General features: G+C 38.8%; 1 long non-coding RNA gene across 1 annotated transcript; it reads right to left on the bottom strand.

Annotated features, from left to right (window-relative positions):
- Positions 1-26,244: 26,244 nt before the first annotated feature.
- On the bottom strand, positions 26,245-67,095 carry LOC144988185 (uncharacterized). Its single transcript, XR_013652018.1, has 3 exons — positions 66,546-67,095; positions 66,285-66,396; positions 26,245-26,798 (listed from the first exon to the last, which is right to left on the bottom strand). It is a non-coding gene; the product is annotated as an uncharacterized LOC144988185 (long non-coding RNA).
- Between the last annotated feature and the right edge of the window lie 4,994 nt (positions 67,096-72,089).

The raw sequence follows: 72,089 nt of genomic DNA, 5'->3' as shown, positions 1-72,089 counted from the left end.
AGTGGAAACGCTGAAAATAGATCAAAAGATAATCGGAACGATGTTCCAAAGTGTTTAAAGCTCAGGACCCGCCCCACCTGCTGGACATATTTGCTGAATAGTTGTAGGAAGTCTGCTCAGCTCTTTCTGGATCTACAACAAAGCTTCTTTGAGGCTCAGGGGAAGCTTGCTGCAGTTTGTGCCAGAGTTTTGGACTTCCTGCTCTGTCAGGGGCTGGTTGTCTCACAGTTGTGCAACCAGAGCCATCCCATCTGTGTGCTTCACAAGTGTCCTTTTTTATTAGTGTACACAGAAAACACAATGGGGTTCAGAACACAGCCCTGAGGGAGCCCTGTCTTTAAAGTCATTGTAGTAGATGTAAAACCATTTAAAAACTCATGCTGTTGTCTGCCTTTTAAAAGGTCTTTTATCCACAAAACCAGCGTGGGTGGGGAGGGCCTGAAGGTCGGAAAGTTGGTATAGCAGGTTATTGGGGTTTACAGTGCCAAAAGCTGATGAAAAACTCACAAATAAAACCTTTAACTGTGGGATTGTGGAGTCCAGTAGTTTGACGACTGTGTCCAAGAGCAAAAGACTTACATCATCATTAACTCCATGTATTTGTAAGCAAACTGACAAAGACAAGCTAACTGTTATATAGAAGTACTTCAAATTGCCTAATAATGGGTATTTCTTTGGTAGTTCTAAGCAAACGGTTGAAATTTTTTGATACCAACTTGTCGTTAATTGTGATTTCAGGAAGAAAAAACAAGAAAAAAAGCAGTGAGAATCACTAGACAGCATCCAAACAAGTAAATGTCTCATCTACTCTCAAAAAAACAGTATATAGTTTTAAACTACCACCACCACCAAGATTAATCAGGGCAAATACAAAAAAAGCAAGATATTAAAATGGGTTATGGAGGGGATGGCAGAGTGCATTTGGAAGGATGTGATGCTACTATTGCGTTTCCCGTACAAATATGCGCAAAACTATATTGGAATTCTAGAAACGTCATAAGAACACACATTCACAATTACAATGTTTCCATTAAAGCATAACTCACGCAATAAGTCTTTCAAAGACATGGCAACAGATGTGAAAAATGATTTGATTTACAGCAGATACATTTAAATTCCTGACGCGCCTGTTCACTGATGCTTTTGAGTTGGTGGAGGGAAACTAGAGCTGTTGAGGTCTCGGTGGTTGGTGTGCCGATGCTGTTGGTCCAGGAGCTGTTGCTGCTGCTCAAATTCAGATGAGGTTCGGACGCTCACGTTTGTTTTTTCTCTCCATCATTGAAGCTCTGTGCGTTTCTTTTGGGTGTTTTCGTCACACATTTGCAGAGAAAATGGATTTATATAGTTGGGATCCTCATGGGTAAGATTTAAGAGCGGTTGTTGCTGTTGATGCTGTGTTGACACGATCACAGCAGCAGTTCTTACAAACAACTTGACATTAACTCTTTTAGTCACATATGTTGAATAAATTGGTCCAAATTGCGACTTTTCTTTTCACACTAGGGCTTTTATCTAAATTCCATGATCTGGATTCACTGATTATTGGATGACCTAACCTGGTCTTTGACCCCATGACCACAGAAGTATTGATTTTAATTCTGCTGCAAATGTATAACTATCCCAATGGGCTCAACGAGGGCATGACCAGTTACATGATCACAGCAGACTCAATATTTCCTATCATTTCTAAACAGACTGCAGGAGCTCATTTAGCTGTGTACAAATGTTTCTAATAAAAACAAAGACGGCGCTGGACCCTTTCTTCAAGTGTTTAGTTCAATCGTTCGTGCAACTCAAAATCTTTTTGTTTCTTTAAACAACCAACAATACAGTCAGCATGCAAACTGAGACTCTTGTTGAGAACATTAGAAACATTTTTCACAGATTTAAATGATACAGTCATATTATTACTGGGTACATAACTGGCTTTTAATCTCAAAACATCAACACCAAATCAAAGATGTTTTTTTAATTAATTATTTATAAGTAAAAACACAAAAAAATAAAAAATATCAAAGCATTTGCGTCTTATCTTGATTGGTAAGGAAGGATCCAGGTTCTGAAAAGTGTCCTTGTTTAGATTTAGTCCGTTTGACCTGTTAAAAGCTCGCAGTTGATCCGATTTAGCCAACTCTTTCATCCATTTGCAGATTTGTCGTTATTTTTGGTCAAACTAATTTTAAATTAAAATGTTCTGTGTGTAAATTAGAGGCATGCTGGCTTTAATTCTAAGTACTATGTAAAGAAATGCTCTTGTTCATGTAAATCTTCACTTCAAAACGTACAGGTTAAAAGTTAAATCTAAATGCTACATATAAATGTAAAACTTCACTTTACATCTAAATGTTGATCCTAAATCTAAATGATGTGTTAAATCTAAATATTAAAATGGAAAATTAAAAAAAATGAGCTAAAGTCTTTTGAGAAACTCTTAAAGTGTTTTTTTTCCCTCTGTGAGATTATTTATAATGTAATAAATAAAATAAATTATGCCTGAAATTTTTATTATTATGACTTTACAATGAACTGATGTTTTCCAGAGCTGAGGGGAAAAATCTCCTTGGCGTGTCTTGGGTCTGTTACTGAGCCTCGTCACGGCTAAACCTGTCTGTAAAACTTTGCCAGGAGGCCATCTGGGCCGCATTCTTGCCAGATGTCCAAACCTTCTCAACTCTCCCCTCTTGATGTGTGGATGGCTGAGCTCTGTACCGGTCTCCATGGAGATATCTGAGCACACTGCATAGAAACAGGAGCTTTCAGCACCTGAACGTTGGAGGTCCTCCTCATTCCGAAGCCAAAGGGAAATGTCACCTTCTTCCTACTGAAAACGGGCCTTTGACTTTGAGGTGCTGGTTCTAATCTTGGCTGCTCCACATTCTAGCAAGATAACCCCAAATGACATCTTCACAAAAACACAGGAACAGTTCTGGATTCTTAAAAACTAAAACCCGACACCATGTGAAGGACCTTAGAAACTCTTTCCGTTTCAAAATAAATTGACAAAAAAAGTAGAGCTTAAACACTTTGATTTTTTTTATATATATATTTTTAGCATGTTCTTAGTACGTATATAAAGACAATTTATTTCTAAGTATTTCTTTATTAAAATCATTGTGAATAAGGAGCAGCCCAAAAAATGCTGAAATGCGAACAAATCTAACAAAATTTGTTGCATCTGTTTTGTTAGCTTGCGGTTGTGAGGGACAATAAGCTAGCGGGAGAGCATGTAGACAATTGAATGATGGGATATGGGGGCAGGCTAACAATCCCGCCCACATCTCAGGTGTGAACTTCTGATGAACTCCTGTCGCTCTGCAGAAACTGTCCTACAACCACACCGGTTTGTTTGTTTTCTATTTGGCTAAAAAAAGTAAAATTCGAAGACCACTGAAAACAATTAAAAATAAATCATTAAAGTGGGACTTCAAGTACAAAAAGAAAATACTGCATATAAACGACTGGACAACTTTGTGTTTTTCATCCCCGAAAAAAAACGTCAGTATGTTTTAGACCCTCTCTGAGCAACTTTACAAGTATAGCCTAAAATAAAGTAAAAATGTTGGTGTGGATTGTATTTTTATGTAGAGATAAACGTCCCCGCTTCCTTTATGTGCATTAAAGCCTGTGCGTTTGCTTGTGTTTGGCGGATTAGATGGACTCCAGTCTCCAGTGACCTTGAACACGAATAAGGCCAAAAGCCGGCCGAGTTATTTCTCTTTTATTGCAGAACACGGGTCATTTGCTGGAAGTGTACCCTCCTTTTAACTCTGTGACCAAGGCTGCCTGGCAGATGCCTTTTCAGCCTCACAGTAAAAGACTTCATATCATCTGCAATGACACCAGACACTTTGCGCTCGCTACGAGACATCAGTGCAGACCAGAGCTGGTCCCTGAACTTTGAAGCTTCTATAAAGTAACATAAAAAGCCACACAAACACATACATGTGCGCCATTCCTCGCCGTTACACCGCAGCGCATGCATGTAGACTATCTAGTTTTCTCGGTAAGCTGTGCTCACAAAGAATCTGCGTCAAACGCGCTGCCAGATTGGCCACGAATCCCCCTCATTTCCCAGCTTGTCACTCACATGTCGGCTCTGTCGACTCGCCTCCGGCACACGAGCTCCACACAAACAGATTTTCGTGAAGTCTTTGGCCTCGTAACCCACCAACACACAATTAAAGCATTTAAATATAGATGAGTAAATACTGGAAGGCAGACTCGCTGATGCGCCTAATGGACCATTGCTCCACAAAAACCGATTTGATGTTTGCACTAATAAACAATGTTTTCATTTTTATTGTAGCTGAAGGTTTTAATGGAGGTGGTTTGAACTTTAAGGCCAACAACACAAACAAAATCACAATTTTGATTTCTATAGGAATATTCCTGTTTATAGAATTAAAGCAGCAAATAAAAACAGACTATTTTCCTAAATAATAAAGCCTTCTCTTTCTTCACTAACAGGACAAAAAACCATATACAAATCAAAAAGCCAACAGTGATAAAAAATAAACGTGTGTATGACATACAAAAGTGTGTAATACATTATTTACATTATTTTAATTCCTAAGAAAACAAAAAAACAAACAAAAAAAAATTCTCTGGTGTAGCCGTGAGATCTTAACCAGAGATCTGTCTCCTTAAGGCAGTTTGTGGTTCTTGTTGTTTACATGAAAAGTGCTATTCAAATATTTGATGGATTTAAGCAGTTCACCAACAGAGTAAAACAAAAAGAAAGGCTATCCAGAGGACCAAACAGAGGAAGCAAACCAGAGCATTTTAAATTATACGTGAGAAAAAAAACAGCCTTCAGTGAGATACCTAAGAAAACCAAGAAAGAATTCCTGATGTCTCAAAAGTTTAATGATGAGGTGAAAGCCCTCATACCCGATGACGGTCAGGAGTAGTGGGACTCGGCGGGTTTCTTCTTTGTGCTCTCTATCTTCCTGTTCAGAGCTCATTTTAGGCTAAGTTCCCCCCAAATGAGCAGCATGTGATGAATCTCAGGCGGTTCTGGTTCACTCAGTATCTGTGTTTACACGGCCACAAGAGTAAAAGCCTGATAAGAATAAAAATGCTTCATGCAAACACGCCATTCGGAATATTCGGACCCGATCAGATTAATTCCTATCAAAATTTCCTTTGATCGAAATGGGAGGGTTATGCTAATTGTTAGTCTGTTGTGGTGCATGTAAATGATTTATTCTAATCGTGGGTCATTTCACCGCTGGCTTTTACTGTATGTCTTGAGTAGACAGCTCCTGCTCCATTAGAGGCTTCGGAGCACAAACAGGACCGCTGCTCTGTGGAAACAACTATGCACTCTGTCAAAAATTCATTGCAGTGTGAGGCGGGGGCGAAATTTTCCCTTGAAAACTTGGCGCGATGGTTAGCGCTCTTGCCTCACATCAACAAGGCCCCTGGTTCAAGTCCCGGCTGGGGGGACCTGAAACAGAACACCAATGGGGGACCGTTCTGTGTGGAGTTTGCATGTTCTCCCCGTGCATGCGTGGGTTTTCTGCGGGGACTCCACCTCACCTCCCACCGTCCAAAAACATGTGTCATAGATGAATCGGTTCCTCTAAATTGTCCACAGGTGTGACTGGTGTGTGATTTGTGCCCCAGCATCAGACTGGTGATCTGTCCAGAGTGTCCCCTGCCTTCGCCCACGAGTGGCCGGGATGGGCTCTGGCAGCCCCGTGACCCCGAAAGGGACAACAATGGTTTGGAAAATGAATGAATGAACCTGGGGCCTTGGAGTCCAGCTGCAGGACAGAATAAAAAGTAATAAATCAAAGTGTAAAGTAGGAAAAAATAGCTCCAAAAAACCCCGTACCACTACGGGTCACACTTGGTGCAGTTGTCATGAGCACTTGGTAAACATTCCTGTTTTTTAATGATCTGGAGTTGACTTTTCAAGATTCATGATAAAAGGTTTTGTTTAAACTGAGCATGTGCGGTTTTCTCCTATGATTGGTTTTCTGGATACAGGTTTGGTGGGAAATCTTCAGGTCATGTGATCAGTGTGATGTGATGGTTTCCAGCTGTTACTTTACGAAATGACATTTCCTGAAACCACTCATCTTTTGACAAGATTATGAACCACACTGATGAAAGACTGAGATCTTTTGCAGATTTGCATCTGGAATCATTGCTTTTGCACTGACGGGATTTTCTTATCTAGTCCCAGAAACAGTGAGCCATCGGTTTGTTGTTTGAAAGTTAAATTTGAGTCTTCACTAACCCCTAAACCAACACAAACTGAATTTTAGAATTTACTGGAATATTTGTTCTAAATCCTTCACTGACATGTTTGATAAGTATGTTGTGTTTTTATTAAAAATAGATCTGTGAAGGTTTTCCAACTGTTTTTTGTGGCTGTGTCTACCAAATAAAGTCTGGAGCAACAAAAATCTGAACTGATTTGGGTTGGGAACAAACAGATTTAACATCTAAGGTTATTTTTCAGCTTGTGTTAAAAACACAAAGATAAAGGACTTAAGCAAACACACTTCTGATGTAATTTTATAGAGTGAAGTAAATACCTGCAGCAAACAGGATTATCTCAGTTTTTATTCCTTTAAAAAGGTTTATGAGTTCTCCCTGCATCCCATTTTTGAATGGATGATCACAACCATCTCTAAGCAGAATATTATGAACCTGCTAAATGTATGAAACGCTGCTGTGGATGAAGGGATTTTTTGATTATTATGTTTGATAAATTAATGTTCCACAGCTCCTGAACGCTTATAGATTATAGATTTCATACTTTAGTTTATGTAAATATTTTATTTAGAAGGCCCCTCAGAAATAAATGAATAATCTGTTAATCTGTTATTATACGTGGCATGATGATGAATAACTCTGTGGTTAAAGATGCTGTTATTCCATGAACGTGACGACTTCTGTGTGAAGTTTATATGTTTACCAAAAAACCTACAAAGACAAGAAATGTTGTTCTTGGGGAGTTCATTTGTCCTTGCAAAGTTCTTTGATCTGATTTAAAAAGAGGGCTCCATGCACCGAAACGACCTCTAATTATTTAGTCTGAGTTGATTATATGATAATGCCTGGGGGACTTGGATGGAGGTCTGAAGAGAGCTGCAGCTGAAACCCATTTTCTCATCTGTGCTCAGTAAGCTTCAGCAAGGCAGCAACGAGAATCCAGAGAATTGGACTGTGGATGTGATCATGCATTTAATCATTGGGCAAACAATAGGGATTTAAGTTTTACTTTGACATTTCAAAGAGATTAAAAAAAATAAAATGATATTTCTGTCACTTGTGAGGAAAAAAACGTTAACCGTTTGCTCATCCTATACCATTAACTTTAAATGAGAACATGCCTGAATGACCCCTCCCCTCAGCGTTCCAACCAGGAAGTACCTGCTGGCTCCCAAAGCCAAAATTCTATAGACTTCTATAGAGAAATACAAAAACAGCTGTTACTCAGTCATTTATTAATCACAATAACCGTTCTCGCTCTAAAATCTTTTTTTTTAACATGATATTCCATAAACGTACGTTTTCAAAACCTTTAAAAGAATTTCTCTAGCTCACTTTCCCGTGGTAGGGGTGTGGCCTTCCAACAAGCTCACTGCTGATTGGTGAGAGTGGTTGCCACAGAAACGTTGACTCCGAATAACTTGGACCACTGCTTAACAATGTTTGCCTCCAACAAGGCGGCGTCCACATCCCATAAAAATGGTGACTGAATTGACTTGTTGTAGCCGGTAGTAAGTCATTTTCTAAAGGTGACATCTCCCTCCAGTTCTCATATACAGTCACAGACCTGTACGTTGCGCTGGTTACCAAACCTGTAACCAAAGAGGAAGTGGTGCATGAGCAGAAATATCTTTCCCTCTTCTCTCCAGAGTCCAGCTCTGGGATTCTCACCCACAACATCTGAAGATCACCTTGACATTTCCAGCTAATGACATTAAGGGCTTCAGTTTTTTCCTTTTAGAGTCGTGCCATTTCAGTGATGGAACTAATTACAGCCTCCAAGATGTAATTGTGTCGGTCAGGGCAGTGTTGCTGCCAAAAAACACTTGTGTCAGAGCCTATAGATTTTCCCATAAGAGCATGGAACAAGCCAACAATAATTACAAGAAGACATGTTCCTGCACAGTAGCTTAATTTCTTTTCCTGCAACGTGTTATTAATGCAAAATAGAGCAAAACAGGTCTTAACACGCATACAGGCGTGTGAACATTTGTAATGTGTATAACAAAAAATATTTCTATGTATGTCAAATTTATCATGTGTCTAGTTCAGTAAACTTTGCAGAGTTAGGAACTACAGTCACATAATGAGGCTTCAACTGCAGGAGTGTCTTAACGTGGGGAGTAAGCTCTGGTTAGTTATTCTGAACACAAACATAAGACGTAGTTATTCAGTTTGAGCGCTTCCATTATAAAAGAGACCCATTAAGCCAGACCGAACTATAACATTTTTGGGCCCCCGCTGGTTGTGGGTCCATAGAAAAATGGAACGGACCGGTTAGGGTGGAGCTACTGTTGAAACCCGTTGATTGGCTGAAGGTCATTATGACAAAAGAAAGCTCCAAGAAAGCGGTTGTATTCCTCTTCGCCGCCTGCAATCTTCTCAAACAACTTTTGTATCTATGAAGTACCAAACGCAAAGTGGAAAAAAAATGAGCCGCTGGATGACCTCCATCGTTGTTAGCTCCGCCCCGCGTGTGCCATGACGGTCCAGCATTGAGCAGAAATGCTCACCTGAATTGCCTGGACCGATCAAAACCGGACCGAATCGCTCAGTTAACCGAGGCTCAATGTACCAAACTGCTGGATTATTTTATGGTGAGATGCAGTAAAAGTCATTCCACCTTAAACATGACAAAGCAGCTGTAGAGGCACAACCAACCTGATTCATATCAAGTGAATGGAAGAGAAGGTGATTCTCATTTACCTGTGAAACTGACAGGACTAAAAGGCTTTGAAGACACTTAAAGGAAAGAAGAAAGTTAGAGGTTCTTTAACTTTGCCAGCAAGTTCCTTCCTGCAGATCCTTTCTGCATTAAATCCATGTTGGAGAGTGCACTTTCCTTGCAGTAAGAGCATCAGCAAGTCAAAGAAAGCAAACAAACGGATTGAAAGGCTGTCTCTGTGCTGAGGATAATCTGAAGCCCCAAGAGTTGATTGTGAAAGCAAAAATGTTGCACAAGCTGCTGAACATAATGAACAAGTCCACACAATATTGATTAAACAAGAGTATCTTCAGTCAGAGACTTTTCTTTTACTGCAACAAACACCAGTGCAGAAAGCCCTTAATGCACATCGCAATAATATCATGGAATGAAAGGAGAAACCGTTTCCTCAGAGAGACGAGAAAGATCTGACGGCGTGTTGATCACATGTATATGTTTGTAGGTTTACTCTCTCAATAAAACGGATTGTAGAAAACTATTTCAGACAGTCTAACATACTCAATTCACATAAAAGAGCGGTGAAAAAATTCACACTGGAATGCATGAAAACGTTTCACTGTTACAACAGCTGTGTATTCAAAGCAGTATTTCTATAAACTCTTGTTATTAACTTGCTTTGTGAGTTTTCACGCTGGACGAGCGAGGCAAACTGATTATCATGTGAAATTCCCTTTTATCGAAGTTGTTATTTTAATTAGCTTTTTTCTATTTTGAAATGATAGGAAACAAGAATTCTGGCAAATGTAATGTTAGCCAGAGACAGTTTTATGTCTTACAGGAATGATTCTGTGACAAACACATGAATTCGGGACAGAGGAGAGAAAAATATTCTTGAAAGTTTTGAATTGATCTCAACATATAACTTTTGTAGAAAACCTGCAATCAAATCAACACATTATCTGTTCACCATAGAGTTTTCTCTGAGAAACTGCCGAATTAGTCCATTGTTGTGACTCTGGATCTGCTTAAAGACATTCTATAATCATTTATGGCTCTGTTTTCAAAGCATTCCCGGTGATCTTTTAGTTATCATCATGCAATTTTTAGCCCCGTTTATTTAAAAAAACGTTTCATTTTCTAGGACATAGTTTCCGCAGAGGTAGTGGTTCATTAAAAATTCGCCTCTAACCCTTGTGCTATCCTAGGCACTTTAACATTGGGTCATCTAGACCCACTAGACAGTGGGCTGAACCTTTTTCCTTCAATGATTTGTGATCTTCACTGGTGTCCATGGATTACATGAAATCTTTCCACCTTTATCCACCTTTGTCATGGTAGGGAGAACACATCAATGTAAGGGTGGGGTCATCTAAGATAGCACAAGGGGTTACGGTGATGGCAGGGCCGACTACTCTGGAGCAACTCCCACTCCCTTCCCCTCCCCATTGCTGAGAGCTCTCTGTTTACACGCTTTCCTTCAAGCTTACAGCCCCTAACAACCCCAACCTAATATTAGCAGTGCAACAAAAATGGCGAGCAACACCAGAGCTGTTCAGCCGAACAGTTTAGATCCAGATTCCAGCTTGGACGAGGAAAACAAAGACTTTCATGGATTTGTCTGACAGTGGAGGCATCAGAATGGAGCAGAGCAAGGAGCTTGTGGCCCGCCTAGTGTATTTGTTACGTCACAAATAACTATTTTTCAAACTGCATTTTTTTTCCTGATTCATAACAATTTCAATGAAGAAATACTCAGAAATGCAATTTTAAGCTTAATTTTCTTCATATATGTCCTCCATTATAAGAAAAGTGCTACAGGAACATGTTCAAAACACAATTTATATTGGAGTGGGTCTTTATTTTTAAAAGAAAGAGGAAATTGGCATCTGAAAAATGCTTTGCTATCTACTTATAGCGTTTTCAGTTTCAGTGTTCTAGAAAAAAAGGCCTATGGTGCTGATTGATGGAGGAAGGTCACATGACTGATTATTTAAAACCTTTTAGATTGAAATCCCCAGGTCTTTGCTAACAATGATTGTGGACAATCCACAACACTTTCAGGTCTTAGCTTTTCAAAGTGATATTAACAAGATATTTACTCAGGACATTTGCACAGAACATTATGTTGTTTTCTGTTATTTTGAAAGTGTATATGATAGAAATGAAGTCAAATTTTTATACGTATTACAAGAATGCCACATCTCTCATTTGATGCCTTTTGGAAATCTTTTATAAAGCTGCAAAAAAGTTCTTTGTAAATAAATAAAACGAGTTTGCAAATACAATAATATTATAAACAATAAGAATTTAGATTCAAGTTTTTTGTGCTATTCATACACAAAAAGTTCAATCAAGTTTTATTAAAATAAAAACATTAACTTTTCAGTTCATTTGATTTCAAGTTGACTCTAAAATCCAAAAGCTGCTCATACAGAAACCAGCAAACGCTCAGCATACAGTAGCTGTGAGATGCGTTCTCCCGTCGGTGTCACAGGTCATTTGTTCTCTTTCTTTGGGGAACTCCCCACAGAGCAGGAAAACCTATAAATGTGTGGTGTGAGCAGCAGGAGATAACGCCAGTACTTTCTTGGTATGGAAGCCTGCCTTTGATTCCGCTCTGCTCTCAGCTTTGCGTTGATACCATCTGGCAGGAATAGCGAGGAAGACAGCGATCTGAAGGGAAAGAGGAGGGGAGAGGAATCAGGGGCCACTCTACTGTCGGATTAATCATGCTAATCAGTGATGAGGGCTTAGACGTCCATTAACCTGTTCTCCAACGCCACAGTCTGCCATACTTCTGAAGGCGTGCGTCCAGTGGAGCGGGAGCCGCAGATGGAGGAGGGCGGAGGCTAGCTCAGGAGCGAAACACCTGTGCTGATGAAGAGTGTCAACAAAAGATGAATACAGCTCCGCTTCTGTGCTCCCCTCCGTCCTCCTTCCCAAGGCTGTGAGGCAAACCCACCTCTGAAGGGTCAGCTGCTTCTCCAGAACAGAGCTGGGCAGACTGAGATAAAGGGATAATCCTCCGTTTGGCAAACGTGTGGGCTAACGTTACTAAAACTGAGCTAAGGTGGCCTGTGTTCCCATTCAAATCACACTAAGCTGTGAGATTACAGAGGCTGCCGCCACAATGTCAGTTTCCAATTTTCCTGTCATCAGTGCCTTCATTTCTCTGCTGCAGCCAGAGGCGTCGAGAAAACTGGCAGGAATATTTTCCAACACACGAGCATCATAATTACTTCCAGTACATCACTGTGAGTGAAAATATTGATTCTTGTCCATTTTTTATTGTTCCTTTGTTTCCATCCCTCATAGTGGCATATGTTTGATCACATGGAGCTGACGTTTGTCTCCTTACATGTGTGGAGCTGCTAAAGAGCTGAAGTTCCACTTCAGCGCTCTGTCTGAGGGGAGGAAAATGTCACATGTTTGTGTTCTGGAGAAGGGCCTGCAGCTGTTGACGTATTTCATTTTGATTCTTTTGAACAAGGCAAAATGCTGCTTTTTTGTGACCCCCACCATTCATCAGTGCCACGGATTGAAAGAAAGACCTCTTTTTTTTTTTCCTTCTCAAACTCAAAATGAGAGCAGTGAAGTACACATTTGAGGTGTTTGCCTTCAGGATCCTCACTGATGTGAGGACAAAGTTAGGTGAAACCTGCACAGTTTTGACATTTGGTGCCTTTTCTGCTGCAGGATTGTCTAAATGTACAGCAATCGCACGCAGTGGTTGAGCTAAAACCTTTTGTGTGGTGGAGGGTCAAAAGTTTTTCGATAGGGTGCACAGTGGACAATCAAGAAAAAATACAAAAAGATGGATGGATGGATAGATTTGTTTTGATTTGCACTTCAGGGTCCCCCGTATAATCCTCCTTTTAATCTAACCCTTAAAATAAAATAAAAACTATGAACATGATGCAGTTTGAATTTAAACTGTCCGACAGAAAGGATAGAGAAAACGTTCATGTATAAATGAGACAGATTTCATGGTTCCATTCAAATCACTCTGTCTTTGTGGAAGCTGGCATGTAAACTCCTTCAGAAACTGTAGGCAATCCCAAAATTATTGTTGATTCATTTTCTTCTGTTTTCCTCTTCGTATGAGCACAGTTATCTGATTAAAAACAACTGGAAGTTAACAACTAATGTTTGAAAAGCATGAAGTATGTAACGATGCTTGTCTGTTTTAAATCTGTAAGTTATTATTTCTTCAGCCCCTGTGGGAAAATTTGTCCTCTTGCAGTTAACCTCTCTAAACAAGTCAGCAGTTGCTGCTCTGCACAGAGTGATGCTATTTCTGATGAAAGTGCTCTGGACAAGGGCAACTTTGTCTCTACACCATCCAGCACCGTACATATTTTCATTTAAAAGCGGAAAAGTCTCGAGAATGTAAAGTGCAGATGCTCTAAATCCAGCTCATCATAAATTTAGACCCTCGAGGTCGAGCTGAGCACAAGCTAAACGAAAAGACAGATGTTTAGTTTGCATGGAGAGTGCTTTATATCCACAAACGTCCAGTAACTGTGTGGATCATGGAAAGAAGAAAAAACCCTTTCCCCTTTTATTTTTTTCAGGGAAGAAAATATCTCAAATCTTTCCAGTGAGTCATTTATGCATACGTCTATGAATAGAGTAACCTGCCGGTGAACCTACCGCAGCGCTGATCTGCTACTGGCTGCAACAAAAAAACTCCAAAAGACAAAAAAAATACATTAATTCAAATGCAGAAAAATTCATCTTCTGGTTATCTTTGTTGTGACTTGTGAAAATCAGAGCCTTTTTGATTGTTTTTCTGTAACGCAGTCAGTTCAAATCACCCGCTGAGGTTCCAAATTTTATTTTTTTCCATCTTGCAGTAGTCCTGGAATGCAAAAACCAACACCCACCTCCCCCCACCCCCCACCTCCCCAAAAAAAAGAACAAATGATTCTATCACAGTGGAAGAAACCATCAAAAAAAATGAATGGGGCTATAATCCCTTATGGGGTTCAAAAAAGTTGTTAAAATCCACTAACAAAGCAAAATCCAATGTGTCAGGGATATCCAAAGGAAGTTGTAAAATTATTATGGGATGGCCACAGGGTCTATGAGGTAGAAGTTATTTTTTGGTAAAAGTGTGAAATTTTATGATTTTTTCACATTTTTCCCACAGTATGGCAAAAGAACATTTTAATTAAAGCAATCTCCGTAAAACTTCACACAGAGGTTAAGTTTACAACCACACCTGAAGTTGCATGACCTTTGACCTCGGGAAGAGGCCGCCATCTTGAATTTCAACCCAAAAAAAATTAACTTCCTAAAAAATTCAAACTCCTCCTAGAGATTTTGATCTATCACCTCCTTACTCTTTGAGCATAATTGGGAAGCTACTTGGGAAAAATGTTGGTATTAAGGTTTGTTTATTTTGAACGGTGTCAGCGTGGCGACCTACCAAAAGTGGCGTTCCCTTGTTGCTTGTACATTATTTAACGGAAAATTGTGAAAAACTGACACACGAGTTAATTTCACAAGCCGAAAAAAGTTGAAAGACATATGACATGAACATATTAGGAATGTGGGCATGGTTAACATAAAAAAACCTCAGTTGCCAAGGTAATCCAAAAATGTATTTTGGCAGATTCTTTTAAAAATTACATGGACCTGTTCGTCACCCCGAGGCAACCAAAAAATGCAATGGTTGCTATGAGATAAAACCAACCGAAAGGCTGCCATTTTGAAAATGCATATTTTTCTGGAATTTGTCACTTACAGCTCTGACCAGGAAGAGGGCGGAACTGAAAGGCCTGTACCAACAGCTCAGCCAGTGATGGCAGATAAAGTTGTTCTTTTTGTTTCAGATGAGAACGTTTTTGTTTGTTGTTTTTCCCTTTAGTTGTTCTCCAAATATGGTGACCAGCAGCACCTCCACCAGGCAAACATGTTCCAAACCAAACGCAGTCGATTTATGACTCTTGTCGTCCAGCCATGGTGGATGCGGTCCAGGAAACCCAGGCTTGGCTGAAGTCAGCTGAGCGCTGATTCTGTTATTTATCAGCATCAACATAAAAGTGGAGACAGATCGGGGAGGAGGGGGAGCAGGAGTCGTCATGTTCAGAGGACGCCCATATCTGCGACAGAGTGATTGATGGGGAAGAGGAATGGGTCCTGTCATGGTGCAATTACACCACTCTAAAAGGATGTATCTGAAGGACAGAGCTGCAGAGTCGAGGACTAGGAGGATGAAGTGATTCATGCTAAAGGAAAATATGGCAAAACAAATTATGTTACGGTCCTGACCTTGTAGCTGTGACAAGATATCATCTTTCTCTTGTTAATTTTAAATGCATCTTTCACTGGGAGCCTTTTTATACGGCTGACATTTAGTCACGGTCATGACTAAATGCGTTAATCCTGGGAAGGGTGAAGTATTTAACTTCTGCCCTTTGATTTTTTTTTATTTTTTATTTCTTTCTTTCTTGGCAAGTCATCAGATGGTGTGTAATTCTAATTTTCAGGACTTGCAGAGCTACTATTTATTCATTAATTGACGTTTTGACAGAAGTGTGGACTGCAGTCTCTTCAATCTGGCGTCCTTTTTTTTATTCACTAAACCTGAATATTTTCACCAGCTGGAGGTGAAAATAATCCACCAAACCAAGTATAGGAAATTAAAATGTAAATCATTTGATCACTTATTAGCTTTACTGGTTACTGCCCATTCTATAGCAAGTCTTAGATTAGAACAACAGAGACAATTCAAAGACTAAATAACATTTTTAATAACCAAATGTGCAAATATGTTTTAAAGTTGTTGGAACACCATGGCCACGCCCCTGTAGCGGTATTCATGCCATGTTCACACCGGATATGCGTTCAAGAACGCGCTAAATGCAAGAGCTTGAATGCACATAAAGCCCATAGTGTTCACACTGGACTGTCGCTACTCAGCACTGGCATGTCCACCTATAGTTGGAAGACGCTTGGTGCGACTTGCCGAAGTGGTGAAAATCTCCTGAATTTTGCTCCAGGCTTTATTTTCACAGTTCCATTTCAATAGTTGAAAGACCTGGTGTCATAGAATTCTGGGCACAAACTGCTTAAATTCATTTTTTCATGATCGATTTTCCAATGATTGGCACTGCAAACTACAAGGGGGGGCAAAAATACGTCACTTCCAAATCAGAGTCTCTGATTGGTCAAAGTTTGACTTGGTTTAACTTGCATTATGCATTAAGTGGATTCGTTTTGTACGCAGAGCACGAAAATTGTCTTAAAAATGTTTGTAGCTACGCGTGAACACGGAAACCCAAAGTGTTTCCATAGACTTTCCTTTGATGGTGGTCGCTTGAACGCACTTTGCAGAGGGCAATGTAGCTTCACACATAGCTTCAGAGTAGATTTCATGTTATAATTCTAATTACGGAGGATAAAACAAGAAAAATTTGAAACCATGATTGCAGTTGTGGTTTTTGTTAATTGAACTGTTTTGATTGGAGCAATTGGAGGCTGAATGGAGTTTCTGGAAAACAGTCTGTACTTCTCTCTACTCTTTGTTTTCCCACCAGTCTCAAACAGGAAGTGAAGTTCCGTCATGTTGAAAACTGAACTATGTCTGCAAGTAATTTTGAACAAGCTATAAAACTTTTGAAAATTCAGAAAACATACAGAAAGTTTTAGCATCCAGCTGTATTTGTGTGAACACCGGGCATGTAAAGCATGTAAAGCATGTAAAGGCATTCATATAAGGTCATCACGCTGGACTGTCGCTACCGGAACTCTATTCCAATTAATGAAAGACTCTGTGTCAAATGCATGTTTAAATTGACTCTTCATCAAAAGTGGTCACTTTGCTTCTGTGTGAACGTAGCATGACTTTAATAAAAAAGAAAAAATTTGCATTTTGTTTCTAAAAATTGATTCCTCTGTGATTGACTAAATACCTCATTGACTTTTCTTTCCAATATCCATGTCAATAAAAAGATGAAGCTCCCAGGTAACATTATCAATATTTACCCATCCATCCTCTCATAGGGGCAGTAGGGCTGTGGATCCAAAAGGCATCAGGGATAAGAATCAACAAAACAGTTAAAAATACAAAGATTTTGCAAGAAAGATCACTATAAACAATTTCCAGTTTTTCTATCAACTTCCTGGTTAGCTTCATCAGTTAACAAAACAGAAAAATCACTGTTGTTTTGGATCATTTCGACAAATCCTGAAAGAGTTCTTCACCGCTTTCCATCCTCAAAGTTTAGATCAATGACAAGACGATAGTAAATGTAGACACAGATTTTTTGTATATATACTAAATGTCATATTTCCTTATATTTTTGTGTTGAAATGGTTGACTGTATCAGTTTTTCAGAACTTCTTTCAGTAAATTGAACTTTAACCAACATTTTTCCTCTACAAAAACACCCAAAGTGAGAGCCTTCACCGAAAATATACTTCAAATATACTAATCTACTGATCTACCTGAGCAGACATGGGCGCTCCAGGGATCACTCAAACCTGTGGAGGGGAGCTTTTATTTATTATTATTACGTTATATTATATATGTGAAGTAATATAAGTATATAAATTATTTATGTAAAAAAATTGTTGCCAATTTTATAAAGACATATTTTAAGCTCAGTGCAAAAAGCAGTTTTAAAAAAAAAAAAACAGAATTCAGAAGTTCACACTGAAGCTCCTGAATGCCTGAAGCATAGGAATGCCTCTTTTCAAAATTGTTAAAATAAATGGCACCTATACTTTAAATAAAAACGATTGGTGAATTTAAAGGATTTTTTCTTTCTTTTTCTTCACTTTCTGCAACATGTGACTTTTTTTTTTCCTCTGTCAGTGTTGAATTCCTTCTGACTACAGGAGGCCAGAAAGGTAACCAATTAACTTTCAATCTTCTGTGACATGAACATTTGTGTGGTAGGAAAAGAAGTTGGGCTCTCTGCCGTATTTTACGCAGACTTCTTTTCTCTGGACTCTCTCGGCGTCTCACTTCCATTGTCAGTCATCACATTTATATGCTAATTTAAATTGGCTGTTAAACCGTTTAATTGGACTACTGTCACCCTTACCGGTTGACCTTTTACGTCACAAACCAAAACAAGTGACAGATAATTTAGCAGGTGGGAAACTGGCAAACGTTGAACCAGATGAGCTTTATGACTGTTTTCTTATTGAAATGTGATAATAAAGATCTCTGCTGTTGTTGTTTTTAGATCAGAACAAAGAGATAAAACAGGAATCATTTATCTTCAATTTAAAGAAAATCCATAGAGAAGATCTCAGGTTTATCTACTTGTAAAAGTCTGGTTTTAGCTGGATTAAAAGTCTTTTTTCGTGAAAACAAAAGAAAAAAAATCATATTATTACAATAACAATATACTATTTGATTTGAAAATAAAATAAAAAGGCAATTTTTTTTGGATGTTTAGCATAAAACAACAGTTTAAAATGACCACTGGGATTTGCATTAATGCTCTACACATACAATTTGTAATTTATGTACTCTAATGTACTCAGAATTGCAAACAATCACTTTTATTATCTGAAACCAAAAACACCATTTAAAAAATGAACAAACTACCAACAATTGGTGGAGGTTTCACTCTAATCTGGGCTAATTTTGTTGACTTTAAGACCACTAGGCAAGGAGTGCAATTACCTGAAATCATAAATGGATGTATATTCAGAATAAGGGTAAATGACAATATGTGCTCCAGCAATGTAAATATTATCATCTACATTTTCTGAGCATATTCTGATTAAAAAAGGATTCCCAGACGTTTTCCTGTCAACAACTTTGAGCGCAGTAAAGAAACACAAAACATTTTTACTGTTCAGGAAAAATGACCTCAATCCAAGTGTCTGCAAAGGTTCTTATTTATCAATCATAGTTATTTGCAATGACTTTTAAGGTCAAAACAAGACGTGGAGTCATGAAGCTCACCGTCATGCAGAAATGTTAAAAAAAATGACAGTTTCTAAACCTGTCAAGTACTGTAGGACCCATTCGCTGCTGGGGTTTTTTTTGTTTTTGTTCTTTTAGAAGTATTTGCAAGCATGATCATTTTAAATCCATATGTACTATAACTGTCCTATGTTCACATTTAGCTGTTCTAAACGTACATGGATGGCCACCATCAGCTAAGGTGTTTGGAGCATCACATTTGGATTTATTTATTTATAGTGCTCTAGCTCAGTGTCGTGTAATCATCTTCTCCTTTAAACTTGTGGGTTTACCCTTAAATATGCAGCAGCGATGTTTGGATCCGGATCTTTCTGAGTCAAATCAGAAAGATCTTTGTCAGGAGGAAAATGATGATCGATAAATGAGCTAGGAGGTCAATCAAGATTCACACCGGTGCTTTAATTAAATTTGTAAGTGCTGTAATATTTCACTTCACATTAATACTCATCTATGGTGCTGCTTCAGTGACATCAAGGATTCTATAAATTGGCTCACGCATGACAGAGAGACAGGAACTTGATGGAGCACCATACACTGTGTTCTACTACTTTTTTATAGTACACAACAGGTAAATTAATTTTCCATCATGTTGTTTTTCCATCTTTAGATTACAGCCCATAATGTACAGAGCAATTACTTTATGTTCAGGCTGTCATTTTGTATTTATCTCAAATAGTAGGTACTTTGTGCATAGTCTAAAAATAATAAATAAATAAATAAATCTATCCGTGCCTTTCAGTTTTTCTAAGTATGTTCTGCCTTTTTATTGCAATGGGAAAAAACTGCATAAAAGCAGACAGGAGTCATTATTTCTGCAAAAAAAATTGTAAATGGAGATATTTCGTGAATATATTTGTGCAGAGTGCATAATTTGCTTTGTCTATTTGTTTTGTCACATTTAAAATGTAAATAAATTGCCGTCATTTGTCTAAGGATCAACCTAAAAGCAGGTTTCTACAAATAACGTTATGACTTTTTACTGCTGGCAACACTCAGTTTATTAAAGTATTTAAAAAAGTAAAAATATTTTTTTTAAACTGTATTAAGTCAATTTAGCCGGTTTTAATCAATGTTGTCAAAAATAAAGCCGTAAGAAACAAGAAAGTCTTTCACGTTGTTGGAAACAAAAAAAACGAATCGACAAAATGATGTCGGTTTGATGACGAACATTTATCAAATAAATTATGTTTGACTTTTATATGATTTATCAAATGTTTCATAAATAAATGAAAAATCATTTTATTGGGTAAAATAGAGAATGTGAATTCACAAAAATGTGAATTTTTTGTCAAATAATTTTTTTTATTTCATTATGATAGAAGAGTTAAAAGAAATCTCTATAAAGTTTGTTTAGATCAGTACAAATAAAGAGAGGAAAAAAGATTGATTTAACTACAACTTATATATTTCAGAAATAAACCTCGGGTTTACCTTCTGGTTTTAATTGAAATAAAAGTCTTTTCAATTACAAAACCCAAATTTACTATTTTAATAACATTAAAAAGTCCCATTTGTTTTTAATTTTCAGAATAAAACAGGATCTAAGGTTACTCTGCTTAAGGTTAATGTTCTACACTCACATGATATAATAACACAATAAAGTAATAAACATTTTAGAACAAACTCATTATTCGGCCTGGTGGAAGTCTTACTGTAATGTGGGATTGGCTGCTTGTGAAATTGTTGAACCCCAGTGCCATCAGTGTGTAAATAGGCCATCACATTTCTGTATACATCTATATATTTACTTTTTTGTTACTCTTTCATCCTGCTGCAATCTGGAAACACTGCTGCTAGCTTCTCTTGTAGAAAAAAACGTGTTCCCTCCACAGCTCACTGTGACGTTACTTTCTGTTAGGTAGTTAGCCGCTCAGCCCAGTGAAAATTTCAAAATAAAAGCACTTCTATTGCAGATTTACTTCGGTTGTGAGTTAATGTGTTGTGTTGTGAGTTATTGTGTTGTGTTGTTAGTTATTGTGTTGTGTTGTGGAGTTAATGTGTTGGGTGGTAAGTTAATGTGTTGTGAGTTACTGTGTTGTGTTGTGAGTTAATGTGTTATGTGGTAAGTTAATGTGTTGTGTTGTGACCCTTCTGGGCCACCGTATTTTTGTGGTTTTTATCAAAATGTATTTTTGTTCTTGAGCTGCCGTGACGGGCAAATTTCTTCTTTGTGAGATGCGTAAAGTTCGAGTCAAAGACAACAATTATATAAATAGCTTGTTTTGGTCAAATGCATAATCTGAAAATTGCTTAGTGAGAATGTGTGCTGTAGAAACACACACTATATACATAACATTTAAATTAAAACACATTTAATGTTTTTTTTTCTGTTGTCAACATTCAGTAAAAAGTAAAAAAAAACAAAGGAATTGTACGATTGTCCTGGAAAATGACTTCAATCATTATTATTTGCAATGAAATTTTAACTTAAAACACATTTTCAATCTACAACTATCTTAATGTAGTTTTCAGGAGTCAGAAAGCAAATGTGAGTGAAATGTCATCATGTTTCGAGCAAATGACTGTCAATAATTTATACTTAAATTCCTGCTAAATTAGTATTTTGGGAAATTGTTGGATAAACATAGCGAGTGTTGTACTAACGAAAACCAAAAGTAGAACACCTTAAGAAGGTTGCAAAATAAGAATCCCAAAGAATGAACGCACACACAACTGTGTGAAGATGTTAACCCTCCATTTAGGGGAAAAAGAAAAGATGACAATTGTCAGAATCACAGGTTTATTACATGACTGACAGACCCATGAGATCTTAAGTGAAGCTTTATTATTAAGGTGAGAACAAACAAAACCTGACATGTGCTGCCTGGCTTTGACTTGAAAGAGAAGATAAATTAAAGACACGTGTGTGAATTTGAGTTCTAATCCAGCAAAAGCAGAGACAAATATGTTAACAATGAACAGGAGCAACTGCTCCAGACCTCTGGAATTTAACCAGCAGTAACAGAGCAGAAATCAGCCAGGATTAAAACCTGACCTCCTCACAAAGATCCACAAAATTTAGTGACCACTCTGCAAAATATTTAGAAGAACTAAATAAAAAATAATCTAAAGCAACAGCCAAGGGGACTGGTAATCTTTTAAAGAGCAAGACTCTTGTTTGATTTACAAATTTGTAAAAACAGCAGCAGACAATTGAGAAAAACTTGTTTTTTTAGTGAGAAACTGCGCATAAATGTGTCTCCGACCAGTTCCAGATTGTTCCAGTGAGCTGCAATGTGACTCAAGGACTTGACCCTGATAATTGACCTTTAAACTAAGTTCATTCTCCCATCTGTACTTCTGTCATTCTCTTATTTTATCTCTCATTGGATGAGTTTTAGATCTAATGCTTTTAGTTCTGATGCTGCCAGCTTTTATTTGGAGTCAAAATCAAACATAAACTTTAACACTGACCAGGTGAATCATCTGTTTTAACAACCAAATGCCTAAATGAGTAATGAACGAGTTCTTCTTTGTACAAAATTATGAATTTTTATCTGTGCTGTTTCTGACAGTTCCTTACATGAGGCACAAGATAAAATTTCAGGGAACATCTGTACTTTTTTGTAGTACATTAGTACAAATTATCTTTGATTTATTGCAGATTATCCTGAGTAAAGGAAGATTAATTAGAACGTATTGTCGTTGTTAAAATAATTACCCCAGCATTGTAGCTGTTCATCCGTGGGATTCCATTTTACAGTAAAAGGCTAAAACCAAACTAGGATTTTTTTTCATTTTCTGTTGTTAAATTGCAATAAAAACTTCCCAAAAGACTTTTGCATGTGAAGAGCCACAGTCTATGGTTTGTATATTTATTTCATGACAGAAGTCTGCCACTCTGGGGCAGTCACTGCTCCTCCCTACAGCTCAGTAGACTTTGGTAATAATATGCAGCATTCCTAACTCTTAATATTAGCCTCTGGGCCAAACAACTGTGTGGATGACACACACACACACACACACACACACACACACAAAATAGAAACCATCACCCAGGTTGAGCTTGAGCGAGAAAATTCTATGGCGGGCTTAGGAAATGAAAATAGCAGTTTGATAAGAGAAACGGCGATGACTGATTATTTATTTCTGTCCCTCATTGTGAGCCATCTCCATAAAAAAGGCTGGAAGTGTCAGGACTGATTCTGTTTTCATAGAGTGGTCTAATCCAGGCTCTCCATGCCGTCAGGTCCACTGCCTCTCATTGTGTGTCCTGCCTATCTGATTATCTACAGTATTACAAGTGGCCAGAGCTGCATCACCTCTTTGTTACAAACACAATACTCTTTGGCTGGATGGGAGCTTTGCAGAACCACAACTATGAAGTACTTTGAATGAGATTGTCAGAGTCTGTGGAGGACTGTAATGACATTCATAACCTTTCTGTGTCCTCTGCAGCAGATTGTGTATTTCCCTTTGGAGTGTTTGTGTTAATGTGTTCAGACTGGGTTAAGCTTTGAGGGCGGTCCAACTTTACACTACATTCTACAGAACAACACAACATAATCTTTCGTTTGGGTTTAACTGGCATCCATCGGCTGCCGTTACTAAAAAACATGACACTACGTTGTACTTGTGTCCTCTTTTTGTTTTACACCCACTTCAATGAAAATAGAGGTTTTGGTGTTTACAACATGGTCTTCTAGCATTTGCTAATGATGGAGGACATAAATTGGAGGACATAAATTAAGAAAACGAGGCTTACAATTGCATAATTGAGTATTTCTTTACTGAAATTGTTGTTAATCAGGAGCAGACATTAACATGTTGTTCAAAAAAGATCGTATGGTGATGTAGAAAATCGATGGCATGCCAAAAGCTTCCCACTCTGATGCATCCACTCGTAGACATGTACATCTTTATTTTTCTTGTTTGACCACCATGATAGGATGGAGGTGTAAAGGGCTATAAGCTAGCTAACCTAAAGTAAAATTAGATGCACGTAGATGCGTGAAATTTGTTTTCTGGGGAGAGATGAGTTCGGGAACCATTTAGCGGTTTGACACTCTACCCTTTATATGTAGAGTGTCAAACTACTAAAATTTTAGTCTTTGGTATGTCTTGGCCTGGACTTGAACTCATAACCTTAAAGTGTCTTGTGGTGGACACTCTACTACAAGGCCACTGAGCTGGTACTAAAAAGGATTGATGGTAAATGAGTGCAGGCTTCCTCTTAGTTCGGATTTACCCATTTCTGACTGAGATGCATCGATAACGGTTAAACAAATTGTGGATATATTTGTTTCACTGCTCACATGAAAATACCTACTACTACAGTGTCTGCATTAAGATGATCCTATATGCTGCTGGTTGTCTTTTATTTTGAAGGGAAATCATGTCTGTCAAAATCTATTTTGTTTTTCAAAAAAGGCTACTTTGTCTTTAGGTTTTGTTTATGCAGAAAAACAATACTTCACTTATATGTATCATAAAAGTGACAATAACATCAATATAAAATCAGAGCCTTTTCTTTCCAAAGGGGTGAAGTAAGACTTTGTAGCTCCTATCGGGTCGTAGTTAGTATATTAAAAAGAGGAAAACTCGCGATTTGCTATAGTAATGATCAATATTGACATGGCGAAATAACTTAAGATACATGAACAAATAGCAAAACAACCAAAAACATGATTTCCACGGAAACAGTTTAGTTTAAATTCTAATTTAAAAGAGTCAACATAACTTAAATTAAACTCCAAATGACCCTCGTCTACATAGGAGGTGAGCATCAAACAAGAAAGGGCTCCATCCAGTTGGTCAAATACATACAGGGATTTATTTTATCTGCTAAAAACTTTAAGCTGCCTTAAGATTGTTTAAGGACATTTTAGGATACTATTTATTGCAATCTTTGCAAACTTTTGTGATTTGATATCCCGATAACAATACATTTGCGATTTACTGTGCAGGCCTGTAATATATAATCAACTCAAATGGCTCTTAAAGCTTTGAAGGTCGCAGGTGAGGTAGACGTCTGTTTTTGAACCACGAGTGGCTTCTGTGCCATAACACCAACAAATATCTTGTAATGATAAAAAAAATGTCTTTCTTTGGTGTCAAAACACTGAAAAGGATCTTCAATGAAGAGATGGACCCTTGGTGTTCGGCTTCTCCCCGCAATGATTAGTGCAGCCTTTCCACGTGATGTTTACCAGAAGAGAAGCTGAATCTGATCAGACCTGACAAACGTTTTAGCAATCACAGCCTGAGATAGAGACGACTGAAAAACAACAGCCAGCAAATGGTCTGTCAGTCAAAGCACTTTCGTTCCAAATAGGTTTGTTGCAGAGGTTTCTGTGCCATCAGAAGGAGGAATGGAATATCTGTGAAACCACAGCTGGATCTCAAAAAAGGATTTTACTGCAATTGTTTTGATCCAAAAAAAAGGGATGCTCCTTCTATCTGCTCTCAAAACGTATAGTATTGTTTTTGAGAACTTTGATAAATTCTTGCGATTTATTAGATCATACACTGAAAAAGCTAGCTTCTGATTAGTTTCAGGGAAAAATGTTTTTTTTTGGATTTCTTTCTTGGTTTTCTTGTCTGATGTCTAAATTCAATCAAACTGTGATCAAACTTTGTTATTAAACGTAAGTACTGAAGTCCTGCTTCCTCTTCCTGCATACATCGTGAGAGAGACCCGAGGGCGATGCCTCATCTGACCATTCCCCACCCAAACGTCTGCAGAAACCACATAGGATGCTTCTCCCTTTCCCATTGACAAAAAGGTCGAACCCCCTTATGTTAACGTGGGTGTTCTACCCGGCCTGTTTGGGCTGTCTGAGGAACCGCATCTGCTGGTTCAGCTCTCAGATGCTCATGCATCCGTGACTCATACTTTCAGTACAGAGAGAATACAGACTACACAACTGATTTTACTAATCTGCATGTGGGAGAAACAGGCCACCTGAACCGTAGTCACACAACAACATTGTGAATTAATCAACCTCATGCTTAAAAAAGAATAAAAAGATCAATTAACAATAATGAGATGCTAAGATCTCCGTCAGTTGTTTTTTGTTCTCTAATTTCTTGAATTAAAACATTGACTGTAAATGAGAATTGGACTAAGTGACCCCTCCCCCGTGGCGACCCAAACTGAAAATACCCCCGGGCTCCAAGAAGCCAAAATCCCATGGACTTCTATTGTCATATATAAAGACATTTAGGCCCACATTAAGGGTTTTCTGATTTTAGCTAAAATTGTCATAATCATAAAGACCACTTGGAAACTTTAGGAAGAAATCAACAGATGATCTGAGTAGGACTTTAACATGTTCTTGCTAAGTCAAAAAAATTTATGCCACTCTTTCTGTACTACAAGTTGTTCTATTTTTAAACTGGCCAATCAGATGCCTCAATAAAAGTATGTGGTACAATAAACGTTCAAATGTCACACAGGTTTTTACTTTGAAGTGGTAGGGGTGTGGACTTCCAGCGAGCTCACTCCTGATTTTACAAGAATGGTTGCCACAGAAATGTTGGCTCGGAATAATCACCGCTTACTGACGACATCTGGCTCCAACGTGGCAGTGTTTGTATCGTGAATAAATGACAACTGAATGGCCTTAATTTGGCTGGAGCTGGAAGAATGCCGTTTTCTGTGGGTGACGTCACACTCACCTGTCAACGAATTCAAATCATTGGCTGTATCAAAGTGATGCACACACTTTCTGCAAAATAAGTCACAGGTTTGTGAAGAATGTTTTTTAAGATGTGTACTTATGGTAAACATCTATGCAGATGATCCTCACTTAGATGCAGTAGCGGTTTTAGGTGCGGGCAGTTTGGGCGGTTGCCCGGGGCGCCAATTCAAAGGGGGTGCCGGCTCAGTGCTACTTAAGTTTTCTAGTATCTGTTATATCACGGCAGGCAACAGTCTAAAAGCAGCGGATTGGCGCCTCCTGCAGCTGGACACGCTCCTCAGCCTGTCAGTGCTCCTGTCGCCATGGGCACCTGAAAAGGTGTGTACAGAAAAAGGGGAGGGGTGGAGAAAATCAATTCAACTGTGGGTCTCTCCCAAATGAAGTGGACGGATGGATGAGAAAGGCGCAGTCAGTACTTTCTACTTTATGAAATATTTTTAAAATAAACAGAAAAATAAACAGAAATTTGTTATGTTAGTTCTGTTTGTATCCATCCAACAATTGATTATTTTCTCCGTTCAATACTTCTCACCTGCCAGCATCTACAACATAAAAGTGGAAAGGTCTAATTGTTTTGTTATATTTACAAGATGCAGTCTTGCCAACCTAACAAATCCAGTCAATGCTTCACCTGTAAAATTGCATTGAAAAACAATGTTTAGATGCGATAACCATCTTGATGGTTGTGTATATTTTTAGAAAGCTAGGTCTTCTTGCTGTTGCCCTCGTCAGCACTGTAATCTATTCGATGGAAAACACAGAGAAGTTTGTGTTTGCTTGTTTTATAATACATGACTTCTGTCAGTGTATATAGCAGAGACTCCGGGCTTTGTTTCCACCATTCCAGCAAAGACCCCACAAAACACAGAAAATAAGTTGAGCCGATTATTATTTCAGGACCGGATGATTTAAGATGTTGCCATACTGTTTTTGTACTGTAGTTAACAGGCAAATAACAGAGGATTCTTTTACGCTACTGGATTTGTTTTTTGTTTTTTCCAAAACCCATTTTTAAAAAGATTTTGTAATCTTTTTACCTCCAAGCAGTTTCTCTTTTCTCAGGTTAAACCCATTTTAAACTTTTTCCACAGGTCCACCTTTACTGAAAACCAAATAAATGATAAATATCGACTAAATATATAAATATCCATAGTAAAATAACTTGTGATGTCTTGACCCTCTAATAAATCCTGCATTGCAATTTGTTTATTTATTGATTAATACGGAAGTGATGCTCTTTTATGCTTGAAAAATAACACATGTTTACTGTTTTATTTAAATTATGGGAAAATCAATAAAGCTAGGACTTAATTAGAAAGAATAGGAACTTTTTGGTCTGGTTGGGTCAATCAGTTTAACTTTACCATGTGGGTTAGCTGTTTCTTGGAATTCTGAAACTAGTAACAACTGAATTTTTTCCTTTGAGCTGGAGGTCAAAATCCGCCATATGTCTTTTCTCTTCACAAAAGGGATTTATTTACAGGTCCAAAGAAATGTCAGTATTACTGATTTCAGGATATTTTCACCTTCACATTTGAGTTCAATCAATTTATTTAAACGTGGAAAAACATGGCAACAGAAGCTGAAAACGGGCTACCCTACTATTTTTTGCCCATCTTCTTGTGATGATGAGAAGATTTTTCTATCAAGAGAAAACAAGTTTTTTTTGTTATTATAAAAGCCCAAGTCCCGAGTGGCATGCAGTCATTCCATCCTGCCCCTTTCGTGCATCATTCTTTACTGATGATACTGACAGCAACCGCCTGCGCAGCTGCAGTCGGGCCAACCCTCTCTTCAAATGACGGTGACTGATTTGTACGTTGTTTATGACCGAAAACATCAGCACAATCTCCACCTGAGTTCAACCACGATTAAAATGATCACATAGAAATCAATCAGTTCGTCTGGTGTTCGAAATTTTCTCTGACAAACCGCTTTGTTTTGCTCTGGGTTGTAGAAAAAAATAAAGTATTGTAGGGGACTGTTTGGGTTCCGATAATGTCAGGAGTTAAGTGAAGATGTTTGTTGGTCCTGGTTTCTGTCATTCAATCTTATGTCTGGCGTTTTAGAGAAATAAAAGGGAGAGGGTCTGAGGAGCACAGCTCCACTAATAAATCCAACTTTTGAGGAGCGCTTCTGTTGTTGGTGAAAGCTGTACAGCATTTGTTACGGCCTGCAGTAACCACAAAATAAAGGGACTTACAACAAAAGACATCTCAAAGTCTCAGAGCGGGAAAGATAAAATTTTCTCATGATAAAATCATCATCATTTAAAGAAATGGTCAAGAAAAAAAGTAAGGAGGACCGTTTTCAGGTCCAATTATGAATATTTTTAATTAATTGAAACTTTTGACTGACAGGTTAACACATAAAAACAGAAATTAGACCAAAATGATTTGTGAAATGACGATTTATCGTATTTCGGGCAGATACTCGAAGCAGTCTTTTCAGGTAAATACCCCAGGGCGGTTCAGTTAATTAACTCACCTGCTCAGCGTCCTATTTAAGCCAGGTGTGCAGTTGTTCATTCTTTCTTACCTTCAGCGCTCATTCTTCGCCGGTCTCCGAGGCCGCGGGTCTCCGTCTCTTTCGGCGTCTTGCTGTGTTCCCCCGTCCTTCGGACCTATGATCCCTCATGGCTCTCAAGTTCTCTTTTGCAGTATCCAGTCGCCCTTGGCTAATTAAAAAATTTGAGAACCACTTATATCAAATACAAGGCATCAAATCCAGCCGAGCTGTAATCCTTTGCCACGTGGGATGTTGACCTTCCTCATCTACAAATCTCCTTGGCTACTCTTCCCATCTACTACTCCTCGATGGCTTCCTGAAGGTGCGTCCCTCTGAAACTGTCAAAGGTTACTTTTCTCATCATTGGAATATATAAAAAATTGGTGTTAAGATTTCGTGCAGGTCATATATTTCACTATCATTTCACTGTTTGAATTTGTAATTATGGTGGTTTCTAGGGTGCGATAAATCCACAATGGGTCTTTACCTTTACTATCTACTAAATTTCACTTTCTCAGATTTGTTTTTTAAAAGCACTGTTATTTAATTTATCTCAATCATTTTGAAACTGATCAGTTTTTGGGTTATTTATATATTCTTGTCAAGACTAATACTGCTTTGTTTTTATCTATGCATCGCATCCTGAGCCTGCGAACACCTACGCCCCGATCAGCTTCTCCGTTTCCAGGAAATGATGTCACCCATGCATTCCTTGATCTGGTGCTGCAACGATGACTGCTCGACGTACCTATTGCTGCACTGAAAGTGACGGGGCGTTGGACCTCCTCTGCATTCCAATGACACTTCTGACTGAATTAATTAATCAATGTCAACCGCAGAATGAATGTAAATTCTTCGATTATAGATGTTAAAAGAAAATTATAGCCAGGTGGAAGCCTCAAAATTTAGGTTGCTCTAAGTTGTATCATAGTCTGCGAGGAGCTCGAATCTGGTTCTTAAGCTCATTTGTTCGTAGTATGCCAATGAAGCATAGTATATATGGGCATTGAACTCGTTCTTAATATTGGGATGGAACCTCATTTATATGGATGTTCCTTGAGCGCTTATAATTGGTATGCCAAATGGAGAAAATTATGGCTATTAAGCTCGTTCGTGGTACTGTCGTTGGGAGCTTCGAAATAATGGATGTTACTTAAGTGCGTGTATATATAGTTGCCAAAATGGAAGAGTTTATGGCCATCAAACTTGTTCTTGGTTTAATAGAAGTTCCAATAATGGCTGTTAAGCATGTCATACGCCATCGGAAGCTTTGGATTGGATGTTAAGTTAGTGTATCATACGGGTTGTTTGGCGGTTTAAATTATAGTTCTGCACAGCGTTTTGCGGAAGTGAGCTTACGTTCTAAGATCAGGTATAAGTAATTTTATGTTGGCTCCCCTTTTATTTCTTTCCCTCTCTCTTTCAGATAGTATGTTCCTCTAGTGGTTTCCACGAACGGGAGCGACCCTACGGTCAATGGTGCCGGGTCACACATAGCAGATCCACTAGATAGCATGTCCCCTTCGTGGCGCTGTACTCGAACGGGGCGGCCCAACGGTCAATGGTGCCGGGTCGCACATAGCAGATCCACTAGATAGCATGTCCCCTTCGTGGCGCTGTACTCGAACGGGGGCGGCCCAACGGTCAATGGTGCCGGGTCACACATAGCAAATCCACTAGATAGCATGTTCCCTTCGTGGCGCTGTACTCGAACGGGGGCGGCCCAACGGTCAATGGTGCCGGGTCACACATAGTAGATCCACTAGTTAGCATGTTCCCTTAGTGGCGCTGTACTGGAACGGGGGCGGCCCAAACGGTCAATGGTGCCGGGTCACACATAGCAGATCCACTAGATAGCATGTTCCCTTCGTGGCGCTGTACTCGAACGGGGGCGGCCCAAACGGTCAATGGTGCCGGGTCACACATAGCAGTCATACTGGGAAATGAAATGAAAATGGAATGCTGCCGAAAACACACCCCATTTTATTACACACTGATTATACATTCACATTTTCTCTTCTTCTGGATGATTTTAGTGTTGGGGGTTTTGTTACCCGAAAGTTTTATGGAAATTTTATGGAATTTTATGGAAGTTTTATGGAATTGAACGGAGCCTTATGCCAAACGAAAATATGTGAATGCCAACTTAAAGAATGTGGAAAAATGTCAAATAAATATTTCTTACTGCAAGAGTTGTCTGACTGAAAGTGCATTTCTGCATCTTTGGGCAGGAAAATAAATGTCTAGTTGCGTTTAAATTGTTCTCATTTTTTGGAAAACCATTTATTCATTTTTAGCCCTAAACTCCGAAAGAAACATTCTTAGCATAAACATTTGGCCACAAATGGGAGTCTTGACACCCCAAAGAGGAGAAACCAAACAGATTTGACTGAATATGTCGTCTTTTAGTCTTCTGCAGGAAAAAAAACAGTGAGTATTGTTACTAAGGCTGAATCTGAATTCTTCCCCTACCGTTATCCCTTGTGCTGTCCTAGGCACTTTAACATTGGGAGTTGGGTCATCTAGACCCACTAGACAGTGCGCTGAAGCTTTTTTCTTCAATGATTTGTGATCTTCACTGGTGTCCATGGATTACATGAAATCTTTCCACCTTTGTCATGGTAGGGAGAACACGTCAATGTAAGGATGGGGTCATCTAAGATAGCACAAGGGTTACAGAAAAATAGCGTCTTCTAAGCCGGACATTGCTCTCACGCGATGACATCATCAATAGTCGCCAGTCATCTACATTAGCGCGTAGCTGCCAGTGCTCAGTAAATGCATAACAACAGCTTTATAACTTAAAAAATTCATGCAAAAACAAAAAAAAAGTCATTACTTACATGTAGACTTCTATGTTTTAGAGCTTATCCACATGAAGAAATGTGTTTTCTTCCGCAACAGCGCAATGCGGAACAAACCCCCCCGCCACAAGGCTTTCCCATTCAAAAATCTATTTCAGACACCCCTATCTCCACAAATGCCACGACAATTGGAGGGATAGGAAAAAGCCGTAGGTGTAGGGGAAGAATTCGGATTTGGCCTAAATGTCATCACTCAGCTCCATAAGGGACAGATTTTCTTAATTGAGTGGTTTACAAAGTGAATCTGCAAAGACAAATTTACATGTTTGCAACCACATGGGTAAACTCTGCTATTAAGCTTTAGGCAGTTACTTGCAACGGCATATTTGCATCTTTAACTATGAAAATATGTTTTATTGTTTGGCACTGAGTGGTCTCTGGGGGATGGACATCTTTTTAAATCTGGTTGCTCTGCAGCAGATGTTTCTGAACCTTTTTCCAGATTTCAGCTGACTGAACAGTCTGTGGTTGGCATTGGTGGGATTTACACGACCATAAAGTTTCCATCTGGAGGCCTTGTTGGGGGGGGGGGGGACGGGGAACGGGTTGACTTGTTGACGATGAATTAAAAATTTGATAACTTGTACAAAAAATGGACCAAAATCAGCAGATTTAAAAAAAATATGTTCAGCTCTTGCAGCTGAAGTTCATGGGTTATTGTTGGTATGACATCCAGAACCAATTATCACCTCTCAACAGAACTCAGGAAAAACATTGCAGACTGTGTATGATAACTGGACTGAGTGACCCCTCCCTCCTGGTATTCCAAACAGGAAGTACCTTCTGGCTCTAAGAAGCCAAAATCCCATAGACTTCCTAAGAGAAATAAGCAGCTGTTACACAGTCATTCTATTGTTCATACCTTTTTTCAACCTCTTCTTGCTAATCCTCATTCTTTATTATACTTGTTTTCTGTAGTTAAGGTGATTCAAGTTATAAACCAGCCAATAGGATGCCTCAATAAAAGTAGGTGGTGCCTTTTGGCCCCACTTCCAACGTTGAAAATGTTTGATTGACAGATTATGTGAAGAACTTCCAACAAGCTCACTCCTGATTAGTAAACCAATCACTGTTTTTCTTACAATTTCTGGTTCCAACATGGCAGCATCTATAACTCAAAAAAAGGCAACTAAATTGACATCATTTTGTTGGAGTAAACCATTTTTCATGTATGACATCACACTCACTCGGTCCAGTTCTCATGAACAGTCAGGAATCCCAGCACCTCAAGCCCTTTTTTCCATCTAAGCAAAAAGACTCATCACAAGATGTCCTTCTTGTCCTCGTTGACTGGACAGCTTTGTCACTTTTGTTCCTGCAACTTTTTTGAACATAAAGATTATCTATACAAATACAATTTACTATTAACATACGTTCTGCATTAAATATAACGCCATACAGACGGTTTAAACTCCTTCTTTACCTGTAAAATCTATCAAATTCCCCTTTTTCCTACCATTCAGTCACAGGACCCTAAAGGAGGTCACTGTGACCTTAAACAAAATATATGCAAGTGCAAAAATATGAAGGAACATACATTTTATTTAAAAAATTGATCAAAATGATCATCTTTATTATGACCTTTAGAGGTTCATTCCGCACCAGATCCATTTTCCATCCATCACATTATTCCTACTGACAATATTTGTTGTGTAAAATACATTTATTTTAATTTCTAACTATATATAAATTTAACCTGCTGTTGTTGGTATCTGCTGATATTATGACACTCTTTAAAATTGTCATGTTTTTCTTGTTTTACCTCTAAAAATCAGGTACCTTCTGTTTTTTATTTCAGCTCAGCCGAGCAGAGTTTCGAGTTGTTCCTGTCACCATAACAACCTTGCTACTCAGCCTGATCAGTGCACAACAGGCTCTGCATCAGTGGCAGCCAAGACACTGCTCTGCAATCAGTCCGATTGCTGTACGAGCCTCTTATCAAGCTGCAAGCACTAACAGGGCCTGAAGCACAAATCAGATTCTGCTCATGAATAAAAAAAAGGAAGAAAAAACAGAAACCGACTGCCAGCTTTAATTCAACAGGGCAAAAGGGAATTAATGTGGTTAAGAGGAAGTTGGGCTCTGCAGTTCATGTATTGTGTAATATAAATGATGCCCTTTACCTTCTAAAAGCAGTAATTAGATCTCTTAATCAGAAAATATTGCTTCCTGTGTCTCCAAACAGCGTATCCTGAAGCTCTGCCTCCTCTAATGACAGACTGTTCCCTTTTTTGAACCATCTTGTACTCTTTTAGTCCTTCAAATCTTCTTGTTACCATGAAAAAAAGTCAGTTTTCAGATTTGCAGTGATCATAATTTAGACAAGAGTTCCTTTTTGTTTTTTTTACATCAAATGCATTTTAGCAATTGTCTTTTATCTCATGCATCTGACTCTGGTTTCTTGAGCCACGTCATCACTTTCTGGGGATTCTGCTGAGACTTCCTGCTTCCTGTTATGGATACTGTGTGTGTGGTTGAATTCAGGTCCTCCAAATTCTAATTAAACCTCCTTCCATCATCGCTCTTGTGAAAAGTGCGCCATGTTCCGCTGCATATTCATCACGCGGCGTACTCCGGCTGATTGATCAAATCACGGTTTTCCTTCCTGTGCCCTCCTCTTCTCAACTTCCTGATTGCTGAAGAGCTGTGCAAACAGAGTCTTTGTTGCCTCACAGCTGCTTCCTGTACTCTGAGGAAGATTTTTTTCTTGGCCGTGGTTCGTCTTCACAGTTTCTGTTTTAACACTGGTTATTGGAAACATGCAGATCGTTCCTTTTGTTTTCTAGTAAAACCTAAAGAGTGACACGTCGTCCTTTGAGCAACCTCATTCCTGTGTTTTGATTAGTGAGGAGCCAACACAAATGCTCAGGTAATGAATTTGGGTTTAAAACAAAAGCCCACGCAGCTCCCTTCCTGTGGTTTCTGAAGCTGCAGGCACATTTACAATACAAACAGAATAAATTATTTCTACCTTTGGAAAATGAATTAATCTGTGAAAGAAAACAAAAGACGATTAATACATTCCCTCAGTGAGGCTCAGGAGGAGGGCTAAGCTGACGACAATGTAACTGTATCTGACTTTTATGTGACTGACATTTTCCCTATCTAAAGGTGTTGTTCTGCTGGACGGTTGCCATGGTAACAATCTTCTGCTTGCTCATCCATTCCAAGTGGACAGCTTTAAAAGAGGGTCAGGTTATCTTGGTACTTTTATTTAATATAACGGCGTCTGACTGACATTTAAGGGTTTTGGTTCATTCTTGTGCTAAAACTTTGAAGGTATTTATTAACAGGCACACACAGGGCCCTAGGTGGGGTGGAGCCCTTTTTGCCTTGCAATAAAACGTGCCCTCTCTATTTTTGAAGTAAAATTAATACATGTCTGTTAGTTACAAGAAAAGAAATGTGGCTACAAAACCTCCCGGTATTCTATCGAACCCATGTTCTTGTAATACAAGGGTTGCTGCTTCTGTCTTTGCTGCTCCCCAAAAGACTCAGATCCGCCAGAGAAAAAGAGAGAGAGTTAAGGACAGCCGGGGACAGCAAGAGAAGCTGCCACCTAACGGAGAACTGAAGAGACTGTGAACAGTGAAGCAACTTGAACTTATGAGTTCTGGTCTAAATATATATTTTGGTTAATAAAACAGAAAAAACGCGCTACATTAGTTGAGGAGTCACTGTTTACTCTGGCTGATTTCATTCACATGTAATACGTGCAGCCTAAATGTGCATTGCTGTATTGCCCGCACATATTTTAAGTTCGTCCGAGGCTGAATGTCGTTACTGGTCACACGTATTTCATGTTAAAGCCTTATTACCTGTCACACACATGTGTGGCATTTATTCTCAGCAGTTGACTCATCCCTGTGAGCTGCAGACACAGCCGAGCTCGAGAACCATTTGGTGTACTTAACTTTAACCGTAACAGTAATCATAACTTTAACCTTTTATGCGGGTCCGTGCGGCAATCATAGCAGCTCAGGAACGGCTGCACACATTTAGAAAATTACATCAGAATAGTCGCTTTCTTTTACTTTTCCAGACGTCTGAAAACGGCGCATCAATTCAACACATAGCAGCTGGTGCAGGGACAGGAAGTTGGGTACTGAGTACAAAATAAAACACCAGGGCAATTTTGTAAACAGTATTTGTGGCAAGTTCACAGCTTCCTCACTGTGGGGCTGACACTAAATTTATCTATTTAATGTATTTTTTTTTTATTAAAGTAGCCTTCTTTAAACTCTGATTCGTTCAGTTTCACATTCTTTTGTATTAAAATCTTTCCAGTCACAACAAAAGCCTGTTTGGAGGATTAGATGCTAAAGAGAATTTGGCTGTACTTTGCATCAGGATCAAACCTTATTGTCTGATTTATACAAAAAGCATCATTTCAAGACTTTTTGTGAAACAAAAGGTATTCAATAGGGGTGTAACAATTAATTGATTTCTATTTCTATGATCCAGACTGACCGATTTGGCTGAGGTGAGTTAGTAATGGAATCAGATCGACCAACACCGTTTTAAAATCCATTTTAAACTAAACAAATCCCTAATCAATATTGGGGAATAACATTTGGATGCTATAGGTTTATTTTACTAGAACAGAAAAACAACCAGGTGCATCCCAACGGACAAAACATGTGATGGCAGAAAAAACTGATCAGTCCATCATTCCAGTCCAATGTGGGGAAACACTTTGAATTTAGCAAAGACATGTGACCATACAGTGTGCTAGAATGTTCTAATAATGTTCCCTTTGGAGTTGGATGTGTCAAAACAACAGTGGGCTGAACTTTAGGAAACTAAAATGTGAAAGGATTTGACATTCATTCTAGTTTCCCTGTTTGTTTGGACACTTATTTCATTTTCACTTGATTATCTTGAATAAATAGAAGGAATCTGGAAAACTTCACCTGCACTGTTCAATACCAGGTATTTCTCTCACACTGGTTGAAGTTTTGGCTAAAGATGTCCGGGATCCATTTTAGGTCAGTGAATCCAGATCAGCAACCACATAATATGAATCAAATACTTGCTAAAACTAATATTACACCCCTAGTATTTAAGTCTTTTATACAGGTTATTTTTCTTCTAAAAGCTCCTCCTCCTCACATATCAGAATGAAGCTGCTTTTCTTTGCTTCACAATCCACTGGGATTACATTTATTGCAGAAACAGTTGAAGATAACTGACAAAACAACACAGTTTTCCCCTTTTCATCAGTCACAAATGTGTCAAGCATGTTTCCGACATTCGGCGTTGCCTTAAACAAGAAAAAGATCACAAGTTGGCAAATGAAAATTCCAAAAATCAGTGGTCTGCCAGTCTAATTTATGTTTTGATTGCAAACTGATTATGTCTGACCGCACAATTAGGACACAAAGGACATTCTGCAATTCTGTACCTGCAAACAAAAAAGCAGGGCAGCAGCTGCAACATCGCTTTTTTGGTAAAGAGAAAACAATCCACAGACCGTCACTTGGCAGAACCACAGCATACAGGGATTAATTGCTCCACTGTTGATACTTGAACACCTGCAGTTTTAGCACACACCTGGGCAGTGCAAGCTTCAGGTTTCATGCCCAATATAACATGGTAGCCTGCTTTAGCTTTACATTAATCAGACATTTTACAAGAGTTTTATTTTATGGTTTTTGCAACTATCAGCAACTTTTTAGCACAAAAACATCCAGATACAAGGTATAAAGTAGAACTTTTTATATGTGTGTCATCCATGAACTGGGCCGGTTTTCAAAATAAAGTTCTGTTTTAACTACATGAACGAAGAGGAAAACTTCTTCTCATATGTGTTACATTTAAAGGAACACACTGAAACAAGCAGTCCAGGATTCTGTAGGCTTTCAAACCTCAAATTCTGATGATAAAATGTGTCTTTTTTACTGCAAAAAACACAAACATCCAAACCGTTTCTTTTGTAGGATCAGATGTGTATAGATAAAATGAAAATGTACTCATTTAAAAGCAAAGAAAAAGTCAAACTGATGCGGAAAAAACTGACGCACCTCCGCTTACGTGTCCCTAGGATTTATTCCAACTGATATCTCAAAATGTCATCTCTGGTTTTGTTTATTTAAAAAAAAATGTAGATTTCACAAAAAATCAAAAAAAGTTTTTTCTATTATAAAAAATCTTATGTAAAAGAGGGAAATATCATCCAGTATGAAGACAACCAAAGATTCTGAAATCATTAAAACCACTTTGAATCTGTCTATGCATTTATTTGTTAGTATAAAGTTTAGCCTGAAATACAAAAGGGGTTTATATAAATTTAAATGTCCCCCTGTTGTAATGGTATTATCTGTCTAACAACAGAGGGCATCGGCTGTAATCTGTTTAGTGTTTACAGGCTAAAGGACAAGGAAAAGGGCGGAGTCACATCTGGTTGGTCAGAAGGAGTTCAATACCTAAAGTATGCCTGCAGTTTCAGGCAGTTTTTTAAGTCGATAACATCTTCAAAATAGGAATAATATGATTTAAAGATGTTCTGCAACATTTCACTAGTGAGGTTTGGATAACTGGGTTAGCTGTCTTCAGAGTGAAAAATAAAACAAACACCAGGCGACAGCAGCTAGCTGTTTGTGTACTTGAATTTATTAATTACTAGAGTGTAGTATTTTTAGCCTAATATGCTAAAGAATCTTATGTATAAGATAAAGATACTTTATTGATCCCAACCTGGGAAACTTGGCCTTTGCAGCAGCAGTGTGCGGGCTAAAGTAACTACAATGTGTACATCATCAACAGCAGTAATGCAGCTTATCTCTGGCACAAGGAAGCTGTTTTACCGATGCATTTTCATCGGCTCTAATGCAAATACTTCAATATTCATCCGCTTTCAACATTTGTTTTGCAGGCATTGTCATACCTTGCATTGGTCAGTTGGTCTGTGTGGAGCTCTGCTCCGTTGTTTGGATCTCTGCTTCTGGCATAGCAATGTGTTTGGCTCAGATGCTTCTCCCCTCATGCATCTGCTACCTGAGCGAGTCAGCATCCAGGTCTGCCTCACTACAACCCTCACGTACATTAAGGCATATGCTGTATTGAGCAACACAATCCAGATTTATCTCTGACAACGTTTTAGGCTTTAGTTCACCGGGTCGCCTGACGCTCAGTCACTCGTTCCCTCACTCACCGAGTTTTCTGTGACAAATAGAGGTGTTCCTGCCAAACAAAGTTTTCTGTTAACAAAAGGAGGATTTTTGGTACAGTGCACCCAGGAACAGGCAAAACCAGGGATCCACATTGCTGTTTGTCACTGCATCTCAGTCCTCTGGCAGTAGGTATTTTTCAGCAAGACGGATTGATGCATCAGTGTGGCACAGCACTACAAATAGCCTGCTGGTATCTATACATAGCATGCTTTGAGCTCTTGTTTTAGAGGATAAACTGCACCTCAGAACTGCAGCTTCCCTGTCTATGTTTTCCCAGGATTAAAGAGAAAAACATATTTAGAAGAAGTACATCATTGCATATGGGATTTTGGATGCATTTTTCTTTTTAGTTAAATTTGATCAGATATTACAATAAAATGATGCATCACTAAATATTGTTTGTTATCAAAGACCAAACTGTGAACCTAAAACCTGTTTTGTGTGATTTTCAAATTTGGCTAATATTTTCTACAGAGTTTAAAGAAAATCCACAAAATTAGAAAAGGCCACCATGGTATAATTAGAATTTGTAATTTTTGCTTTGTATTTGCATTTGAAGACCCACTCCAATGAAAATTGTTTTAACATGTTCTGGTGGCATTTTTCTGATAATGGAGGGCATAGATAAGGAAAATTAAGCCTAAAATAACATTTTAAGGGTGAATGTCTAATGAACTCCTGCCGCTCTGCAGAAGGTATGTCCTAGAAAATGACACAGATTTTTGAATTTTGGATAAAATCTGCAAAAAAATGTATCAGATGGGAGACTTTAAAGATGTGTGATCTATGCAACAATGGAGATAAAGTGATGATTTGGAAAGAGAAAGCAGCTTTTTTTATGTAGATGAAACAAATACAAACAAACACTTTTGCTTTGTTTTCCAGTGTCATCCTGAAAAAGAGGTGCGCTCTTCCACAACAACGGCTGCTGTAATGTGTGCAGTAGCTGCTTTGCATGGTCTGGCTCAGCATATGTTGCTCTAAGCTGCAGCGTTAATGATGCTTCCACAGATGCTGGAACCTGAACGCAACATGCATTAATGCAGCAGCTGCGTGTCATCCCAAATGTTGGCATGCATGTGGCCACTGACACGAGCCGCTGTCATGTTTGTAAAATACAGTTTTAATCAAATGAAGCCTTTGATAGGAGTTTAAAAGCCCCCATAAATTACAAATGCAAGCCGTTGTGTTTTATTTCTATGAATGCTGTTGATTTATTTTTTGAAGCAGCGGAGTAAATTGAAGGAAAACCTGCAGTTTCTTCTGTCTATAAACAAACAGCGTCTCTGACCCCTTTAAATGAGGGAAGTACATTTACTAATTATCTTTAATAGAAGGAGAACTGTGTGCGAAACTGTTTTTAGCTCAGCCTGTTTTCCCATCGCACCTGGATTATCAAAGATTTTCTCTCAAGTGCGCAGAAAAACATTGTAGGAGGACTTTTAAATTAGAACGCATCATTGACTCTTCATATAGCAAATAGACCTTGAAATTATTTTTCCTCTGGGAGGTGTTCTGCTGATAAAACCCAGAGCTTGCTTCTGTTTGGAGGAGAGGAAATTTAATAATAATAATACTAAACTTTATTTGTAAAGCACCCTTCAAGATAAAAATCACAAAGTGCTTCACAGTAAAACACAGAATATAAAAAGAATTATGAAAAAAGCTATTTAAAGAAAATACGCCCCCATGTCCTGTCCAGCTGTTTTTTAAAGAGTTTGCATGTTTGTATGACGTTTACAGCGGTTGATTTAACAGCTGGTTTCAGCCTCAGCGTGGAGCTGCAACCAGCTATTATTCTAGCTGTTGAATCACTGATAGATAATTTAAAGGATTAATCACGGTTATTCTGGCAGCAGTTATTTCTGCCTCAGTGTTTTGGGTTTTCTGTGTTGATGCAGCTGGAAGACGTCGCAGAAAGATCTTTGTGTTGACATTTCTAAATATATATAAATGATGTTTTTTAACCGGCTGGATCCCTTTCAGGGTCACGAGGTCGCCGGAGCCCGTCCTGGCTGCTGTCAGGCGTAGGCGGGGGACACCCTGGACAGGTTGCCAGTCCTTTACAGTCCACACAATACTCCCACACACACACACACACCTATCTGGGGACACTTTAGAGTCCCCAGTTGACCTCTGAAGCAGGTTTTGGGACTGCGTGAAGAAGCTGGAGCATCCGGGGAAAACACGCAAACTTCACACAAAACGGTCCCAGCTGGGATTTGAACCAGGGCCACAGTCAGCCTGACAATTCTCCAACACATTAGTACAATTTTTAGTTTTCTGCGTTTAATTATTTTTATTTTGACCAACTTTAGAGTGAGACAGTGTGCAGTTTTGTTTCCTTTACTTCCTTTTTTTTTGCAGTTTTTTTAAAAATCTATTCCACAAAGTTGTCATTATTCTTATTGCAGGGTAACTGTAAAATTCTGTTTTGTTTTTTGCATACTATGTTGTCAGAACGTTTTCGCCAGCTCTGCTCCAAAAATGAGTTTCTGAAACATTTTGTTGTACGATCCAAAAAAAGAAATAGTATAATTATTAAATGTCACAAAGAAGATTATGTTTGCTGAACATTTTCCCATATTTTTTACTCTATAATCAAGTAAAGTCAGTAAATTATTCCGGTTAGATGTCTGACATTTTCTCTGGAACTGTATGTCAAGAGCTCCTCCTCTTTTCCTTTGAAAGTGTTTTTCTCCTTCTTCATTTGGGCCACTTTCTAAAAAGTGGCTTTTGTGCAGAACATGTAAGGTCTTACTTCTGCCTCTGACCTTTTTAAATCCTTTTAAAGATAAGGTTTCAGAAACGTTGGAGTTCTGGGCTGTGCGAGCCTAAAGCTTTAGTCTCAACCATATTTGCGGGTGAATGCAGAGTTTCTGCAGGTGAAAAATGGGCAAACTTTATACACTTAATCTTATCTGAATGTTATTTGTGGAGAGATTCCTAGTCAAAGTCATTTAATGTAGTACGTTTATATGTTTAACCTTATGTGTTATTTTTCTATATATCTGCATTCGATTTTAAGACCTTTATGAGTGGATTTTCAGCGCCATAACTGAAATTAAAGATCATTTTAAAGCATATTTGTTCAAAAATAATGTTTAACTATCACTGTTGTTTTAATCTAAGATTAGAAAACAGCTTTGTTGAAACATTTAAAATCCACTCAATCATCTTTAGACCTATTTTCAAAGTTTTCCCAGTGGTCTTTTAACCCTCATCCGTACACGTGCCAAGACTGACGAATCTGTGCACGTGGGGTCCATATAGACCCCAACACTTTATTGTGAGCTTTGTTGCTGTCATCGATTGCAAGGTTGGTTCAAAATTGTTTTAATTTGTTGATAGCAGAAAGCAAAAAAATCATCATAAACAGTTTTTGTAGTTTTATTTCAAGATAGCAAGTAAATAAAAAATAATGATAATAATACACTTTTTTAAATTTTTTGAGGGAATTTCAACAAAAAAAACTTTCTAAGGATGTTTTTCCAACATCAGAATAAAACTGCGGTTATCCGATTTATGAAATTAAAAGGGAAAAAGTCATCCAGGCGCACAATTTTCAGTCTGATTGAGAGGTCCCCAAGTCTTCACTTGGTCAGGATGTGCAGCCTTTCACTCAGAAAATACGCAACTAGCTTCTCTGTTTGTCTCCCTCATGATAATGTCTAAGATTTCATCAGTCGGGTATAACCCAAAGGCATTTTTGATGTTGTCAACTCTTCCCCCTGCTGTTACACTGACCTGGTGGTGTATAATCTCTGTAGATTGCTGGTGGGTTCCTGTTCCAAGCTTTGCTTTTTTTGCTGTGAATCATTTGAGGTTCTTTCTCTATTCTCCCTGTGCTCTTCATCTCTCACTGGTACAATATTTACCGTCTGTTGTCGAAGACCTGTCCTGCCTACATTCTGCTCTTCAACCTGGTCTTTAGCATCAACATCACTTCCCTCCAAGTCTGAACCAGACACATGATGTTCAGAACCAGGTATATAATCATTGTCATCTTCATCATCAGAATTGTCAAAATGTTAAGGTTTCGAGTCACTTTCAAGGATTCTCTCTAAAGCCTGAATTGCAGAATATCTTGCTTTGTTTCCAGCCATGTTTCATTTAGAACCTGAACAAAACAAACACATGGGAAGGAAATCTATCAACTAGCAATCAGTACATTAATGATAAAATTCATGTCTGAGAAAAAAACTGAAAAGTTGACTGAAGTGAGAAATACAACATCCTGAAATATCAGGTTATTTAGCAGTTTGGAGTTCATAAAATAATTATGAAACATAGGGGAGCAATAGTACTTGGTAAGCAGGATGACAACTTAATGTGTAAAAACTACCTAAAATACCAGAGAAAAATATTTACATACGCCTCAAAAAAATGCAAACAATGTAGTGCTGGGGTCTGCTTGGACCCTAGGTGTACTGTTTAGGGCGTTAACTACTATTGTGCCGTTTGTAGCCATAATTAAGAAACCTGTCGTTTTCTAGGACATTCCTCATTTCCCATCATCCCTTTGGGTACTTTCTTTGCAGCCCCTTACACCTCGTGCTGCAACAAAAATGGGGATCTAAATTGCAGCTGTCCAGCCGCACAGTTTTGATCCAGATTCCAGCTCGGATGAGGAAAACAAAGACGTTCATGAATCAGAATGGAGCGGAGCAGGGGGCTTGTGGCCCACCGATTACACATCTTTTTCTCTCACTCCTGTTTCACACTTAAATAAAAAAAAACAGTCAGAAAATGTGTTTCAATCTTAATTTTCTTCATTTATGTCCACCATCATGAGAAAAATGAGCAAAAAAACACGCCGAAAACACAATTTTTATTAAAATGGGTCCTTAAAATTTCATAAATGTATAAATTCAGTCATTCGATTCACTTTCTTCTTTTAACTCCTGGGTTGCATTATTGAATGGGATGAAACTAAGCAGTGAGACACGGAGACTATGCATGGCTTTTAAAACAAATTACATTTTTCTTTTATCGCCACATTAGCCAACACCCTCTTCTTTCATGTCAAACCTCCACGTCCACTCCAGCCGCCCTGCTCTAATAGAAGCCTCTTAGCATCAATAGCAGCGAGGCGAGTGATGAATTGAGATGTCAAAGGCCCGGCATCACCAGAACAAGCGGCGAGTTTTGTTGATCCCTGGCAGCTTCAAGTAAAAGTAGCCATCATCTAATAAACGGCTTCTTCTCTTTTACTGGCAGTAATAAGTCTGGCTCTTGGCGTCCTCTTGTCCGGACGATAATGAGGTGTCTCTAAGCTCGCCCGTGGGCCTTTTTTTCACAGCTGCTCTGCCAAATGTGCACTTGTGAACATTTAATTATACTCTGATATGAAAAGACACCAATGGCGGTCCAACAATGGTGGTGGGCAAATGCCAGTTAAAAATAATTGCAAGTCCTTTGTAGCACGTGTTGCATGTTTCCTCATTCTGGACGGCTTTAATGCTGCTTTGCCTGGGGATTATTTGACCGGTGATATGAACTGGATCATGGATAAATGACAGATCAACAGATAAAGAATGACTGATGATGGTCATTAAAGTTGGTGGCGGGGCTTTGTCATTAGGAGATTTCTCCTATCGATTTTCCGGAGGTCGCTGACATTAATTACGCCAAGAAAATCTGCTGATTAGATCATACCGCCAAGCATGATGAAATTTGAATTTTAAGTATGTTGGTGAGATGAAGACGGTGGTGAACTCCTGCTGATGGGACTCAGGGCTCATAGACGTTAATAGGGAGGAGATTTGATGTTTATGAAGATATTTAAATGTAAAATGGGTTTCATACAGCCTTACTCGTGTTTCCTAATTATCATCTCTGAGGTGTTGGCAACAGTTTCAGTCAATCGCCTGTTATACACATTGGGAAGCAAACAATCATCTGCAAGGAAATAAAAGAACATTTCTGACTGAAATTGCTTCCGACGTTGTTGATGTTTGCCGTTAAAGCGACCGTTTTTCTGTGACTCGAGGCGGGAAAACAGGCCGAAGGGCTGTTTGTTCTCCGCAGCATCAGGAACACGGCTGAAGGCTATCACAGCCGCTCCAGTTCCAACTGCAGATTTCTCACCTTGTTTGCAGTTTTCTCGGTGAGGAAACACGCGCACACAAATTAGAATACCATTACCGTTGTGGAATGCATTATAAATCCAGCTGATTGTGTTGGTTTACTGGAGGCTGGTGATAAAACTGAGTCATGTGAAGCAACTTGGGTGCCATTATGCTGCACATAATGAAAACAAAAGGAACGGTAGCTGTTTAAATTTGATAATCTATCAATGAAGGGCTGATTACAGCAGGTTCAGCAGTAATGCAGAACTGTGAGATGAGACAAAAGCACCATGTTTCCTACTTAAACACGGGCTGACATCAATGCGAAACCTCTAAGGGTGTGTGTCCTTTATTCTTTTCCCCCTTCATAGTAACACAACTCTATTGACAAAAACAAATCTTACAAGAATAAAGTTGAGAAATTATGAGAAAAAAGTCAATATTTTATGACTTTATTTTTGTTAAATTATGACTTTTTTTATCACAATTTTATAAGTTTATTCTCATAATTTTTTAAGTACGTAAATGTTGGTTTTTATAAGTGAAAAATTTAACAATTCTCTATGGGGGAAAAGTCAAACATTTACTAGAATAAAGTCATGAAATTATCAGAAAAAAGTTGTAAATTTATGAAAATACACTTAAAGAATTACAAGAAAAAGTAAAAAGAATTATGAGAAAAAGTCACACTTTTTAGAGAGTGAAGTTGTAAATTATGAGCAAAAATGGTCATTTGTTGGGAATGAGCTTCCGTTGTCCCCAAACATTCCCTGGACTCTATAAAATCTCTTTTAAAAGACAACTAGAAACTTTTGATTTTGTATTTTTGCAAATAAACTTCTGTCTGTAAAATTTAGCTCACTTACTTACTTTACACACTTTACTATTTTATGGGAATAAAATTTTAAAATTATGAGAAATAAAGTCAAACATTTACATCAGTCAATTTGGAAAATTATGAGTAAAGAGTTGTAATTTTATGAGAAAAAAATTAGTATATTTACGACTGTAAAGTTGTGAAATTACGTCCTTAAGTTAAGAGAATGAACTCGAAAAATTATAAGAAAAAAGTTAAAATTTATTGAGAATTGTCATAAAATTGTGAGAAAACGTTATTTCGTGAGAATTTTTTGGGAGAATTCTAAGTTGAAAAGTCAATATTTTACGATACTAAAGCAATAATTACAGGTTTAAATTTGAATATTTACAAGATCAATGTCATAAATGTATGAGGCAAAGTATGTTTACCAAAAAAAATATAAACAACAACAAAAGAAGAACCGCTTTTAGTTCTTCTTCAGTTAAAGAGTGCAAATGGTTAGCAGGAATTCAACATTGCTTTCACACAGAAGAAAAAATCAACTCTTTTAGTGAATCAATATTGTTTTATTAATAGTATAAACTACCAACTTTATTAAAAAAAAAAAAAAACTCTGGCTTTACGACTTTTTTCTCGTAAAAATATTTGTTTTGTTTTCTTTTTCGTTTTTATTTTTGGTGGCCCTAATACTCTGTTGTAGTTTTTCAGGCTTTGTAAAAACGAACCTATGAGCATTTTATTCATATTTGATTTTCATAAATAAGAAGAATCCTTTGTGTTTTAAAGCTGTAAAGACATAACTTTACACCTTTGTCTCATTTCATATGCATCGTTTTCATGGTGACAAGGTAAATGAGCCCAGCCTCTTTATTCCCTGTCAGTGAAATGCGACAAAGTAACACTATAGTTATACGCCGAGTAGACAAGAAGAGAAATTAGCAGCATATTTTGACAGTAATTGCTTTTTTCCAAAGCAATAGGATCACTCTGGCTGGTATTTTTCATACATTTACAAACAAATGAAATGTAGTCATAATTGCTGAGGTACGTTAATGCCAGTAAATCTCCCTCGCCAGAAACATTTTGACAAAAAGTCTCCATCAGAGAGTGTTTTGGAAACTTCAACGTTTCTTTTTTTGCTTTAAAAAAAATAATTTTGTTTATGCTCCTATGAAAGGCGAAAGCCTGCAGTCGGATCACAGCGATTCAGCTCTGCACCTTCAAAAGGCTGTAAAGGTCAAACTGTAACTTTAGAATTGAGCCGGTGTTGCAGACAACATAACCGCGTGTCCCCTCTTTTATCAGGCTCTGTATGCAGAGATGCTGCCAACAGCGGGAAGCGTCTCCCCAGAGTTCAAACGGGATGCTCTTCCCTCTCTGTTCTCGCCTCCTGCGTTAACCCTGAGCCGCCAAAACGCTGTGATGGGCTGTGTGTGTCGACAAATGCCTTCACTTGTTAAAGAAAACACCGGAACGTGAAACGACCACATACGTATAAAGAATAGGAACCAGCTGACTTCTCTGTGACTCCTAGTCCAATCATCTTTTCATGTTTCAAAGCATTTCAAAACAAACAATCTGAGTAAAGACATACTCAGAAATGTAATTTTGAGCTTCATTTTCATAATATTATGAAGAAAAATGCCACAAGATCATGTAAAAACACCATTTGGATCTTTTTAATAACGATTTATAATAGTTAACACTTTCACAAATCAAACCAAACGGGATTTGCACATCTAATTTGCATCCTTCCCCTCTGTATGAGCGTGCATCATATTGATTCCTGTCTAAATGCATGTTGATAAACTTGAAATTCTCCCCAGAAGATTCTCCTCCATGTTGGTTTTGGACTCTGCCTACGAGTCGCATCATCATCACGTCACGGGCCAAAGCTGAGGGAGTTGGTTGAGTGGTTGCAAAGTCTGTGCCTGAAACGCACTACTGCCAGACCGCCACGCTCAAAACGTAGCGCAGGGCCTCCGATCATGTCTGTTGAACACTATTCGTGCTACAAAGTCTCTGGTGGTTGCCTGCCCAAAAATGTGTTCATAAGCTTGACGCCCCGGCTGCGTGTGGGAGGAGCTTTCAGCTAATGTTTTCAGCATTATCGCTCATTTACGATGCATGATGATGCACAGATGATGTGAATAGATCAGGTTTATTCCTTTTGGAAAGTTCTACAAAAACATCGGTTATCACGTCTCCACAGCTGACTAGGGATGGGTATCGTTAAGGTTTTAGCGGCACTACTACTCCTATTGATACTGCTTATCGATCCGGTATTTTAACGATACTCTTATCGATACTTTTTGAGGATGAAAAATAATTAAATAAATAACAAATTAAGAACATAAAGTGTTTTATTTCCTAATTATGAAACAACATTGTTTTTTTAACAAAACATTTTACTTTATACATTTTTACAACTTGAAAAGTAAAATCCATGAAAAAAGACGTTGTTTAAAGAAAAATAAACAGCAATGTTTTGACATTTTGCTGTCATGATGTAAATAGATAACAAATTAAATAAACTGTTCACTCTAAAATAAAATACAGTTGCCCAGGGCAACATGGTACATATGCAGGTAGATTGCAGAAAGCCAACAGTTCTTCATTCTTCGGCAGTTCTTCTGGAGGAAGATCATCGTATCAGCTTTCTCTGGCTGTAGTCGGGACCTCTCCTGGCTTATAGTGTTCCCTGCAGTTCAGAACACCCCTTCAGAAGGGGTGGAGAAAGGGGTTTGGCTCTTTCCGCCATCCTTTGGTAGCGTTCGTGTGTGCACTGCCTTGTCTTGTGTGCGAGCGGGCCGCGTACCGTCTGTACAACAGCCCCGCCCCCCGTGCACAAAAATAGCCAGACCTCTCCTCTTCAGCAAAAATAGCTAAATTAATATCATCATTAATTAACGGAAAATTGACTGACTTGGTGAGTTAAATATGACAGATAACGTTTATATCTTGTGGGACACAAAAAACTGCGACTTCTCCAGTACCGGTAGCAGAACCGGTGAGGTTACCGATGATGCGGCCTTGAAGAATGTTGCCCCGGGGCTCGTTCAATACCGGGGCTCGCTACCCATCCCTACGTCTGACCCAGTTTGAAGGCTTGCTGTCCTGCATTAATCGAGAGGGTAAAAATAAAAACAAGAATAAAATCAGGGGACCTTTTTTCATTATTGTCTCAATAAAAATAAGAAAAATATCATATTTCAGGAGGCCCTAGCAAGCTGGCTCGCCATCCCGCAGTGGTTCTCTGTCTGGCTGCCAGCGCTTCTCCCGTGAGCCGGCATGGTGATCGCGATCGCTTTAGCTCCATCGGCCCTGCGACAGACTGTCCAGGGGGTAGCCGGGACGGGCTCCAGAAACCCAGCTGCCCCAAAAGGGATACAGCGGGTTAAGAAGATGGAGTGGAGTTCAAGAGGAGAATTGCGGGATCGATCCACCATATTGGATGTGTATTCCACCCACTGTCACTGAAAATGTCATGCCCCATTAGTTGACGTGATCCAGCAACCTTGCTGGAGTTCAGATGTTTTAACTCTGGCCCACTTTGCCGCTCAAATAGTGCCGCAGGACCCCTGTACCTTTGACTTAACATTGAAACTGGTTGTCTCTTTTACGCGATGTTCGGTGTGAACGCAGCTTTAGACCAGTGGCTACATCGGTTATGTCTCATTGTGCTTTTAGTAATACTGTTTTTGTATTTATTCTTCTTTCTTTATCGCCAGAATCATCTTCACATCGCCATCCTGCTGATTACAAGGTCTGAGCAGGCCGCAGTACACTTGTTTGCTCCTCCCTCCACTCCTATATCCCTTCCAGTGCTCCTCTCTTATCTAGAAAAATGTCTTCACCACTGCCATTTCCATTCTTTCAGTAGGGCCTACCATCATCTGTCCTTCTGCATTCCTGTCCTCAGCACCAAACAGCTTCGCCCTACATTCTGAGTTTCTGCTTTTCCTTTTCTCGCTCCGCTTAAACGCCCGCCTTCCTCCTCTTTGACACTTTTGGTGGTTGTTGTTAACCTGACCTAGTTCTGAAAGTTTAGTTCACGATTCGATTTTATCCAGGCTTGGGAGCAGCACACCAAAGCACTGCCTAGTGGCCCCCCTGAAGTTGCATTGTCTTAGCATTTTGTGTTCCCCAAAGTCTATTTTTACAAGTTTACTGCTTCGAACCGCTCTAGGAGTCAAATCAGTGAACACGTCACGAGTCTCACTACCAGATTAACGCCAGGTCCAACGCTGTAAGTGAAATGTTAATTAATCCTTTTCAGCTCCTGCAGAAGATCCCTCGGCATCCGTCGCATTTCACAAAGATATTTCCCTTTGCCTCTTGGTCATTAGACAACAAAGCAGAATGGCATTTCACAAAAAGGTAGCCTCAGCCCTGCGCAGCATTGTTACGCCAGAAAAGAGAATCCAGTAAGACAACAATGGCATTGTTTCAGGATAATGGGGTTGTTAATGGAGATTGTGATTGTCTGTGGAAAATGAATGATGAATACTGCAGAGCACATTAACCTTCATTGCAGGTCTGACCTGGCCAGATTGTGGAAAGTAGAACAATTAACAGCCAGGATTAATGGAAAACGGTGTTTAGAAGTGCTTTAGCTTCACATCAGAGAGGTTTTTTCAAAAATACATTTGTTTTAAACTTGTTAACAATTACAAAACAATGAATATGATACAAACATATAGAATATACTAACAACAAGAACTACACTATCATAATGCTAACGGTGCAAAATGTGTTTGAAACAAAAAGGTGACAAAGCAGGTGAACTGATAAGGAAAGTCAGACACTTACATATGCAGAGGGAAATGAACTGAAATGAAGACAACTGTGACTCAGGATAAACCTGATGTGACTGACAAAAGAGGCAAACTGACCAAATATGACCAAAAACCAGAACAAAACGGACAAATTCCAAACCAAGGTTCAAAATCCTCACAGCCCCTTAAGAAAAAGCTCTATAAATATATTTATAATATAGTATAAGATGTCTATAGCTACATTTCCATTACACATACGAGCAAAACTTCATAGAAAAACCACAATTTCGCAACTCACCAGATAAGTCATTCAAAAACATGGCGATGAATGTGAACAATACTTTGATTGACAGCAGATACATTCACGTTTCTGCCACAGCACTAGCGCTCATCATCATCTATCAGAGGAGACGTCTGCGTTTTGTTCAGGCCATGGAGCAGCCAGCTCCTCCCACGTGGGAGGGGCTACAGATGAAGGCATTTTGGGAAATGGTGGATGGTGATTTTCCAGAGGTTGTACATGAGCTTGTACATGACAAGCTCAACTTCTGATGAGCGGTGTGATGCTGTGGGACCTCTGGTGGCGCCCGCTGTGCAGCGACAAGGCAGCCAGTTCCTCCCAAGAAATCCATTGCCATCTTTTCTCATTTTTGAATTTGCAGTTTTGTGAAATCTGTCAATTTCAAAACTCCTCAAAAACCACAATTTTCTTCGACAAATTTGTGTTTTTTCCAAATAGTCAATGGAAACGCAGCTAGTGTGGCTCCGCTGATGTGTGAATGCACATGAACGTCCCGATGATGGTCAGAGGCGTGCATCTACACTCGTTTGCCAAAAAGAAATCAATGTTCTAAAGAAATAAAATCAGGGTTTTTTTCCAGAAAATATGGACTTATTATGACAGTCCTTCCAGCTTATGCGCTGGATGATAAGCGACAACCGACTCTAATATTTCACGTACAATGATAAGAAAATTGCATTCACTGTAGATTTAGGATTAATATCATATTAAGAAAAAACACCACTTTTTTAATGGTTGACTTTATTTAGCTTTATACATACAAACCTTAAAAGCAGCTGAAGTTAGGATCCGGTCAGCCTCCACTTTGACCTTTAATGGAAATCTACATTACATTTGAACAGATTCTACACAAAGTCTAAGTTTAAACGGGATGCAATAATTTTCTGCATAATTTACAGAGAATGAAGATTCAATAAAATAAAGTTGCTGGTTTATGGAAACGTATACAGGCACATTTAGGTATTTTCCTACAGCAGAGCTAATCAAGCAGGCATCTGTTATGAAAATACTCCTCTGTTTTAAAGAGAAACCCATAATGAATCAGAAGTTATTTAAAAACTAAATATGATTAATCCTTTTGCGGTGGAAAATAATCTGAGGCTGACTTTAGTTCAGTGTTATAATGGCATTCTTTGGTGAAAAAACAAAACACTGTAATGTTGCCTTTATTAATTTTTACAATCGCTGTAAACATCTATTAATTATCAATTTTGTTTCATCGCCTTTTAATCATCTGTAAAATACATACAGACTGTTTTAAATTGTCTCTTCAAGATAAATTTCATGCAGTAGCATTTAAAATTTCCAACTGCAGCTTAAAAAATTAAATGCCAACTTGGGCGCCATTCGGAGCGGTCCATGAAAACATTGTCTGACAGTGGACCGGCCTGTGACCTAAGAAAGGTTAGGGACCACAGCTCTACAGATACACTCACAGCCTCAGGACTGTTTGATTTAGGAGGAAAAAAACTGCTACATCTGCTTCTAGGCATTTGTGTACAAGTTTTGCTTCTTAGGGTGCAATCACACTCGGCTTGTTTGGTCCGGTTTGTCTCTTCGGACAATCTAGCTCCATTGGGAGGTTGTGAACACTCATGGCATAAAGAAGAAAAAAAGATGAGAAACATTGGCTCCCTTGAAAATGAGTACCGTATATTTATTTGCCTTTGAGAGAACCCTGTTGAAATGCAGAATTGTACACTCTGTGGGTTCAGCTTCAAGAGGGAAATGAAGCAGCTCACAGGGCAAAGCAGTCTTGATAAAAGTTAAAAAAACTCTCACTTGTGCCGTAGTATGAAGACATAAATGTATGCTGGTCAGGCTATCAGGTTATTGCTTTGTGCATTCTTTGAAATTCCTGTTCAGACCTCCTCTTATTCAGTCTTATCCCTTAAGGAGCTGCAGTTGTGTGACTGCATGGCATGTGTAAAAGCAGATCCGATCTGATACTGTTTCCCTTCTCCTTTCCCTGATTCTGTGGAGGCTTTCTTTGAGGTGATACGAAGAATTTAAACCATAGAGGTCAGGAATGAGACGCCAGGAATTTCCTGTTTAAAAAAAAAAAGTCAAATTCTTGGAGCGTTGAAAAAAAGGGGCCTGCGTTGTTGGTCAATCAACGCCGTTGTTTGGTTTTCTGCTTATTTTTCAGTCAAATTTCACTTTGAGCAACAGCACAGCAGAAATAAACAAGCTGTGTGGTCTGTAGTCCAACGATCATCAGTCCCTTTCACACAGTAAACATTTCCACGGCCCCCTCCACAGTGGATTCTTCCTGTTCTTGTGTGCATGATTACTTTGAATTGTGCTTTGCAGAAATGTGGCTGGGAATATTTCTCCTGGTTGAAAAACAAGCGATGGATGAGATGTGGGGCGAATTTAAAAAAAAAAAGTTTAGTCAAACTACTACGGTGGACCTAAAGTCTAAATCACATTATTATATAAAGATCACAGTCACAATTAAAGAAGGTAAACAAATCTTTGAAAAACAATATTACATTTCAGAAATCAAAACTAAATTCCAGGAACCAAAACACAACTTCACAAAAATGAAACAAAACACAAAGGAAAACAAAATAATTTGCTCAAAATGAAACAAAATAAAAAATTAGAAAAGGAAGGTATTACGGGACGTCCAATCAACATAGATCAGATGATTTTGTCATGGAGAACAGCGGCTAAAGGCGATAAACCAAAACGTTTTTCTCCGCTTCAGAATCAGCAGATTCCTGTTGATCACATGGATTCACGTGGAGTTACTGTGGCTCTGTGTTATTTTGGTGTGGCTGACTAAATATACTGTGTTTTTATTTTGTTTGTTTGTTTTCTGAATTGTTTATTTTGTACGTTTTAATTTCTGGAATTTTTTTTTATTTCCAAAATGTTATATTAGTTTTTTTTTTAATATTACTTATTTTCTAGTGATGAGTTGACATTGTGATCTTTAATATTTTGTGGCGTTGAGAAATTTGTTGATTTGACTTCAGGACGGCTGTAAAACAGTGAAGGAGAGACAGAAAGCGCTGCAAACAGCTCTGACTTCCTTCCTGTGGCTTACCTGAGTCACGTCTCACGAGTGTCAATAAAATCGCGACTCATAGGCGGGACCTGTGACCCTCGAGCCGGCTCACCAAAGCTCTAATAGAGCGTCGGAGCACATTTTGACACGGTGGACTCAGTTTGTCCCATCATATTGTCCCGCAGCTCCCAGTAGTGTGAGTTTTGTTGATAAAATGAGCAGATATGTGGCAGGAGTGGCTCTGAGAGCTGACCTCTGCCGTGAGCCGTGCCCGACTCACAGACTTTGGGTTGCATCCGATCAGCTGTCACACTGATGGCGTTCATTCCCTGGAGCGCAATCCATGAGCGAGGCGAGCCCGGGAAGTTTGAACACAGTCATAAGATTTTATTTTTAAAAAGGGTTGGAGTTGAATTAAAGTAGCAATACAAAGTTTGGATCAAGATTTCCATTTCTCACTCGGTAACTTTTGTATCACGGATGCTTTTCATGCTTTAGGTCTAATCACTCGGTTTTCTGATGGAGGAAATTGGGCATTTTTTCCTCTGTTTTTGTCTCAGCTTTAGTTAAAATGCAGGTATGTGCCTCAATCATCTTCTCTATTCAAATTTTAAATGAGACAGAAAAGTTTATGTGTAACGGCTCGGAGACGTGAGTCAGGTGAGCTACTGGAAGTAAGTCGGAGCAGTTTACAGCGCCGTCCCCTCACCCAGGAAAGGCTACACTAATTCTGTTTGTCAAACAAATACAATACTGTGGAAATTAAGTCCCAGAAAGATTGCAATTCAAAAAAGAATTTAAAGTAGTTATGTGTGTACACCATGCATCTTAGAGGAGCCGTCTCATGTGTTAAAGTTTAAAATTTCCTTTTCATTTACATCAGAAGGTTATCATTTGTTTGGAAGAAGAAAAAAAAAACCAAAGCATCCGGCAAGTTAGAGTGTTTCAGCGCCGCGCTGTTCCTCCGGGAACGTGGAACAAGAAGAGTTATTGGTAACACTTTATATTAAGATTCCTTAACAAGCTTTGTTAACACATTAACAAGCATTGTAAATTAATTTATAGGGTGTTAGTAAGACATTTATTAGTACAATAAGTCTAATAAGCTTTATTAAATTACTTAGTTAACACATTTACAAGCATTATTATTAGAATGTTTTTAAGATGTTAATGATGCATTTACTGACATAATAGGTGCCTAACAAATTTGCCAGTGTTAATAAGCTTAATAAGATTTATTAACAACCTTTGTTAACAAATTAAGAAGTATTATTATTGTTTGGGGTTCTAGTAAGATATTTATTAGCATTATAGATGTCTCACACAAACCTAAGTGTTCATAGGCTTAATAATTTTATTAACTACCTTAGCAAATTAATAGGCTTTATTAATGTGTCACATGCTAATAAGATATTTATCAGCATTATAGATGTCTTGCAAATACCTGAAAGTGTTAATAAGATTTATTAACATCTAAAGTCAGACCATTGTCTTCTAAATCCATATTACTAAACTGCTTATAAGCTTTACAAATGTATTAATTAACTTTGTTAATAGGTTATTAATTGTTTTGCAGCACCTCGTCTAAAGTGTGGACGTTTTTTAGCACAAACAACCACAAAGCATAAAGATTGTAAAAATAACTTTATGAAATTAAAAGAGACTAAACATACACAAAACTTTCTGTGAAAGGTATATAATAATTTAATTCAGATAAATAAAAAAAATTAAAAAACATATATACTGGTGTTGGATGACTCTAGCATCATAGCTAATAAGGATAAAGTATTAGCATCTATCCTGAGTGAAACATTCATTGCAAATCCCATCACCAGGAGACAATTCTCTGCATTCAATGCCAACTGCATTCAACCACTGTTGCCTTGCTTCAAAGTCCACAAGAAAGTTGCACAAGCCAGTCATTTTTGAAGAACGAGGACAATAAACCTACAGGAGCCATGCTAAAGTTAACACGCTAACCTGCCCATCTTTGATTCATAATAAAAGATGGGCAGGTTAACTAATGTCACCATTGGCTAATGAATCTGTCAATCAAACGCATCAGCAAAACAGGCGTGCTCACTTTCAGCCAATTGAATGGCCTCTTAGACTTTGCTTTCACACAGGTGACGAAAAAAGCCCCGCCCATCTTTGATTCTGTACCGGTCGGTCGTTAGCGTGTTAGCTTTAGCATGGCTCCTGTAGGTTTATTGTCTTCGTTCTTCAAAAATGACTGGCTTGTGCAACTTTCTTGTGGACTTTGAAGCAAGGCAACAGGGGTTGAATGCAGTTGGCATTGAATGCAGAGAATTGTCTCCTGGTGATGGGATTTGCAATGAATGTTTCACTCAGGATAGATGCTAATACTTTATCCTTAATATTAGCAATGATGCTAGAGTCATCCAACACCAGTATATATGTTTTTAATTTTTTTTATTTGTCTGAATTAAATTATTATATATCTTTTACAGAACGATTTGTGTATGTTTAGTCTGTTTTAATGTCATAAAGTTATTTTTACAATCTTTATGCTTTGTGGTTGTTTGTGCTAAAAAACGTCCACACTTTAGATGAGGTGCTGCAAAACAATTAATAACCTATTAACAAAGTTAATTAATACATTTGTAAAGCTTATAAGCAGTTTAGGAATATGGATTTAGAAGACAATGGTCTGACTTTAGATGTTAATAAATTTTATTAACACTTTCAGATATTTGCAAGACATCTATAATGCTAATAAATATCTTCCTAGCATCCGACACATTAATAAAGCCTATTAATTTGTTAAGTTAGTCAATAAATCTTATTAAGCTTATGACCACTTAGGCTTGTGTGAGACATCTATAATGCTGATAAATATCTTACTAGAACCCCAAACAATAATAATAATTCTTAATTTGTTAACAAATGTTGTTAATAAATCTTATTAAGCTTATTAACACTGACACATTTGTTAGGCGCCTATTATGTCAGTAAATGCATCATTAGCATCTTGAAGACATCCTAATAATAATGCTTGTAAATGTGTTAACTAAGTAATTTAATAAAGCTTATTAGACTTATTGTACTAATAAATGTCTTACTAACACCCTATAAATTCATTTATAATGCTTGTTAATGTGTTAACAAAGCTTGTTAAGGAATCTTAATATAAAGTGTTACCGAGTTAGGGAAACTTGAAGGCCATGTATACAAGAGTGTACAAACAAGACAAATACATCTGCTGCTCCCATTAAACATGAAGCCAATGAAGGGAGCACTATCTGACAGCTGGAACACCGAGAATTGATCACGTCTGCAAGTGACGTGGAACATTTGGAAGTTTTTTCTTTTGCTCAAGCAAAAGTTACAAATCTTTTTATCGTAGTATTTTTTTTTCCCATCAAAAAAGGAACTTGAGATGTCTCCAGGCCTGCATGTGTCTCATCTACATACTCTTAGTCTAAAAAAAATGACCAGCTCCAAAATGTGGGGGTGACAGTCCTCAAGTGAAAATGTGTTTTTGATGGCAGAGGTCGGAAGAGGAAAAGCCTGACTGGTTTAGGATGACAGAAAGACAACCGTATCTGAAATAGCCGCTCGTTATGCCTAAGGTGTACAGAAGACCACTTCTGAAGCCACAAGTGTCAAACCTTGAAGCAGATGAGCTGCAGTTGGAGACCACTCTAAATGTCACTCCTGTCAGCTAAAAATAGGAGGCTCTGGCTAGAGTTTGCAAAATCTCACCAACACTGAACCATCAAACACTGGAGAAATGGTGTCTGGACAGAGAAAACACTGAAAACATGGATCCATCCTGACTCATGTCGGTAAAAACCTCACATTTAAAGCACCGCAACTCACCAAGCATGGGATTTTTCATAAAACCCTGTTGTATTTTTCCCTCCAACTGTCTTTATTTTAAATTAAAACACATTTTTAGGTTAGAAAAGACTTGTCATCTGACTTATTCGCAGAAGTCCTGCAGCACGTTTCGAGCTCTGGGCGACACTGTGTGTTTTGGGTGGAGCAACAACATGGCAAAAATTCTGACTCAATGTGTCATTTTTGCAATTTTTCCAGAGTTCAAATATCAGAACATTGGCATAAAAGTTTGCGTTGCATCAACCAAACAGAAACTCAGCTTTGGCAGTGACGTGTTAAAACCCTTGTGCTATCCTATGACCCCACCCTTACATTGACGTGTTCTCCCTACCATGACAAAGGTGGATAAAGGTGGAAAGATTTCATGTAATCCATGAACACCAGTGAAGATCACAAATTATTGAAGAAAAAAGGTTCAGATCACTGTCTAGTGCAGTTTTTCAACCAGTGTGCCGCAGCACACTAGTGTGCCGGGCTGTGCCAGTCTGTATTGATCGACAGCCCGGCACACTAGTGTGCCGGGCTGTCGATCAATTCAGACTGAGTTTTTTTTTTTTTGGATGCTGGTGTGCCGCGGGGTCTTTTTCAAGGTTAAAGTGTGCCGTGGCTCAAAAAAGGTTGAAAAACACTGGTCTAGTGGGTGTAGATGACCCAACTCCCAATGTTAAAGTGCCTAGGATAGGAAGGGTTAATGATGTGATCAGTGGGTGGAGCCAAAAATCAACATAGAAGAGAAGTGCATCCTTGGCGTTTGTGCATCCAGCTTTATGATACTTTTCTTGTTTGTACAGAGACAATGATAAAAAAATTCCTTTAATTCTATTCTTATTTTTTTCTTCCTTGGACTAATGCATTTATCGGTGTTTATCAGACCGTATTCAGGAAGTTGGAGACTTTCAGTTTTACTTAACCCACGGCTAACAGCATTAGATCCAAAATGTTGACCAAAACCAACTTCTTCAATGTCTATATTTTTTACAAAAGCTGACGGTGAAGCAGTTTACATGTACATGCTGTTCTATACGTAAGGGTTAATTGCCGACAAAGTGTGCATTATCACTAATGCACGCCGTGGAAACCTGAACCGTCCTCCGGTTGCGTCCGCGAAGTGCGTTAAAAAGTAATAGCGCACACTTCGAAGGCCATTAACCCGTAAAACCATGGTCACTTAACAAAGCAATTCATATTAACCAGTTTTTAGTCCTTAATTTTTGTTTTTTTTTCCGATTTGGTTCGCTTTTCTCACAAAAAGCGAACTTGCGCAATGCGCCGCATCACGTAACAAATGGTCCGCGTCGCGCTGCATCACCGCTGCAGTCAAGATTCGCCGATATATATATGCTGATCGTCCTGATGGGTTGAATAAAGCATCAGTTCAGAGAGAAAGTTCACCTCTTACTGCTTGTTTTTGTCCAAATGATGAAGCAAAAGGTTGTTTTAAAGAAGCCGGTGCAGTGATACAAAACATTTAAGTTAGGTGACCGGAACTTCTTTTTTCACCGTGCGGTTATCAGGTTTTAACGCACACCCAGAAGCCAATCGGAATCGAGTATTCACCCGGACCATGGTATAAATTTGCAGATGTGACATAAATGACATGATAGTGTTGGCATGTTTAACTGGCATGCGTTCAGACGTCAGCACGATTCATTTAATCATGCCAGAGCGTGAAAACGCAGCAGGCCGGATGCATTTCCTGCTGAAGGGCGCCGGTATACTTCCAGGAACCTGTTTTTTTTTAATCACCAATTATAAAACAATTGAATTTGTTTTCTTCAGGAAAACCCATATGTATGTAAATGGGACCCATCGTCTGAGTTTATTGAACTCACCTCAATTGTTCTGGCTGTCGTGGTTTCTGAGATAGTCGGTCAGAACTGAAGAGTGAGGGATTTTCAGAAAAATGCTAAAGCATTTTCGTTTTACATATTCCAGGCTGCTGGTATGTGACCTTCAGAATACATTTGGTGAAACAGGAATACTGGGTGGAAGGGGACACCCACAGTAAGGCAGTCATGTTCTGTTTTAACAATCACGCTGCCTCAGGGGGATTTTTTGATTTTGTTTGCTTTTTCCTACGTAACTAATAAAAAAAAAGAAACTATGTAAATTAAGAGTTTCCTGTAAAAGGCAGCCAACGTCACGTCACACTGAGAAACAAATGCTGGGTTTTGTCTGTGATGCTATAGCAGTGAAACATCAGCACACTTGACCGAAGTGGGTGGGTGGCAGAAATGTCCATCTTGGCGTATGGCATTAACAACAAAAGCCCCACTCGGCCAAAAGAGACATGACAGCTGCACCGCCAACGATCCGACTTTTGCTCACATCTCTGCAGCGTCATCCGTGACCTCCGTGTCTTCAAGCCCAAAGATGGATGCATTTTCACGCCGGGCTTCAAGCCATTATAGTCAGTTGATTCATTTGCAATTTGGACCCGAGTCAAGCAAGTCTCTACCTATTTATCCTCCTCTAAGACCCCCCCCCCCCCCCTCTATCATTGGTTTTATTAAAATAGAAAGGCAAACAAAACCGCAGCCTCTTTCTATCTGACGGTGCAAGAAAAAACAATTTTAAGGGATTGGAGACGGTTTAAAGCGAGAGAGGGAAACACTCAGGATCCTTTGATGAGATAGACCTTAGAATAGATCACTACCGCCAGAGGATTCTTCACATCAATGCTGGGGTGATTGACAGGCCCCCGCACCCTCAGTGACTGTCATCGTTGCACCTGATTTGGCAGTCCAGACTTTTTGCCCTGTTGTGACACGCGTCAAGGAAAATTTAAAGTTATTCTAGCAAGCAATTAATAATTCATCAGCTATTGTTTTCTGCATTGCTGGAGTTTATTACACTACTTTTTTTTTTTTTGCACATGAGACCCTTTTTAAAGAAGCGCTGAGCAATAATTACAGCAAACATCTCAGATGGTATTTTCCTAACATCCACTGCAAAGAACCAGATCAATACACGCAAAAAAATAAATAAACCGCTGGATTTTAAAATACAAGTTACTATTCACAAGAGACAGCCCTACCCCCACCCCCACCCCAAAAAATAAATTAATAATAGAAGGGATTTCTGTCAGAACAGAAACCTATGAGCCTCCCTAGAGAAGTGAGAGGTGTCAGATGGCGAGAGTCCTAGAATGGCAATATTTGAGTGTAAGAGGTAGACCTTAAACATAAATGTCACATTGTCTATATGTCCTGCATTCCCGCTGTACACACTCTTTAGAAACTGTCACTCACTTTAAGGAGCTTTTCTTCTGCTTGTTTTCCAGTTTTACCTTTTTTGAGAGCATGTCACACATCCACTATGTACATGCATATGTGCGTAGTGGATGTATATGCGTGCATAATTGCAAAAATGAACTCCTTTTCTGACATGAAAGAGTTATTCTTCCCTTGTGTTTATGCATTTTACAGTGTCATATTACAAACCCACTTCCATCATCTTTTTTATTTTCAAAGCGTTCCCAGTGCTCTTTTAATTATGGTTGTGCTGACTTTTCCATGGAAATAAAAAAATCTGTGTCATTTCCTAGGACGTAGAGTGGCAGAATTAGATCAGAAGTTTGTCTCTGGACCGTTGGCCCTGAGCAACCCCAACCCCCCTTCCCCTCATTTCATTTATTTAACCAGGAAGTCCCATTGACGTTCAAAGATCTCTTTTAAAGGAAACCCGGGTAAAGAGGTGGGATCAATAAAGAATATCTTCTCTTCTCTTCTCTTCTCTTCTCTTCTCTTCTCTTCTCTTCTCTTCTCTTCTCTTCTCTTATCTTAGAAAGAGCAGACTGCTAAACTGTTATAACAAAAATATTAAATACCCACTCTGATTTTTTTTAAAAAGTGTTTTTACATGTTAATAGTTTTATTTAGCCATTGTCTTCCACGTTGAAACGTTCAACTTTTTACCGAAAATGAAGTCATGCAAAAACCTTTTTAAAGTTAGTTGCCTCATTTTACTACTTGTTAGTCTTGTTTTAAATTGTGTATAACTAGAGAAAAGCTTTTTTTTGTTGGAATGTAGGTGGATTTAACTATTGTGCTATCCTAGGCACTTGGGAGTTGGGTCATCTAGACCCACTAGACAGTGCTCTGAACCTTTTTTCTTCACTGATTTGTGATCTTCACTGGTGTCCTTGGATTACATGAAATCTTTCCACCTTTATCCACCTTTGTCATGGTAGGGAGAACACGTCAATGTAAGGGGGGGGGGGGTCATCTAAGATAGCACAAGGGTTAAAAGAAATCGTTATTTTCTTTTTAGGAGATCCCTTCTCTACCTCTATGCCGGTCCCAAGCCCGGTTGCCTTGAGAGGGTTGCGTCAGGAAGGGCATCCGGCGTGCCAAGTTTACCATGCGACTCGTTCGCTGTGGTGACCCCTGATGGGAAAAGCCGAAAGTGGAACAACTTTTTCTTTTTAGGAGAGTTGTTGGGTTGGACATAGTAAATACGTTTATCCATTTGGCCGCCCCGCTTCACGCTAAATGTTTGCCTTAAGTACAATTTGTCTTTTGCATTAAATTCTTAAACATGCTAAACTTTCCTATCCCACGGTTTTCCATGCTTATATCAGGTTTTCCATTGGAATTTTCCTCCCCAGCATAATGCCCTCCGACAGGTTTAAATTTCCAGACTTTGCATGTGCAGCAGGAGCGCAAGGACGGCTGACCACAGTGTTTGTGAAGCGCCCTGGCAGGTCAGGAATGACAGATGAGAAGAACTTGTGTCCCTCAAGTTCATCCGGCAGCACAGGAACTCACTGGAGGATGAAACGCCGTAATTGAAACCTTTAATGTTGCAGACAGAAAAGGTCGGATTGAAAGTCTGCACATTTTTTTTTAAACTCTGGGGAAATGTGGTCAAGGGAGGAATGTGAGTGTTAAGCTTCAGGATCTGTCAGGTTCATGGAGCGAACACAAAATGATTTTACTGATGTGTACCGCAGACGTTCTTAAATAAAGTGGGCGTGTCAACGGCTTTCCCTTTATTTTCCAGAGCATAGTTTGTGCTGCCTTTTCTACAAAAACAGGTTTTAACTAAATTCAAATTGTTTTCATGTAAGAACTGCACTCCATGTTACCTACAGGCAAAAATAGATCACACAAAGGACTCTTTGACATCCACATGGTTGCTCATGGCAACCTTATAATGGATAATGCAGAAAGAGATGTATAATTCCCTGTAGTTTCTGGAGGAGAAATACACCTTTTCAGTTAGAATAAGCACCGGTTTCAACAAAGCCAGATTGATGGAGCTGATTATAATCACATATTGACATCATACCACTTGCGTTTGTGGGGTTTTGACATGAATTATGTCATTAAGACTTCAGGAGATATGTTCTTGATCATCTTCCTGAGAATGTTGTCGGTATAACATTATTTTTGTTAGCATCAGTTCACTAAATTCTTGATGAACGAAGTGCTTCACAATGAGGGGGCACCCAGAATTGAATTGGGGACCTCTCATTCTGCAGTCAAATGCTCTCCCACTGAGCTACACCCCCACACTCTTTTCATGTCCAAGCTGGGAGCTAGTGGAGAACAGCAGTTGCACATGGGTCAGTCGGTCCTAAGGGGTGGGAGAATGCCGTTCTGAAGCACAGGGCGATGGCCTCTGTCGCCCCTGGCCGATAAAAAGGAAGTCACCTGGCCCGGACGTGGAAAGGATTGACAGATTGACGGCTCTTTCATCATTCGGTTGGTGGCCGTTCTTAGTTGGTGGAACACTTTTTCTGGTTAATTCTGATAACGAACAAGACTCCAGTATGCCAACTAGTTAGGCGGACCTGTGCGGCCAGCGTCCAACTTTTCAGGGAGACAAGGGGCGTTCAATCACACAAGATTGAGCAATAATGTCCAGGGCCGCACGCGCGCCAGATTGAGTGGATTAGTGTGTGTGGGTAACCCACTGAACCCAACACGGGATAGGGGTCATAAGCTTGAGCTGATTAAGTTCTTGGCCTCTGTACACACCAGCCGTCACAACTACCGATTGGTTGGTTTGGTGAGGTTTTTATAATAATAAATTTGTTGACCATAATTGCAAAATATCACGTTAACAAATATAAATATAGTAACCAAAGACTTGCTTTTGCACAGTTGTGTATTTAAAATGTTTTTGTAAACTCTGTGAAGATTCTCGTGTATTAAGTCATATCACTGAAATGCAGCAAAACAATATGTAGACAGGAGTGTACATAAAATCGGGGTTCGTCCGGGATCTGAACTGTCATGTTTTTGGGGTTGTTGTCATAATATTGTTGTTGGGGGGGGGTTGTACTTTGGAGTGTTTTCTGTCTCTGTTTTCTCTTGTTTTCTGCTGCAGTGGTTGGTTCTGTCTTTCTTTTTCTCCCCCTCCTATATTTTTGTGCAAATTGGAGCCCAAATTGTCCGAAGCAGCTGATTGGCTGAGGGCGATCAGCTCAGGTTTAAATACACTGCCACTTCATCTGTTGGACACCCCTGAAGCTTTGCAGCAGCAGAGTTTTACTTCATTGGCTATTCATATACAAAAACAAAAAAAATCAGGAAGAGGGAAAAAAACTTTTTTACTGCATTGTATTCTAAAAACAAGTGTTAAGTTTTGCAAATGACTGAGAAACTTATTCCTCTCCCCTGTTCAGATGTGTTTATATTGTTTCTCATTAACTGTATTCTATTTTCTAAATTAGAACATGTGTAACAAAATGCCATCTTTGTGTCATTAAGACACATTTGTGTATTTTGAGTTTGGGAGCATTGATGGCGGAAGCTAACCTTGTGCTCTTCCCCCTCAGGTTGCTGGGTTTCCCCCCCAGCATTTGTTGTTTTTCTTGCCTTTATAATTCCAGTCTAGCCTTGGGGAGGATTCCAGCCTGGGTGTGTTTGGTCGACTTAACCATCCCTGACTTGTTCACATGGATGACAATTAACCTTTCCACTCATGAGGTTATAGACACAACACACACAAACAAAATCAGAAACAGAGATTTGTGTCCTGTTGTAATGCGTTCCTCCCTCTAGTTCAGTTTCTTTCATAAAACAAGCAGTCGGGTTCGGCCGACGGGGTTATTAGAAAGCTGCTTTTATCAGAGGCAGACTCCTTTATACACAGTACACAGGACTTGACCGTCACACGATGGACTGTCGTTTGAACAGAACCTCAAGCTCCTGTTGAAGTGATTTATTACTGTTCATTTGAGCACAGAAAGAACCTTAAAAATTTAGCATTTTGGCAAAGTTATGACCTGGAACATCAGTTACGTCAGATAAAAATTAACTCCCTTTTAGAAATATTGAAAAATGCCGTTTAATAAAATCAAGCTGAATTATTATCTAATAATTATGAGTAGTTTTTTATAGCGTCTGATTTAAATGTATAAAAGAGATAATTTTATTCACGAAATATATATTTATGACAAATTAACTTCTAATTTATTATCATTTTTATGAATTATAAAATGTAATATTTTTCAGTCCAAAGTTGCTGTGGTGCAGAAGTAGTGTGGTCGACCTCTGATGGGAAGATCGCAGACTTGGTAAAAACCCCACTTTGCCCACCCGTGTGTCCTTGGGCAGGACACTGAACCCCACATTGCATCTGGTGGTTATAGGTTGAAGCCAGTGTTCAGCAGCAGAGCCGCCATCTTTGTGAATGTGTGTGTGAGTTAAAGGGGACTGTGACTAAAGTGCTTTAGGCCTTAAAGCAAGGCAGCAAAGCAATATGTAGACAGGGGTGTTACATAAAATTGGGGTTCGTCCGGTATCTGAACAGTTTTTTTGTGGGTGTTATGTTTTTTGGGGTGTTATGGCTGTGGCCATATTAGTGTTTTTGGGCAGAGTTTTACTTCATTGGCTATTCATATACAAAAAAAATCAGGAAGAGGGAAAAACACTTTTTTTACTGCATTGTATTCTAAAAACAAGTGTTAAGTTTTGCAAATGACCGAGAAACTTATTGAAATAAATCAGCAAAGCTTGAAACTGTGTGGAACATCAGCCACAGCCAGTATGAGGATTCATTTATCAGGAAAAGGTAAAGAAAATGGCCTTTTGTTAGACACTGACCTGGTTCATTCTTCACAAAAGATCTGCTGAAATGTGCAAAAGAAAAATGAAGAATATTGAAGAGTATGCTGGGGAAATAAGTGTGATAAAAATTAAAAAGGAAATAATTCCATGAAGAGCAAAAATCCCCTGACACGGCAAGCAAAGGTGTCATGTTACCCTGAATAGAATGTCATTAAGATAAAATACAGTTTCATTATTTAGTTTTGGTTTGCCTCCCAAAAGTCCAGGAGGACATGGAAACAATCATTTGGCATCATATTAGAGATATTGTTGTAAAAATTGCATGTTGGGTAATTTAAACATCTGAAAACAAAGCAAAACCTCGAAAAAAAAGAAAATTACCTGCAGTAAGAAGCTGGAGGTTGTTCTGGGTTTTCATTATCAGTCTGACTGCTGGCGGCTGGATTTACCGCTCTTTCCTCTGAGGCTCGCTGCCTGAGGCAAATTAGGTCCTCTAGCAGGGTTATAGAATACAATAGACACAACACATCCATCAGTGTGGGCACCGACGCCAAATCCAGGATGCAACGCTGCAGCCGCACAACAGCACACTTGTTGCATGCTGGGACTTGACACAACGGTGCAGGATTTGATATTTCCTACCAGAAAGAAGCGCTGGATCTTACAGGGACGCCTCAGCAGGTGCCTCTTCTCCAATCGGTTCCTCCAACTCCCAGGTGGCTTGCAACTGTGGCAAGAAAAAAAAAAGGATCTGAGACTTTTTAGAGTATGCCGTCAGAAATTTACTGGGGAAAAATGAGCACTGAAAGCAATTAATTGTATACAGTTAAAAAAAAGAGGCCAGTAAAAATGCCAAGGAAGACATAATGAGCCATTTCTCAAAGGTATGCCTGATTGCTGTGCCAGACCTTCCATTAGAATTAGCCTGAAGCTCAGTCCTGTCAAGGATTTTCTTAGATATTAAGCCTTAAATTTGTTTAGCCTTGCTGTGGGCTACAATTACCATAGCAGCATCTCAATAGGAGGTAAATGGAAAGTAACTGAAGGTTAAATGCATTTCCACATGGCTGTGCACCAGCTCAAGATCACATCTTTTTAACCCTAATATGGGGATGCACTTATTCACATTCAGGTTTCATAAATCCTAATCACCTCATGTGTGGCTGAGGAAACAAAACATCCAAGAAAGGTGCAACAAAAGAGCTCCAGGTCCATTCAAATGGAAATATCAGTTGTGTTTAACATAATCAAGCAATCCGAGGTGCCAGACTCAGCAAATCTGCTCAGCAAACAATCTGGATGGATTTTTTTTTTATCAGCTGATGTGAGAGACAGTTGTTTAAGTGTTTGCATTCATTAAAAATGTTCCATAATAAGAAACTTCAAGAGTCTGATATCAAATTCATCCTCTGAAAAATGACAGCTTTAGCTGCATGCATTCACATCAGGGGATTATGTGTCTCACAGGCTAAAGCTTTTATGCTAACAACCTGCACAATGTATGCATTAAATGCCAGAAATACATTCTATATGTGATCAGAAGATCCTGCCATAATAATCAAGGTGGGATTTTTTTTTTGTTGTTGTCGTGTTATAAAAGGCTGCAGCTTTTCTAAGTCCCGTGTAATCTCATTACTTTTGGATAAAGGAACTTTTAATGGCAGTATGCTAAAAACTACCCTGATGGTTTGATGGCTGGGACGAGAAGATGTCTGAACCTTTTTGCACAATCTCTGATAAAAGTTTTTCAGAAATCTTCCTTATATTACATTTATTTAAATATAATATCTTATTATCATTCAGTCCAAAGGGGGCCACAAGTCAAGCATAAATCAAAGTTGACTTTAACTGTAGCAGGGGTCTGCAGCCTGATCTATCCCACCATTGTGTAAGGGGCTGTAAGCTAGAAGGACGGAAAATGGAGCACTCTCTGCAACGAGAAGGGGAAGGGGAAGGGGGTGGGGATGCCACTCTGCAGGAACTATGTCCTAGAAATCAACACAGATTTTTTGGATTTTGGCAAAAAACATCACTATCATAATTAAAAGACCACTGGGAACAAATTCACAATAGATTAAAAGATGATTGGAGTGGGATTGAAACGTTTGGTTGAAGATTCAGAGGTCAAACATGAAAGAATTTAAAAGTAACAATGACCAAAATGAGAGTAAAACTACAGCTCGCCAGGCGAGAACAACATGTCGGCGTTGAAAAATTGGAGGGGTAAATTAAACATTATGAGGGCTGCCGGAAAATCTTGAACGAATACATTTAAGTGATTGTCATCATCTGGAAGCTGACATGAGATGCACAGGGAGCCAGAGACAAGAGGAAGATGAGGGGACAACTTAAGTGCTCTTCATTAACAGATGCCAGGCTTCATATGTGAGTGGATGCTCAAGCAAAGAAGCAGACATTTCCACCAGTCAGGGATGAAGTGGTTCACATAAGAATTGAAATATATTAACCTTAATTGTAAAGAAAAAATGTACCAGAGACATGAAACAAACATTTTCTCTGAAAATGTGATGTAGAGGCATGCATTTAAACATTCTGCATGTCGTGCAGCGCATGAGGAAAATCACCTTGTCTGTTTTCATACAGCAAGTGCTGCCAAAATATTTATTATAGTGCAAGCAAAGGACTGTGGCTCCATGAATACTAATATGTGTTGACACTAGAGAGCTGCTGAGATTGGAAGTGGAGAAAAAACATAAACAGCTAATGGTGTGCATGTCTGTTCAGTGCCACAAAGTTGCTAAATCAAGTTTAATTTGTACATTAAGCATATCTACCAGAAGTAACTTTGTTGTTTCATCAATGCCATTATTTAAAGCATTTATGCCACATCTGGTGCTTTTATTATTTATTCATAAAGAGAAGGCTACACTTATACAAAAGCAGTTCTGGTAAAACTGGAAATGCCTCGAACCAAAGCTCCTCCTCCTCCTCTTCAGGAGGATATTCTTCCTGCTCACAGGGGAAAACTTTATCCGAAGTTACCCAGACATGCACCCTGTCAAAATGGGAGAGTTTAGGTCCAGTCACTGCCCTGACAAAAAGCTGACATGGAGACTGTTGTGTTTCAGTTGGAGCATTTGGAATCTGAATTTGTGAAATGAAAAGGAGCCGTCCTTCCCAGCACATAACAGCAGCCAGAGGATGAAATGGAACAAGCAGCTTCCTGTTGAGGTCCTGTTCTTCAAAGTGGTGCCGTGCAGGGAAGTCTAAATGTGAACATCGGATCAGTTCTTCACTGCGATGTAACGTCACCTTCTTCTTACGGTGGCCTTGAAGTGCAAATCCCGTCGACAAATCATGCAAAAACAAAAATCGCACATTTAAAAAAAAATAATAATAATACAAACATCTGTTAATACAAAACAAAATTCCAGAAACAAAAATGTAAATATAAATAATTTAGAAACAACAAAAGTACATTTCCAGCAATGAAAATGTTGAAAAAGAAAACAGAAACGGTCGGTATTATGATGGGATTTGAGTTTTGAGGAAGAGGGAGGCAGGAGCATGTTTTGCCCAAACTGTGGTAAAGACTTGATAAATCACCAAACTTTTGCAGTGGGTGTGGTCAAAAGGTTCAAAAAATATATTTTGTTGGAAAATATCACCATGCCAATTAGCTTTCTGTTGAAAAGGTGAGCCAACGTCATCATCCAATCAGTCTTCTTCACCTTTCAGTGTTTCCCTTCAGAGGTCGCCACAGTGAATCAGCTTCCTCCATCTAACCAGTCTTCTGCATCTTTTAACTGCCTAAATCCATGGGCTTTCTTTCTTGAATGTTTTTGAACTTGACTTATAATCTTCTAAATGAGTTCTTTAAATCCACTGCAGAACCAAACACGTGTCCACAGCCCGACTATTCTACAGCTGCATGTTCTCCAGGAAGGAGGCTGCGATAATTTTCGCGTCTTTCTATTCCAGCGTCTTGAAAGTTTTCAGGAATTTGAGCTACTTTTTCATTATTCCTTTGGAATCAAACCACATGATCTGTCTACTGTAAAGGCCTTTACCGCCATCTCCAAACTTAGACTGAGTCCGTTTGACCAAAGACAAGTGATTTGAATAATGACAAGCCTCTGGGTTTTTTAAAGTGCAGCGGACACTGCGCCTGGGGTTTTTGGGTAAAGATGACAGCTCCTTTACTTAAGCTATTTCATAAAATGTGCTCCAAACTGGACGGCAGATTTAGAGTAGGGCCGTCGCCTGCTGATTGGAAGGTCAGTGGAATGATTCCTGAACAGTGTCTCTGTGCAACTCTGTGGATTTGGGAGAAAAAGAAGGTTTTGACTAAAATAGTCCTGTCTGAATGGATGAGTGCTGCTTGAAGTAAAATCACTTTAGGTTGTCAACAAGGCCAGAACAGAGATAAATAAATGCTTTCCATTTACCACGGGTTTGTGTCAGAACAGGAGGATGGCACAAAAGCCGCCCCTCCCGTCTCACACTATCTACATAAAGCAAATATAAAGAGTAATGGGTGAAAAGCTCAACATTTAGAGAAGACAGGCTTTCCAATGAACAAAATCAAACATGTTAAACCGCCCTGCAGGAGTTGGCACTCCAGCATTTCATTTCAACTGCATCATCTCAAAAGCTTTCCCTTTTTATCACATCACATATCTGCAGAAAGAAACCTTTTTGTAATGCTAAAACTGTAGTTAACAATCTCTTTAACGTCCCCCCACATTATCGTCCATACTGTAAAGCTGCACTTTACGGCACAGAAGTTAGATTTTATTTTACCAAAGCGTGCTTCCCCTGACTGTGGATATTTCACAAACATTTGGAACATTTCTTTACCAAGGAGTCCACATCAAGCGGGACTTTTTTCACTCTAACTTTAAACTAAAGCCTCTTCATGCAATGTGATCAAATCCTGTTTGACATTTCTTTTTTGATGTGCCTTTTTCCCCCCGTAAATCCCCTCAATTCATGTCAAAAATAAAACACAGCCCTAATTGAAAAGAATGCAAAGAAACCATTTCTCTGTGGTTTTTTATGAATATTTCCAGTGCAGAAAATAGGACGAAACGAATGCATCTGGTACATTGCTTTAGTAATGAAACTTTAATGGGTATTATATTCGCTACAGATAACTGTAGTCAGGAACACAATTCACGGCAGATAACTCTACCGTATTGGCTCCCGACTCTGAGCCTGAACAAAGGGAAAGCTGTTGTGGAAACATGGCTGAGTCCTTCTCATCTCATTTACTGTGATTCATCTCTCTGAGTAATACGACACCTCTATTTGCATATTTGATGCTAATGCTGTGTTTGTCTTTGGCAGTGGGTGTTTGTAATTAGAGTTTAATCCATTGCAAAAACAAATGGGACATTAGTTGTAAAAATCCAGATTTTTTTTTTTAAATGTAGGTCAACGTGAGCATCAGTCTTGACTTCAATTACATTTCTTCCCCTGAGATTCATCCATCAAGACCTTGAACTAATCCAATTTTTGTAATGCATACCGCTTTAAATATCTGTCTGTGATTGACATAAATCTAATAAAATAGTTTACGTCTTATTGAATCTTCCCCTTTGGTGTTTCAGTGCATGCAGCATTTGTGTGTACAATGCTCCGGAGTCGATGCAGACACGGCTTCCAGCGGGTGTTAGATGAATATCGGCCTCCCCCCCACCTCCCTTCCATTCAGCACCACTGGAGAGTTTCCACAACAAAGCAGGAGGTAGACCAGAAGAGTCACATTGTTCCCCTTAAATGAGATCACTGTCTGCAGCTCCGTCACTTTCGCAAGAAATTGCATCCAAGCCTTTAGGGACGATCAGGACTGAAATGAGCTGCCAGGGATTATGGGAACCTGGCGTGTGCAAATAAGGAAGTGGTTGTTATTAGGTTTCATTAATATGATTGAAATGTTAAGTAAGAAAGCCGCACAGAATTCTCACAGTCTAGGAGGAGCTTTGCCACAAAGGCGGACAACCAATGTGTACATAAAAATGACCATTAATTTATTGATGACAAAAATGATTGATGGTAAAAAATATACATTGTTCTAGCATGTATGGAAATATTTTCTTTGTATTTATGAATAACATTTGTGTGAGGATGTGTAAATCCTAGAGGAAGTGGGTGAAGTCACCAGCAAGTTGAATAAAGGAGAAGTTTTGGGTTGGAGGAAATAAGTGAAAAAGTCTGGGGAAG

This window comes from Oryzias latipes, chromosome 20, assembly GCF_053564925.1.
Source record: "Oryzias latipes strain Hd-rR chromosome 20, Olatipes_Hd-rR_3.1".
Taxonomy (NCBI): domain Eukaryota; kingdom Metazoa; phylum Chordata; class Actinopteri; order Beloniformes; family Adrianichthyidae; genus Oryzias; species Oryzias latipes.
This window is presented reverse-complemented; position numbering and strand designations above follow the sequence as displayed.